This window comes from Plecotus auritus (assembly GCF_963455305.1).
Source record: "Plecotus auritus genome assembly, chromosome: 6".
In the NCBI taxonomy this organism is placed as follows: Eukaryota; Metazoa; Chordata; class Mammalia; order Chiroptera; family Vespertilionidae; genus Plecotus; species Plecotus auritus.
Genome location: NC_137773.1, coordinates 136,914,250 through 136,986,338, shown reverse-complemented (window position 1 = coordinate 136,986,338; position 72,089 = coordinate 136,914,250). Strand labels below are relative to the sequence as shown.

At 41.2% G+C, this 72,089-nt stretch overlaps 1 pseudogene across 1 annotated transcript; it reads right to left on the bottom strand.

Annotated features, from left to right (window-relative positions):
* Positions 1–33,634: 33,634 nt before the first annotated feature.
* Positions 33,635–35,803, bottom strand: LOC308250031 (ATP-binding cassette sub-family F member 2-like; annotated as a pseudogene). The gene has a single exon. The product of its transcript is annotated as an ATP-binding cassette sub-family F member 2-like (transcript).
* Between the last annotated feature and the right edge of the window lie 36,286 nt (positions 35,804–72,089).

Here is a 72,089-nt window from a genome sequence, read left to right as displayed (position 1 = left end):
CTGCATTATTCATACAAGTAAAATATTTAAAACAACCTAAATATCCAAAAAGAACACAGTAGTAAAGTAAATTATACTTCCACACAATGGAACTTTTCACAGTGGGCGAAAGGCTCACAATGTAATGTAAAACAGTAGGAACAGGAAATAAAACTTTACATACGCTACCACGTCCAATACATAGCACAAAGATGGGTGCACAGAAAACAGGCTTACAGGAAATATTCCTGGTAGTTTTTCTCTGGCTGTGGGAATGTGAGGTGTTGTTTCTGTCTTTATGCAGAGTGACATTTTTCTTTCTACTATTAACAATAATTCATTTTTTAATTAGACTTAAAGTTTTATCTTAGTTCACTGCAGCAAATAAATGATCACATCTAAGGCAAAAGGTTAATGCATAAAGCTTTCCCTTTCCTTCTCATGGATAAAAGTATTTCTGTTTTGAATATGAACTCTGAGCTTACAGAAATCAGCACTTGACCCAATTCAAATGCACTTCCGCTTCCAGCACACCGGTGGATAGGTCAGGCAGCAGTGCTCAAACTTGTGCTTTTCTACAGCAGATTTTTTTTTTCAGATAAAGCCTTAACTGGCATAGCAATGCATAAAAGGGAAATATAACTCATCATTGTAAGTTGGGTGGCACCCAGTGTGTCGAGGCCACCCACCTTCTCTGTCCATGTGAAGCATAGTAACCTCCATCTTGTGTAAAAACTGCTGTTTGAAATTTTAACCCTGTTTTTTTTACTTCTGTAAATGCTTGCTTGCTTAAATAATAGGGGAAAATAAGACTACTCCCATTCCAGAGAGGCCATAAACTATGCCCCAGACAAAGTTGTCAGTGCTGGCACCAGGCCAGGCCTTGAGATATGGTCTCACAGCCCTGTCCCAGCACACAGGACTTTTTCTCAGAAGGTCCGGAAGTCTCGTTCCAAATTTGGAAGACAAAGAGCTGAAAAAAAAGTATAAATAGGGAAGACTTCCACCATGTTGGGGCCCAGAATTTGACAGAGACATTCTACTCTGAGCCCGCTAGTGCTAGCGTAATAATAAAAAAGACTCCAAATTAATTTGGCTTATTGATTAAGGCGTCTTCTGATTTACAATATAACACACACATATGCATTCTTGGGGTCTGAGCTCTTGGAAAACAACTCAGCAGCCATCATACTGGAAGCTCTGCAAATAAAAACCTTTTCCACATCATTTCTCAAAGCTCCGACTAAGGCCCTCTCCAGCCCACAAGCGATAAACAGTCGCACTCCGGCTCTCCCTGAGTAACGGGATCTGCTCTTTTTCTTAACAGCTGCACAATATCCTGCTGGGTTTGCGATCATAGCCTCCTCAGATCTGTCCACTCTAGCCTTAAAGTTTCATGGCACCAAAGGACATATACTGTCTTAGACCATAGAGGATTCCTTAGCATTTGTTTAATGTTTAACTTAATACCTTGGCTGCTATGACCACAGCTCACTTGAAGGAATGCAGTCCTGGCTAGTTGGATTTTTCATTAGACAGATGCCTGTTTTTAAGGTCACTGTTGTAAAACCCAATTCCAGGGCTTGCCTCCCCACCCTAGGGCCATTATCCAAACTGTGTTTCCTTGTTTTCATTGTTCCAGGAGATGCCTGGGAACAAATGCAGGGGGCTGGAGGAACAGGGGAGCAGGGATACAAAAAGATCTGCTTCCTCTCTTGCATTTCAGTGAGAGAATTCCACTCTTATCTGTCTTACTTATTAGCATTTCAGAATGATAAACCTTGGATTTGAAAATGACTACCTTAAGAGGTGTCCATCTCTATGCATTCCTGCCCACCAGGACTTGCCCTTGCAGGGAAGCACAGGAAATCCTATGACCCATAAATTACCCATGCTGACATTCACGTGTATAATAGTCAAACTTATTCCTTTGTCTCCTTTAAAATATATATATATAAATAGACCTTGAGGGGATTGTGCTAAGTGAAATAAGTCAGACACAGAAACATAAGTACTGAATGAAACCACTTATATGTGGAATCTACAAACATCAAACTCAGAGACATGAGTGGTTGCCAGTGGCTGAGGAGTGAGGGAAATGAGGAGATGCTGGCCAAAGGGCTACAAACTTTCAGTTGTAAGATAAACAAGTTCTGGGGATCTAAGGTATAGCCCGGTGACAATAATTAACAATCCTCAATTACAGCGGTCGCCAACTGGTGGTCCACAAGGTCCGAAAGGTTGGCGACCGCTGTTCTATTACATATCTGAAATGTATATGCAATGAGAGTGGAGCTTCAATGTTCTCATCATAACAACGAAATGGTAATTATGTGAGGTGAAGGATGTGCTAAGTAACTTTATTGTGGTAACCATTCTGCAATATATACCCATATCAAGTCATCACACCCTAATCGTACATGATGTTATATGTCCATTGTATTTCATAAAGCTGTAAAAAATAGATGTTTATCTGCAATTTTTATAAAACTATATAAACTTGTAGTATTGATTTTCATTTGATAATATATCTTGGATTTTCATGCCATTACATATAAGTCTAAATTATTCTCAATCTACAGAATTTCATTGTATGGGTCTATCGTGAATCTGTCTGCTCTTAAAATAATTTTCTGAACCACTGAGCAGGCAGGCAAAGTATTTCGCTGGGTCAGCAAGAGAAGGCCCTTTGCAATACCTGAAATCATAGTTCACAGTTAGTGTAGAGCACCGGATCTGGCTCCATATACAGCTACCTCTGACAGCTGAGGAATGACCAGTTTAATACAAAGCCTGCTGCAATCGTCATTATGAACAGCTATTTCTGATCCACAGTCAGAGTTACAGCAATTTAAACCGCCCCCCCCAGCTAAATGGTGAAATCTTTCACTTTTTCCTGAGGCACAGCTTGTCTGGACTACTCCTGCGCTTAATAAACACTGACGTAGCTGTTGGGTGGCAATGCACTGAATGCACTTCAATGGTGTGATTCCCTCAGCACTGGGCTCCTTGACATCCCTCAAATCTCTCCCCTCTCAAGCCTTTAAATGTTGGTGCCTCTACCCGGAGGAGCATCTTGATACAACACAGGTGGTAGGAGAACAGTCCCTGAAGAGACCTGCTTCAGCAGAAATTCCATCCTAATGACAATGAGTCCAGCCTCCATCAGAAAGCCCTTGATCTCAACCTATGTGAGTACAATGTTCCTGGGACAATTTGGGTATAAAATGCAAGTGGCTTTGAAAAAATTGGTTAAACAAAAGATGACTTTGGGTTGTTTTAGGTGGAAAGGCATATACATAAGGACTAGAAGGGTGATGCCTCTCCCCTACTTCCAGGCACCACAGATCATTGCCAATTCCTTTCTCAATTCATCAAACAAATCATGTCGTTTTCTTGCTTAAAACATTCCAATGGCACCCCAGTGGCACGAAAAATAACAGAAGATACAAGAACTATAAGACAGTAATGAGTTTTTGGTTCAAAAAACAGAAGCAAGGCTTGTGGGCTGATGCAGAGAAAAGAAAGGGTCAGAGATGAGAATGAGAACTAGGTGGGAGACAGAACATCGGCTTCTAGAAACTAGTGAGGACATGGGTGCTGTTTCAGGTGAGATGGAAAACCACTGGGGGTTTAAACAGGGGAGGGACATAATCTGACACATTTTTTAAGTGTGACTTGAGCTTCTCCATAGAGAATGGCTTGTAAGAATGTGCCTTTTTTCTCACATGTGGCTCAGCTTGAGAGGACTATAGAGCTGAGAGACCATATGATGTTGTATGTTTTGAAACCAGTTTATAAAACCAATGAATCAAAATGTTGCACTGTTTCAAAGAGATGAAAGAAAAGTACACTGTGAACTTTTTAGTGTCCCAGGTCGGTGTGTATGTAGTGTCCCAGATCAATCACTATCTAATGAGTGACCTGAGGCAAATCACAAGCCCTTTCAGCCTCTGGTTATTTATTCCATCTGAAATAATCACGTGATTAGAGGTAATCACGTTTACTTAGCCTGTTGGGAAATCAAATGGAATACAGTATATGAAATTTCTTTGTAAACTGTAAAGATGTTATAGGTATATAAATAATTTTATTACTCTCTGACGGTGGCAATGAGTATCAGGCAATGAGAGAACCCTGCCTGGCTCTCTCGCCAAACTCTTAAAATGTATTATAGGGCTTTACATACTGATAATGATATTGCCCTTCTCTCTTTAAGTTTTTATTTCCCAGAAAGTAAAGGTCTTACCATCTCTTTGATATCACTGCAGGATCAAATATTTAGTAGGAACCCAAAGGCTTGAGAGGGGAGAGATTTGAGGGATGTCAAAGAACCCAAAAATCTATCCAAGATATATTACCACTTGGCAGTATTTGAATTTTTCAATCATCTAGTCTTCTGAAAACCAGAAATTAAAGACTTTCTATATTCAACTCTCAACAGAATTCCCTTTGGGATCTTTAACCAAAATGTCAAACCAAGAGTTTTTATTTTTAGAGGCAAACTTTGTGAAAGTTTGATCAAGAGTATCTCTTTGAAATGGAATGTTTTTCCACTGACCTGATGTATGATTTAAAATTGTGGAAGATACAGATTTGAATAAGTCATTTTTTTTTTCAAAGCAGCCACCTTATATGCCTATCCACTTACTCCAACATAAATTCTTTTGCTCGGTGTAACTTTGGAGTTTTTCTTTATGAAATTGGAGCCATTTTTTAATCTATGCATTAGGCTCTTTTCTTCAAGCCAAATCATCCCTCATATTCAACAACTTGGTCAGAAGTGACTTGTGACCAATAATCTAATTCACCTGCAATAACTGACAATTTGCCACCCCAGCCAGTGTTCAAAAAAAATATGCTGCAGACTCTAGATATATTACCCTAAGGAAAACTGCAAAATATATATTGCTCAACATCAGCATCTTTAGAGAAAGTGACTACCTGCTGACAACATTGAAGAGAATTTCACTACTAGATATATGAGCTCTAAATGTGTTTATTAAATACCAGAGGCCCGATGCATGAAAATTCGTGCAAGAGTAGGACTTCCTTCCCCCCGCTGCCAGCACCAGCTTCCCTCCAGCACCCAGGACCCAGGCAGGCACCCGGGACCTGGGCTGGCTTCCCTCCAGCCCTGGCTTCGTCAGGAAGGACATCCGGAATGACATCCAGAAGATGTCCAGTCTAATTAGCATATTACCCTTTTATTATTATAGAAGATGACCAGAGCAACCATTCCAAATCAGGTTTTTACAAATAACTTATAGGAAAATGCTTCCAGTAGTACATGAAAAGAAAAACAGGATAAAAACTGGATCTTTGTTCTTTCAGATAAGCATTATTTATTGAACCTCTATGTGCCAGGCATTGTCCTACATGCTGAAGATTCAATGAACAAGTTTATAGTAATTTACCAATTTTGCTTAAAAACAAAGAGAGATTGATGAATAACTGACATTTGGCAAAATATTCCAGTCTCTGTGTTAAGCACTTAAGTAATTTATCATTTGGTCTGTTACAAGACTATAAATTAGGAAGTGTTACCAACAAGAAATTGAAGCACAGATCAATTAAGTAACCAGACAAATGTAATAGAGGCAGAGGAACGCAGCCTGACCTGAAATCTAGGTCTTTTCCCTCTTCCTTGACTCTGTGCTTTACATGAAACACTGTTCCCCTCAATCAACTCTAATCTCCTACTCCTACTCCTCACAAATCCAAAATAATCCAGCAGCCTTTTACACCTGAGCAAAAGGGGACATCTGAACCCAGCAAGATCCTAACCCGTCTCCTAAAATTTACATTAGTGTTGAATCCTCTAGACCAGTGGTCGGCAAACTCATTAGCCAACAGAGCCAAATATCAACAGTACAACGATTGAAATTTATTTTGAGAGCCCAAATTTTTTAAACTTAAACTTCTTCTAACGCCACTTCTTCAAAATAGACTCGCCCAGGCCGTGGTGTTTTGTGGAAGAGCCACACTCAAGGGGCCAAAGAGCTGCATGTGGCTCGCAAGCCACAGTTTGCCGACCACTGCTCTAGACCAGTGGTTCCCAACTGTTTTTTGGCCATGCCCCACCTAAGCATCTCTAAAATCCTGATGCCCGCCCCCCTCACATGACATATAATTCTTATTATTCAAAAAGTGAACTCCTAAAAGGCCATTAACTTGTGAAATGTTCTTCCACATTTCATTATCTTTGTTCATCTGCTGAACTACTTGTCATTAAAAAAACCTAGGTCATCAACTGCAGACCTCATACAGTCACTTTGGAAAAGGCTTTGCCAATTCCTTAGGAAGTTAAACATTTACTTACCAATGACCCCAAAATTCCATTCCTAGGTATGTACCTAAGATAAAGGAAAACCAAGTCCATGCAAAGACCTGTACATGAATGTTCATAGCAGTTTTATTCATAACTAGTGGCCCGGTGCACAAAATTCATGCATGCAGGGGAGGGGGGTCCCTCAGCCCAGCCTGCACCCTAAAAGGCCATTAACTTGGTCTAAACAAGCTTCCAAAGAACATGGCATCCATGAAAGAGAAAAATAAAAGAATGAAAGGACAGTTGAAGTACTGAGGAAGAAATCACTAAGAAATTGTTTTTAAAAATAATAATATGAAGTGATATGAAAAAATAGCAAATAATGTTTCAAAACATATAATAGAGAACTGAAATGCATAAATGTCACAATATATATTTATATACTGTATATGAAGCCCCTAGAACCATAAGAAATGCAAAAAAAATCACTGTTAATAACTCATTCTATAATTGCCCCCTTAAAAATCAAATTGCCTCCCTGTGGAGCATGTGCCCCATATTAGGAACCACTGCTCTAGATCCTTCTTCAGTAAATTAAACTAACAAATCACCTCAGTAAACTGTGGCACTTCCTCAGAGTTCTCTTGCTGTGCTTCTCTTGTGCCCACTACTTTCCCCAAACAAAGGCGCCAAAGCCCCAGTGATCCAAGACTCACTAGTATAGTAAGGATCAGATTTTCTCTACCTTCTGATAAATCATTAAGTCCTCAAAGATACCATGCTGTAAACAGGAGACAAAACTTTGGATTAAAGATGCAGATCTGACAATATCTTGTGTTAGTTAAGGCAGTATTAGCTGCCAGAGCCGATACATCCTAAAACCTCAGTGACAGAGCATAAAAGAAATATTTCCCTCTCATGGATAGCCCAATGCTCGTGTGTCTGATGGCCTTCCATATGGTCATCTATGCATTAAGACTGCCTCATTTTTTTTTGTTTTATTTTTTGTTAATCCTCTCCCCAGGATATTTTTCCCATTGATTTTTTAGAGAGAGTATAAGGAAGGGGGAGAGACAGTGAGAGAAAAAAAATCAATGTCAGAGAGACACATCGACTGGTGGCCTCTCACACATGTCCCACAACCCAGGTATGCGCCCTTGACCAGAATCAAACCTTCAGTCTGTGGGCTGATGTTCTAACCACTGAACCAAACCAGCTAAGGCAAGACTGCCTCATTTTCACTGGTGGCCTGACCCTCCTCTAGTCCTTCAAGAGTTCCTCACTGAGATGACAAATGAGGAAAGACCATAAAGAAGGTGAGCCTGCTTCTTAATCTCTTCAGTAAGTGACACACCACCTCCATCCACATGCCATTGGCCAGAACTAGTCTTATAGCCCTGCCTGATGCAAAGGGCACTGGGAAATGCAGTCCTGGCTAGGAAACCACTTACCAGCTGAAAAGGAGCATGAATCTTTGGAGATCAGATGATATGTTGGCCACACAACTTAACCAGATGGTATGGAAAATTACAGTGGGAAGATCTATAAACAATCCAACATGGGAGAGAGAAGTGAACAACAAAAATCAGAATAAACAATGGAAAAATTAGGATCTGTTAAATTAAGTCAGAGCAATGGGCAAAAAATAACATGTTGGCACTTAGAAAGGTAACCTCAAAAGAAGATGAGAAAGATTCTAAAGTAAAATTGTTTGAAAAGAGTGAAGAGCTAAGATCATAACTGTTTCAATCAATAACATGACAAAGGAAACAAATTCCATTTAAGATTACCTGTTTCCAGAAACTTCATGTCATTTTACAAGTTGAGATGTGGCACACATTTAATTGCTGTTTTGTCAGAATCACCAATTCTCTTGATTGTGTTATGAAAACAAAGAAATCTTTTTAAAAGCCCTCAAAGAAAAATTAATATTCATACACAGCTGTCCAACTGAAACCACACAAGGCTGAAGTCGATAATTAGCATGGCCAGAAAAGTTCCCCCAAGAAGTCTTATTTTGAGATTATTTTCATATAAGCCTTTCCCTCTTGAGTAAATCTGTTGGGATAGAATGTGAGATGCAAATAGTAGGGTAACTTGGCAAATCGAGTCCTCATGTGTAAAGAGTATGTCATTTTGGAGACACCAACCATCTGGACTGGGATTTTATCCAGTTAAATGAGGAGAATTTAAGTTATCTTTAAACCCTCATACTACTTTCAGCAGGATGGGTAAGGTTTCATGACTCACAAATCTCAGATTTTTAAGGATGAAGACTAGTTTTGCCATCACCTGGTCCACCCCAGTCCCTATTTTTCAGAGGAGAAAATGGAGGCTTAGAGAGGGCACATGACTTGGCCAAATCACAAATATAGTTACTGATGAAACCAGTTCTAGAATTTAGGTTTGTTGACCATGGACTGTCCCTTAACTGTCCACACCTAGTCAGCTTACCTTTAGACTTGTCCAGCTAAGAGCTCCAGGCATAGTAAGTTCAACTATCCCTAAGACCCTGGAGATCCAGCTTGAATATGGATCATTAGAACAACATTGATCTCAATAATCGACAGGCCTAGGGAATAATGGCGGCGGAATAGACAGACGTGTTCCGAGACTTGTCCCGGAGCAGAAAGAAAGAACAGCTGAGGGTCGCACAAGGAGTGTTTGTTCGCCGGTTGGGAGACAGCTGAATTCCAGAAGGAGGTGGGGGACTGCTGAACGGGGTTCCCCTGACCTGGCAGCACCAACTGCGGCTGGGTCCCCTCCCGGAGCTGCGGGCTTGGAAGCGGAGTCTGCGCCATCTTGATCCGGAAAGTGGAGCTTATCTGAAGCCTGAGAATCCACAACTGCGGCACCCCAGGAACAGCTGCGAGCCCCAGAACAACGCTCCCCAACTGGCGCAAGCACACGGGTTCAGAGGAGCTCTACACTCCACCACGGAAAGGTCAGATTTCGCCTGGGATAAGGTGAGGTCTCTGGCCCCGGCGGGAGAGAGGAACGCGCGTTTTGCGGGAGCTGGAGGACCAGGGAAGTCTGTGCCTAGAAAAATCCGTGGCTGTAGGGGCTGGCGTGATCTGTGATTGTGGAAAGGGGTCCTCAGAGCTGCTAAGAGAAGGGCACTCTAAAAAGCAACCCATTTTGATCTGAAGTGCAGGGACACCCTAAGAATTTCAGGCAGTCCAGACTTAAGCGCAGCCCCTGCGTTCCCTGGGTGCCTGGGCTTACGCGGAGTCCCGGAGTTCGCACAACTCGGCTTTTTCCTCTTAAAGTTCTTGCCTCTGATTACTAAGCCCAATACATAGGATCACCCAGTTGGGGACACCCTGGGAGACTGCAGGGGAAGGTTGTTTTTCTGGAACCTGGGGATCGGAGCTGGGAGTGACCATCAGAGAGTCAGCTCTGAGGCAGACCACTCCCACAGGCCAGTGGCGAGTGCGGGAAAGAAGGCTCTAACACTGCCTAGAGAGGCCATAGATAGACCCGGAAGTTAATCCAGAAACACTGCCACCCAGGGGCTGAATCACAAATTGACTCTTGTGTAATCAAAAATAAAGGAATACGAGAAATTAAGACACACCGCCTGCTTAAAATCAGGACTGGCTTACAACACCGAAGAGCAGTGGATCGCAGGGAACTGCAATACTGTCTGGACTGAGAAACAGGCGTGCCAAACAGAAAAACAGAGGAAGTGAATGACCTTCACTACTTCACATTTTATTTTTACCTTTTATTTTTTTATTTTTTTATTCTTTTTTATTTTCATTTTTTGCATCTTTTAATCAAGAAACTTTTTTTTTCTTTTTTCATCACTTGATTTTACCTTTTTAATTATTACATTTTTATTTTCAATCCGTATTATTACTACTGCTATTTTATCTTTTTTTTTTTTTTTTTTTTTTAAGTGTCATTTTATTTTCTCTTCATTTTATTTTGGGATTAGGGTTCTACATTCTATTTCTATCTTTCCTTTAGCATCGTTTTACTCTATCTCAACTCTACCTTTAGGCCATCACTCTCTTCCTAACCTCCCCCTTTTCAGTGTCCTGTTTATCTTACCCTTTTACTGCTTTAGATTCTCCCTATTCTTTCTGTTTACCCCTTGTTAAAATTTCACCCTACTTACATATCTAATCTCCAATCCCCTGCTCCAAGTCCACATACACCTCTCCCTTCGCTGTCTGAGCTATCCATAAACTTGTCCTTCTCTCTGTCCTTTTGTTGTTGTTTGCTTGAATGTAGATTATATCCAATTTTTATGCTTTTTTGTGAGATTGTTTTGCTTATTCTTCTTTTGTTTATTTTTTTTGTTTGTTTTGTGCTTCAGCTTTCCCTTGCCTCACTCCATATTAGTTGGTGTTGTAGTTTGTACTAATCCCCAGGCACTTGTTGCTGGCATTTGCTGGGATTAGTGATTGTTCTATTGGAGTTTTATCCCCAATATATATAGTCTGTTCCCCTATCTCTCTTAGTCACTTTCTTGTCTCTCTTACTTTTTTTTTCTTTTTCTTCTCTTTACTTTCCCTTTTCCCAATTTCATTTTCACACTCCTTTTTTTCTTTCTTTCTTTCTTTCTTTTTTCCTCTTCTTCTTTCTCTCCTATCACCTAATTTGCCTTTTTCTGGTGGTCACCTTTATTGGAGGTTATTAATATCGTGAATACATTCCTGTTCAGTGCCTTGTGAGTTGTACCTGGTAGTGCTGTATTTTGTGCCTTTAAATCAACCCAGGAGAGAGAGAACTACATAACCAGACACCCAGAGAAGAGAGACCATGGGGAGACAAAGAGGCAGCCCGCATATGAAAGAAAAGCAGGCATCACCAGAAAAGGAAGTAAACGAAATGGAGGCAAGCAACCTTCCAGAAAAAGAATTCAGAGAAATGGTCATAAGGTGGCTGAAAAGAATGGAAGACAAATTCGACAATATGAGCAAGAACCAAGAGGAAATGAAGAAGAACCAAGAAGAAATGAAAAATGACATCGCTGCTGTAAAGAACTCAATAGAAAGCATCAAGAGTAGACTAGAAGAAGCAGAGGACCGCATCAGTGAGCTAGAAGACAAGATGGAAAAAAATACCCAAGAAAAGCAACTTCTAGAAAAAAAAATTAAAAGGCAAGAGGAGAGTCTACGGGAACTTTGGGACAACACGAAACAAAACAACATCCGCATAATAGGGGTTCCAGAAGGAAAGGAAGCTGAGCAAGGAATAGAAAACCTCTTTGAAGAAATAATGACAGAAAATTTCCCAGATATAGGGAAGAAAAAACACACACAAATCCAAGAAGCTCACAGAGTCCCAAGCAAAATGAACCCCAAAAGACCGACGCCAAGGCACATTATAATTAAATTGGCAAACACCAACGACAAAGTAAGAATCTTAAAAGCAGCAAGAGAGAGACAGAAAGTTACATACAAAGGAACCCCCATCAGACTAGCAACTGATTTCTCAACAGAAACTCATCAGGCCAGAAGGGAATGGAATGAAATATACAAAGTCATGCAAAGGAAGGGGCTGAATCCAAGAATACTGTACCCAGCAAGGCTGTCAATCAAAATTGAAGGTGAAATCAGGAGCTTCACAGACAAAAAAGGACTAAGGGAATTTATTACCACCAAACCAGCAATGCAAGAAATGCTAAAGGGTCTGCTGTAAAAAAAAAAAAGAAATAGGAAGTGAAGAAGTAACACAGGGGTAAAGAATAGGAATGGCGACAAATAAGTACCTATCAATAATAACTTTAAATGTAAATGGATTAAATGCCCCAATCAAAAGACATAGGGTAACGGATTGGATAAGAAAACACGACCCATATATCTGCTGTCTACAAGAAACCCACCTCAGAAAAAAAGACGCACACAGACTGAGGGTGAAGGGATGGAAAAAGGTTTTCCAGGCAAATGGAACTGAAAAAAAAGCTGGGGTAGCAATACTTATTTCTGACAAATTAGATCTCAAACTGAAGGACATAACAAGAGATAAGGAAGGCCATTTCATAATACTAAAGGGAGCAATCCAACAAGAAGAAATAACTCTGGTAAACATATATGCACCCAATACAGGAGCACCCAAATACATAAAAAAACTCCTGGAGGATATCAAGGGAGAGATTGACAGCAATACAATCATAGTAGGAGACTTTAATACCCCACTATCACCATTGGACAAATCCTCTAAACAAAACATCAGCAAAGAAACATCAATCCTAAATGACTCACTAGACCAGATGGAATTAATTGACATCTTCAGAACATTTCACCCCAAAGCCACAGAATATACATTCTTCTCAAGTGCACATGGGTCATTTTCAAAGATAGACCATATGTTGGGACACAGGCAAAGTCTCTTCAAATTCAAGAAGATAGAAATCATATCAAGCATCTTCTCAGACCACAGTGGCATAAAACTGGAAATCAACTACAATAAAAACAACCCAAAGAAATCAAACACATGGAGACTAAACAGCATGCTATTAAACCATGACTGGGTTACCAGAGAGATCAAAGAAGAAATAAAAAACATCATGACAACAAATGACAATGAAAACACTACAATCCAAAATCTATGGGACACAGCGAAAGCAGTCTTGAGAGGGAAGTTCATAGCTCTACAAGCCTACTGCAAAAAACAAGAAACGGGGGTAATAAATTACCTAACCCAACAACTCAAAGAGTTAGAAAAAGAGCAACAAGAAAAGCCCAGTGTAAGCAGAAGGAAGGAAATAATAAAGATCAGAGCACAGATAAACGACATAGAGACCAAAGAAACAATACAAAAGATCAACAAGACCAAGAGCTGGTTCTTTGAAAGGATAAACAAGATTGATGAACCTCTAGCCAGGCTCACCAAGAAGCAAAGAGAGAGGACCCAAATAAACAAGATCAGAAATGAAAGAGGTGAAATAACAACAGATCCCGCCGAAATACAAAGGATTGTTAAAAAATACTACGAACAACTCTATTCCAACAAACTGGACAACCTGGAGGAAATGGACATATTCCTAGAAAAATATAACCTTCCAAAACTCAATCAGGAAGAATCTAAACAGCTCAACATGCCAGTAACTATGGAAGAAATTGAAGCAGTCATCAAAGAGCTTCCGGCAAACAAAAGCCCGGGGCCAGACGGCTTCACAGGAGAGTTCTACCAAACATTCAAGGAAGAACTAAAACCTATCCTCCTCAGACTATTCCAAAAAATTCAAGAGGAAGGAACACTTCCAAGCTCCTTCTATGAAGCCAGCATCACCCTAATACCAAAACCAGATAAAGACAACACAATGAAGGAGAATTACAGGCCAATATCCCTCATGAATGTAGATGCCAAAATCCTCAATAAAATTCTAGCAAATAGGATCCAGCAGTACATCAGAAAGATCATACACCATGACCAAGTAGGATTTATCCCAGGAATGCAAGGATGGTTCAATATCCGCAAATCAATAAATGTGATACATCACATAAACAAATTGAGAGATAAAAATCACATAGTCATATCAATTGATGCAGAAAAAGCATTTGACAAAATCCAACACCCTTTCTTGATAAAAACTCTCAACAAGGTGGGAATAGAAGGATCATACCTCAACATAATAAAAGCTATATATGATAAACCCACAGCTAACATCATACTCAATGGGCAAAAACTAAAACCATTTCCCCTAAGAACAGGAACAAGACAGGGATGCCCACTCTCACCACTCCTGTTTGACATAGTACTGGAAGTATTAGCCATTGCAATTAGACAAGAAGAAGAAATAAAAGGCATCCAAATTGGAAAAGAAGAAGTAAAGCTGTCCTTATTTGCAGATGACATGATATTGTACATAAAAAACCCGAAAGACTCCATAAAAAAACTAACAGACTTAATAAATGAATTCGGCAATGTAGCAGGATACAAAATTAATGCCAAGAAATCTATGGCATTTCTATACACCAACAATGAACTTACAGAAAGAGAGACTAAAAAAGCAATCCCATTTTCCATTGCACCAAAAAAATTAAGATACTTAGGAATAAACCTAACCAAGGAGGTAAAAGACCTATATGCGGAAAACTACAGGACCTTGAAAAAAGAGATAGAGGAAGATGTAAACAGATGGAAGAACATACCATGTTCATGGATTGGTAGAATCAACATCATTAAAATGTCCATACTACCCAAAGCAATCTATAGATTCAATGCACTCCCCATTAAAATACCAACGACATATTTCACAGACCTAGAAAGAACTCTCCAAAAATTCATCTGGAATAAAAAAAAGACCCCGAATAGCCACAGCAATCCTGAGAAAGAAGAATAAAGTAGGAGGGATCTCAATACCAGATTTCAAGCTGTATTACAAAGCCACTGTCCTCAAAACAGCCTGGTACTGGCACAAGAACAGACATATAGATCAATGGAACAGAATAGAGAATCCAGATATCGACCCAAACCAATATGCGCATTTAATATTTGACAAAGGAGGCATGAGCATACAATGGAGTCAAGACAGTCTCTTTAATAAATGGTGTTGGGAAAATTGGACAGATACATGCAAAAAAATGAAACTAGATCACCAACTTACACCATACACAAAAATAAACTCAAAATGGGTACAAGACTTAAATATAAGACGGGAAACCATAAAAATACTAGAGGAATCCACAGGCAGCAAAATCTCAGACATATGCCAAAAGAACTTTTTCAGTGATACTGCCCCTAGGGCAATGGAAGCCAAACAGAAAATAAACAAATGGGACTACATCAAAATAAAAAGCTTTTGCACAGCAAAAGAAACCATCAACAAAACAACAAGAAAGACCACTGTATGGGAGAACATATTTGCAAATGGTATCACTGATAAAGGTTTAATTTCCAACATCTACAGGCAGCTTATACAACTTAATAAAAGGAAGATAAAGGATCCAATAAAAAAATGGGCAATGGACCTAAATAGAATCTTTTCGAAAGAAGACAGAAGGAAGGCCAAGAGACACATGAAAACATGCTCAAAGTCACTAATTATCCGAGAGATGCAAATCAAAACAACAATGCGATACCATCTCACACCTGTCAGAATGGCTATCATCAACAAATCAACAAACGACAAGTGTTGGCGAGGATGCGGAGAAAAAGGAACCCTCGTGCACTGCTGGTGGGAATGCAGACTGGTGCAGCCACTGTGGAGAACAGTATGGAGTTTCCTCAAAAAACTGAAAATGGAACTCCCATTTGACCCAGTAATCCCACTCCTAGGAATATATCCTAAGAAACCAGAAACACCAATCAGAAAGGATATATGCACCCCTATGTTCATAGCAGCACAATTTACAATAGCTAAGATTTGGAAACAGCCTAGGTGCCCATCAGCAGATGACTGGATCAGAAAACTATGGTACATCTACACAATGGAATACTATGCTGCCGTAAAAAAGAAGGAATTACTACCATTTGTAGGCACTTGGATGGAATTAGAGAACATTATGCTAAGTGAAATAAGCCAGTCAATGAAAGAAAAATACCACATGATCCCACTCATTTGGGGATAATGAAAAACATTATAAACTGATGAACAAAATGATAGTTACAGAGGCAGTAAAGCATCAAACAGACTGTCAAATTACAGTGGTAAGGTTAGGGAGAGGTGGGGGAAATAAGAGATCAACTGAAGGACTTATATGCATGTATATAAGAGTAAGCAACGGATACAAAACATTGGGGGGTGAGGGCATGTATGGGAGTGGGGTGGGGGTGGGGGGCAATGGTAAGATATGTACACATATAATACCTTAATAAAAATTTGAAAAAAAAAAATAAAATAATCGACAGGCCTATGAGATTAGTGACAGAATGCCAGGCAATGGGCCAGGGGGTGGAAGAGAAGACTATGGGGCAGCTTCTGCTAAAGAAAGGAGAGGGTTTTAGGGAACATGTGGGCCTACTGATAGACAAGTGCCAGTTAACTTTGGATGTGTACTGATTATAGTGTCTGCCTGGCTCCTGACTTGGTTACTGCATTCAATGGACTCATTCTGTTCGAAAGCCTGATATTCTTCCAGTTACTACTGGTTAAGAAAAGGACCTCACTTTTTAATTTGTGTTGTTACTGCACTCATCTCCACTCCTCAGAGCTTTTCAGAGTGCCTATCAGGAGCCAATGATCATCTGTAAAAAAGCAAATGAATAACACAACAGACTTTGCTTTTGAAAGGCTCACAGTGGACTAGGGGAAATAGGTATAGAAAATGTCATCATATCCTGTGATTTTCCTAGGTACCCACAAGTAGAAGTGTGGGACATGACCAGGTTCCTCAAGAGAAAGGCAATATTCAACATCCAGGACCACAGGGGCAACCCAATCATCTAACAAGTATTTAAGGTTCCAAGATAGGAAACTGCAAGGTGTGGTACAAGGCCGTCTACTCAAAGGATGGTCTGCAGCCCAGCAGCACAAGCATCATCTTGGAGTTTGTTACAAGGGCAGAATCTCCAAACCTACTCCAGATCCAGTGAATTGCAATCCACATTTTAACAAAGTCCTCATGTGATGTGTTTATACTATAGTTTAAGGTGGTGAATGCTATACTGGAGGACTATACTGGACATTTATGGTTGCAACTGACAGTATATAAAAGGGACTGATCTGTGAGCCAGCATTTTTTTTTAAGTTGGGATTACTGAACAACAATTTTTATTCAGTAAAAGTCATCCTTTTTAAATGTTTGGGTTGATGATTTTGGCAAATATGTATCATCATATAACCACCATCACAATCAAAATATAAAAGTGGTCTCCCCCAAATGCTGTCTATAGACTCCCCCTCACCCCAGTCCCTGGCAATCACTGATCTGCTTTCTGTCCCTATAGTTTTGCCTCTTTCTGAATGCTACATACATGGGACTATTTGGTATATAAACTTTTGTGTCTAGCTTCTGTTACTTGGCATAATGCTTTTGAGATTCACCATTTTGTTATATCAGTGGTTTGTTTCTTCCTATTGCTGAGTAATATTCAATTGTGTGGATGAATCACAGTTTGTTGAGCCACTCAACAGATGAGCATTTGGAATGTTTCTGGTTTGAAGCTATTATGAATAAAGCTGCTATGAACAGTCATGTTACATGTCTTTGCGTGAACCTGGTTTTCCTTTATCTTAGGTACATAACTAGAAATGGAATTTTGGGGTCATTGGTAAGTATATGTTTAACTTCCTAAGGAATTGGCAGAGCCTTTTCCAAAGTGACTGTATGAGGTTTGCAGTTGATGTCCTAGGTTTTTTTTAATGACAAGTAGTTCAGCAGATGAACAAAGATAATGAAATGTGGAAGAACATGGATGGTTCAAGGAATGAGAAATATTTCAGTAGGGATAAGAGTTTAGGGCGGCATTAAAGGAGTGGCTGGAGGTGATGATGGGAAAGCACACTGTGTGAGGATCTCTGCACTGACTTCCACTCCTCATTTTTGTGAGTTTGCTTGGAAGTTTAGAGTGATCAGGTTTGTGGATTCAAAGATCATCAGGTTATTTTCATCTTGCAATTTTTATTCCATCACCTAAGTTAATTGGGAAAACAACAATTCTCCAAGAGTGGGGGAAGGGGTCTACCTATACGCTGACTCTAATCTTGTTGCTCAGCTAGAATTATGGAACATGGGAATGAAAAGTACTTATAATGGGACCTTAAAGGGCTCCAGACTCAAAGGTCCAGACAGAAGGATGCAAGAACCCATCACGACTCATCTTTTTATTACAAAGAAAATAGAAAGTTCAGAATTGCTACCTGTTCTTACATATCTACCTTGCCTCTGTGAATGTGGTTTTAAAATCAAAGAAAATCTAAGTCCTTTTTCTTCCTCTAACTAAAAGCATTTCTCAGGCCTCCTTGGCGCGCGTGCATGTGTGTATGTGTGTGTGTGTGTGTGTGTGTGTGTGTGTGTGTGTGTATTTACACGCACAGGCACGCGCATGCTCAATTTCTGGAAAATCAAAAGGCCCTATAGAGGCAAGTGCAGTATCAGTCCTCAAGGTGCTTGGCAAGCTGGGTTCATGTTGATATATGCTAGTTTCTCTTCTCATTCCTTGCTTTCATTGAGCTTTCTTTAGAATGTGTTGACTCAGACAGGAGGACTGGGCTGCTTCTTGGGATTTGGTAGGACATGACCTTTTCTCCCTTCTCCTCCTTTGTAAACATGAGCACCACATGCTGAGTCACTGCCATTTCCTCCAGAGTTTCCACTCTGTACTTTTTCTTACAGGCAGGAATGATAGTCTGAGAGCCTTGATATTTGTCATGCAGCTGCTTCTACAGCTCTTCCTCTGTGGATGGGACCGAATGCTTCTTATTTGAGAACAGCTGTCTTACTAAATGAGAAATGGCAGTCCCATTCTTTCTAATCGTTAACACCTCCTATGTCCTTTACCCTTGAGAGGAGTCCTCAGGTCCAAGAATCAGCTGCCTCCTTCAATGATCATGAGACAGCAAGTCCAATTGTGTTCTGGCTATGCCCTATGATTTTACCACATGCTCTTTAGTGTAAGTACAGATATTGACCAAGTTACTCAAGAGAAAGTTAAGATTCAACATCCAGAACTACATGGGAAATCCAATTACACACACACACACACACACACACACACACACACACAGGATTTAAAGTTCCAAGATAGAAAACTGCATAGTGTGGTATAAAATCATCTACACAAAGGAAAGTCTGCAGCCCAGCATCATCTCAGAGCTTGTTAGAAGTGCAGAGTCTTCAGCCCTGCTCCAGATCTAGTATATCATGAGATACAAGATTCCAAGTGATGTGTATGTACATTCAAGTTGGATACAGAGCCCCAGACCTAGAGTCTAAAAGCCATCTCAGGCATTTACAAATCTCATAATCATAGACCACAACTTTACCTCTGTGTGACTCATTCTGCTTACCTGTCAAATGTGGGTGCTTATCCCTATCTTGTTACAGGAATTAAATGAGATGTCAAAATGAAAGTGGAGCCTACAGGGTAGAGGGCATAAAGTGATGACACAGGAAGATGCTCTGGGTCTCAGAGGCTTTGGGGGGTGTTTAATGGTGTTACCCAGGAAGTGTCCTGACTCTGCAATGTGGGATCCACTTTCAGTTCAACCTCCAAACAAGAAGTGACCCCTTCTCCAAAAGAGACTCTAACATGAAAAAGAAGATAAATGAGAAGTGGAAGAACAAGGCTATGAGAATAAAGGAGGGGAGGATATAAAAGATGGGGAGAAGAGAGAATGAAAAAGAGGAGGAGGGATGAAGGAATCAATAGATCCTGGCCCTCTAGTTCCCAGAATTGTACTCACTCACTCCAGCAGTGACTTTTGGCTCCATAAACAAACTGCTTTTATTAGAGGATCTAGTGACTCTCTTGACAGCATCTCTCTCTTGCAAGTGATTGTCATACCCATACAGATTTGCAGCAGGGATATTGTCCTTATCAGTTCTGTTCAAGGATGACTTCAGTATTGTCCATTCATGAGAACACTCTAGAAAATGTCTGGGAGAATAACTCTCGATGTTTGATCACTAACACTAGTTTTAGGCCACATGGGAGAAAATTCCAGAAATATATTAGGAGAAACACCAATCAGTTTCTCTATTGCAGACTAGCTGTGTGACCTCTCTTAATCTTAGCCTCTTAGTCTATGAGATGAGCAGACTGGGCCATAAGTTGTCTTCAGATCTTTTCTGGCTTCAGGATTTTGTGATTTTAACTGTGATGCACACCTGGCAATTTCCTTAGATTGTGTAGAGACTAGCATGGTATATCCAGATACAAAGGACATCTGCAAAGTAGATGGAAGCAAGCATGGATGGGAGGTCAGGGGAAGAGGTTGGAGGGAGGTACAGGAGGATGGAGCTGACCAGTGTTCACGAGGGCACCGTGCTATCTAAACAGATGGGCATGAATATTACCAGCTAGGAGCCATGCCTACTGCCTCCCACATGATGAGTGAGGGTTGGTGTCCCAGCTGTGCAGGCAGCTGTCTGCCAGGAGGCTATTCACCCAGCTAACTGGGAAATCTTTTCTATAACTGATGAGCCATACTCAAGCAGCAGCCAGAGCCCTGAAGTTCCATGTCAGTCATGTCACCCCTCACATATTTCTTTTCCTTGATCTAGACAAACAAAAGCAAAAGGGTCTGAACTTCACTGAGTCCTTTCCCCTCCAATTTTCACACCAACCACAGTATGTCCTGATAATACTACTTCCCTCTCTATGAGATATGCACTTCCTAGTTGATGCAGGCAGTGTCTGAAATGAGAAATTATAGTAAAAACCATCAACCCAATCTCAAGGAACAACCTTATTCTTTGAGTAAAAGAGGCACACCAGCAAACTGGAAACCTAGGTCTATAGAATCTCCACACTAGAAGGCCCCCTGTGGATGCTCTATTTCAATCCCCATCGTTTTACAAAATGAGAACTGGTGGATTGAGGTCAAGCCATCTAGTGGAGGAAAGACTAACATTCGAATCCAGGATGCATAATCACTACTTCAGTTCTGTTTCCAGTATTCTCTGACCCAAATACAAACGGAATTGTCTCTGAAGCCCAACTCTGCCACTCACAGAAACTATGACTTTGGTAAGTCACCTAACCTATTTGAGTCTCAGATCTCCTCATTGGCAAATGGGGATCATTACAGCTATATTAAAGCAGTGTGAAAGTTAGTACAGGGAACCACTTTGGGTAATTCCTATTACATAAAAGGCCTTCAGCAAACGGGGCAGGAAGTTTTATTATTACTATCCTTTCCTGCCACATAAGATATTAATACCTTAGCATATTCTCTGCCAGTATTTTTCCCTGGTACAATTTTATGCACATAATCACAATTTACAGGCACTGTTTTATTCCTGGTGCTGTACAATCTTCATAGTCCTCATTTAAAAGGATTCAATATATTTCACTGAGTGGATTACACCCTAATTGAAAGCACCATTAGTCTGTTGTTAGGTTGTTTCCCATTTTGCTCTTAGAAATTTCATTGCAACAAACTTCTTTATGTACTTGGTTTTACCCACATTTTGAGTGAGTTCCTCAAGCTAAATTTACAAAAGAGATAATTAATATTTAAAAACTCTCTGAAATTATATTTCAATATAAGAAATATTTACCACAGACAATAGGGTAGTGGAGGCCTGGAGCAAGGGATGGGGGCAACTATAAAGGGTCCATGGGAGAAAAAAAGGGACATATGTGATACTTTCAACAATAATATATTTAAGTCATCACAAAGTCATATATACATATATACATACAGGTGGGTTTATCAGATTCAGAATTATTTCACCAAATATACATATATACATACACACACACACACACACACACACACACACACACATATATATATATATATATATATATGTATATGTATATATACATATATATATATATATATATATATACACACACACACACACACACACACTAAGAAATAAAATACAAACCTCTTGGAAACAATGACAGAATATATTTGGATCAAAACTATTTTTATAGGCATATTAGAGCACAAGGGAAGAATAGGGTGTATATGGGATTTGATAACTTCACGTTAAAAGTGAGAATGATGCAGACAAATCCAATATGGCTCAGAAAAGGAACAAAATGTCTGAGAATCGGATTTCTAGGGAAAGATCTCAAGGTAATACATATGTATAGTTTGGTTCACTTATAAGTCAAGGAGGGGACTCAGGCAGTCTCTAAGCTTGAGAGAAGTAAACCTCAGACAGCAAGGAAACACTTACTGTATTTTGCACTGTGTCTATTTGCTTACCAAAATCTTAAAAGATGGTCCTATAACACATTTCCCTCTTCACCCCCCATCTTGTTCCATTAATATTAGGCTTAATTATTTGGCATAAGAAAGAACGAAGAGGAAGAGCAGTCATCTTCTCAGTCATGAATGAATGGATCACACTTACTCTTTTCAGTGATTCCTTCCTTCCCTGTCAAACTACTGAAAACTGTAAGACATAGTTATCACTTAGCTACAGAGTTTTACAACCTAATAAATACCAAATTACTGCTTCCTCCTCTTCTTTCTGACTCTCCTTATTTCCTGTGATGTGGACTATGGGACATGTGGTGGCCTCATTCTCAGCAGAAGGTGGGCATGTGAATGTGCCTGCCTCATGGAATGTGCTTTTCATACAACATATCAAATATACACATTATTCTTCCATTTGAACGTTACATGCCATTGGTATATAGTGCTTCATAATGCTAGTCAATGACAACTTTTTAAAAGCAAGATTCAAGAATGTCATGCAGACTTTATAACTCAAACAAAAAATAAAACTGCACATTTCCCCACATAAACCACATCAAATACCACCATTTGTAAGCAAAATAATAAAGGAAAGAAATAGTTCAAGAGCGCACCTATGGGAAAAAAAATACAGACACAAATGTATCTGAAAGAGGTCCTACTCAAATCTGTTTTTCTATTTATAAAGTAGTTAAAGCAAATGGAAAATGAATTATAACTCAGTATCCTAAAGCCATAAATAACATTAAACTTTCTATAACCTCAGAACCATTTCTCCAAACAAAATCTTACTTAGAAACTCAACACACAAAGCAAGTCAGGTGGAAGTCAAAGTGCAAATTTTGAAGTTCAACCACAGTGCCCCTGAGTTAATTCCACAGAACCCCAAAAGTGAGAAACACAATTTGAAACCACTATGTCATAGAAGCTAGAGAAAGGATGAGTTTGGGGTAGAGGTAGTGGCAGAGGAAGAAATAAAATATGAAAAGAGCACTTAAAATAAAAAACAAAATTTAAGTGGAAGAGAAAACAGTAAAGATGAAAGAGATAACTTAGAGTTAAAAAAAAAGACAATGATGTTTTTAATGTCAATGCTCTCAACTCCTTGCATGTAGCAAGTATATTTATTTTTTTCCCATTGACTTTCAGAGAGAGTAAAAGGGAGGAAGGGAGGTGGTGAGGGAGAACGAGAGAAGAAAAACATCGATGTGAGAGAGACACAACGATTGGTTGCCTCCTGCACACACTCCGACAGGGGCCAGGGATTGAACCTGCAACCCAGGTATATGTCCTTGACCAGGAATCAAACCTGTGACATTTGGTGTGCAGACCACTGAGCAACACCAGCCAGGGCCATAGCAGGTACTTTTAAATTGCTCTGATTGTGAGGACAGAAAAATGCTTTTTGAAAGCATGAAAGATGGTCTCAGATGATGCCAAAGGTTATGATGGAGTTGGACCCGTCAACTTATAGCAAAAGCAATGGTAGAATTTAGCTACATCTCACATATATCTCAGTTCTCATCCTTTAAAAAACAAAAACAAAAACGCTGAAATAAATGAAATGCCCCTTCCAAACTCAAAGTTCAAGGTAAGAACTTGTAAACAATGAGTCTAACACACCCCAAGTTACATTCAGGAACAAATGCTGATATGACTAGCTCTGTAAGATGCACCCAGAGCAACCAGTGACAACACACAAAAGCAAGGCCCTCCACAACCACCTCCCACAGGGTGGGAGTTTTTGAAGTTCCACACCTATCAGCTCAGTCCCATCACCCATACACCTCTGAGCCAGCCACATCCAACTTCCCTGACCATTCCAGAGCTATAAGTCTCCATAAGCAATTCTTTTGTCTAAAACATAACTCCCATGACTCTCTTTTACCCCTTCCATATCAAATATAGCTTCTCCATCCCCAGAGTTGACAGCACACTTTGTCCCATTCGTTCTCTACTATAGGGCTTATCACAACATTGGATAATCATTTGAGTTTTTTCTATGTCATTAAATAGGAAATTCCACAAGTGTGGGACTGTACTTTATTCTTGGTACCAGAACAGTGTCTTTGTGAGTAATAAAAACCAGCATGTATTGAGCGTTCATTATGTGCCAGGCACTGAGCTTTAAATACTTTACACCCGTTATCTCATTTAATCCTTAAAACATCCATTTTCTCATTTTACCTATTGCCATTCTGCAGATGTACAAACTGAGTCATAGGATCGTTCAACATTCTGACCAGTTCCATGAATTCAGCAAGAGTTGATGCCAAGACTCAAACCCAAGCAGTCTAATTCCAGAGTCTGAGCACTTAAAACCACTAAGCTGAATGAATAATGAGCAAGAAAGCAGATAAATGTAAGACACAGCAAGACTGGGTGATTTAAAATATCTTTTCATCCCAAACTTTCTAAGTCTAGCATAATGTCAAAATTCCCTTTTTGGTGTGTTTTTTTGTTGTTGTTGTTAGCACTTCTGCTCTTTCTCTTCCTGTCTAAATACCCCTTTTATCACTGTCTTACACAAATTTAATGCCTTAAGAAATTCCAAAATAGACCTAATGCCTCTTCCCAACTCAAGAGCTTGGATGTGGAACTCTGTGACTCTGCATCTATTTAGCCGATGGATGGATGGATGGATGGATGGATGGATGGATGGATGGATGGATGGGTGGATGATGGATAACCAGAGCTCCACCTCTAATAGGCCCCATCTCTCCCACTCCTCAATCTAAAAGGCCAAAGATTGGATGGAAGTAGCAAATGACACAGAGAGAAAAAAATAAAAGCTGATTTTATTCCCAGATCCAAATAGCAATAACCTCTCTAAACATCATTTTCATTCTGGCTTTGATCTCAATGGCCATTTTGAATTCAAAACACAAAACTGTATATTCATGGGTGAGTCGGTGAGCTCATGACCTGATGTGAGTCACTCTGCCTCAAGTGGATGCTAGCTCTGATACCTTTCTTTCAGAAAGAGTTCTGAAATTATGATGAAAGGCAAGGCTTGCTTGCAAGGATACCTACCCAGCATCTCTCTGAAGCCTGCCCAAAATTTGCAATCAACATAAAAATAAGCCTCCTCTTTTCTGATTCCAAAAAGAAAAACATAGATTGTGAAGTATCAAAAGCAAATATCATTGGCCATCCTATGCCCTTCAGGCATGGCATGCTTGCATGCAGCCAGCATCCATTTTGAAGTACCAGTACTCTTATCAATAGCTTTCAAGGCTCTGTTCTTTCTTGGCTCTGAAAGAGAAGCAGCAGCACACACACAAAATGTACTGATCAATTATTTGCTCGGCTCTGAGGATATTGCAGTTAATGAGGCAAACATAGTCACCTGATAAATCAGCTATGCAAGGTCAGCAGTGTGATGGTGATCTAGTGAAGACATTCAGGTGACATGAGGATGACATGAGATTATGTAACCAGAGATCCCACATAAAGATCAGGGAAGTCCCCATTGTGAAATGTTCCTTAAGTTAAGACCAAATAATAAATATATATTCGCTGGACAAAGAACATATTCCAGGGAAAGGTTAGAGCATGAGCAAAAGTGCTGAAGCTGGAATGAACATGGGATACTTAGGACTCCACGTTCAGTGAGGCTGCAGCACAAGAGAGGGTGGGAGAGGCAGGAAATTAGGAGTCAGGGAGGGTTATTCTAGCTCCTCTAATGTCTAAATCCCTGTGCTATATCTTGTTATGGAGTTCAAGGAATATGAAACCATATTTCAATTTTACCTTCTTGACCAACCTACAATGGCTCATCTACTGACTCAGTGTATTGTGGGCCCACTCATGTTCATTCCAAAAGGCTTTGATATCATAGGATGAAAGAGTCAATTCTCTATGAATCAGATCTCTCTGTGCAGCCACAATTTCTAGAAGTAGTATGATTTCATTAGATAAATACCCTTGAGGCATGTCACCTTAGCATCTGATATTATTATTAACTCCTTACTGTCTGTCTCTTTTTACCCTCACAATTAGGCTCTGGGTGATAAAAATGATGTCTCATATACAGAGTGCTATATATAGCTTAAGACAGCATTTTCACATATGTCCTTCATTTGAACCTGACAGTCAACTCAAGGAGGCATTATTATAGGTGGAGAAACAAATTAACAAGTCATGTTAGTAAGTGGGAAAAACACATTAGAACCATGGCCTCTCTCCGTTCCATATTATTTCTTTTTTATAAAGGTATTTCTCAAAATGTGATCCACAGATGCCAGAGTCTTGCCTCTGAGCTACTACCTCAAAAATCTCTCAAGCTATCTACATAACTCTCCAGGACCCTTAAAGTTTTAGGACACCACTATTCACCAAAATCCACCAGAAGAATATATTTCAAACAATTGTCAGAATATATTTAAATAAAAACTTGTACGCATGCATATAAGCATAACCAATGGATACAAGACACTGCGGGGGGGGGGGCAGGTAAAGGCATGTACTGGGGGGTAGGGGAGGCCGGGGGGAGGTCAATGGGAAAAAAAGGAGACATATGTACTACTATTTGTAATACTTCAAACAATAATAAATAAATAAATAAATAAATAAATAAATAAATAAATAAATAAAAACTATTGTCCAAAATCCATACTAGAAGATTCATAACAGCATTATAAATAATAACCAACATCTGGGAACTATCCAAATGCCCACCAAGAATTAATTAACAGCCTGGCTATCGTAGCTCAATGTTTGAGTATCAATCTATGAACCAGGAGGTCATGGTTCAATTCCTGGTCAGGGCACCTGCCCAGATTGCAGGCTCGATCCCCACTAGGAGGCGTGCAGGAGGCCGCCCATCCATGATTCTCTCTCATCATTCATGTTTCTCTCTCTCTCTTCCTCTCTGAAGTCAATAAAAATATATTTTTTAAAAAAGAACTAATCAACAGTGCTCTATTCACACAGTGAAATACCACAGAGCAGTGAAAACAAAAGATCCACAAGAACATGCACTACTGATCAATCTCACAAAAAGAGCACTGCATAAAATAAATCACAGTTCTCTCTTATCTGTGGTTTCACTTTCTACAGTTTCAGTTACCCGTGGCCAACTACAGCATATTATACTACGTGAGCTTTTCTGCATGTGTATTTTACTTCAATGAAAACAACTTTAAACTATAATAAAGACCCTTCCCAAGTTAAAATAAAAACTAGAAATCAGTTTAAACAAAAACTGGGCTTGCCTCCTCAAAGGCTGACCTCACGTGGAGGTGGGCATCGCTGCTCCAGAATGCGCAGGACATCCATTACTCTCTAGTCCTCACGGGGCTGTCCTTCACAGACAAGTCTTGTCTGGTCCTAGCAATAGATTCATTATACCTTTTTGTATTTATTGGTTTTTCTGGTTAAAAAAGCAGTACCTGCTCATTTTTTAAAAATCAAAAATACAGCCAAGCATAAAAGCAGAAAGTCTATACTACCAGCTCTTACACCCCAAAATAACCACTACATATTAGTTTATTATCATTCTCTTTTGTCATATGTGTGTGTGTATACACATAAGTATGTATTTTGACACAATTAGAATGGTCTTACTGATCACTTCATATCCTGATGTTTTACTCAATATTATACTGTGAGAACTCTGAATTATCACAAACACTTAAAATCACGATTTGGAGGGCTCATGATTTATCAACGGAGACTGGGAGTCTATGGAACTCCTATCCTGTGTAAACCCATGCACTCTATATTGTTATGAAGTTAAACATGTATGAAATCTGGATCAACAGCTTTTAAGAAGATTGTGTGTGATCTTGGGTAAACTATCCCTTAATCTCTCAGAGCATATTCCCTAATCTAGAAAATGGGGTGATAATACCATCTAATCAGAGTAGTTGAGAGAGTTCATTGAGACAATATATGTGAAATGCTTAGCATTTTGTAAGTAAACAGTAAATATTAGTTCCCTTAGAGAAGAAAAGCCTATGGAAAAATGACCAATACCAGGAGATAGACACAGAATTGGACATTTCCCGGAGCAGGAGAGATTCGGAGAAGAATTCACTATAGGCTGAAACCTTGCTCTCATAAGTGTGGTCTATTGGCCAGTTCTATCAGCATCACCTGGGATCGTGTTTGAAATGCAGAACTTCGAGCCCTGCCTGAGACCTGAGTCAGAATATACATGTTTACAATATTCCTAGGTGATATGTGTGCCAATTAAAACTTGAGGTGTCCTGACTAGACAAGTTCTTGGTGATGAATCAAAATCAGATTCTCTGGGAGAAGTGGGGAACAAGGAGCATTCCATGGTTGGAAAGAGAAGGGAAAAGGAGTTTGCTAAGCCAAATACTGAAACGTTGTGAGCAGGTATTTTACTTAAAGAAAAGCATTGTTTGGGGGCACAGTGAGAGATGAAACTGGACTTACAAACCTGGGTCACGTTATCCATGGTCCTTGATTCCAGGCAAAAAGGTTTTGCCCTTATTCCTCCTCTGGTCTAATGTCTTTATATACAGCCCTCTAAAAGCTCCAATTTCCAACATAGCTACAATCCTATAAAAATTAGATTCTTCAAGTGTGGGCAGCTGGCCATGTAAAACAGAAACCCTGGAAAGCTGGCTGTAAATAGAGGTTCCTGGTCCTACTCCCCAGTGCATCTAAGAGTGGAGACCTGGAATTAAAAGTCTGAGGACCACTATACTTATCCAATACCTATCAGAAGGATATGCTTTATGTAGTAGCCACATTACAATAAAAATGTCTTTAGAACTGCATCTCTTACCTATGAAACAAGCAGTAGGAATTCAATCCATATGAATGCCTTCAGAAGACAGACCATCTCAATGTTCTCTCTGTCCCTAATACCAAGAGCAATAACTGGTGCTCCACAAGCTTTGGTGAATGAATGAGTAAACACATGGATGAACAAATGACTACGTGGCTGACCTCAGAGGTAATTCTGAAGCAGGCAGTGATGCATACAAGATACAGCTGAATTTTCATACTAAAAGTAATGAGTGATGAAATGTGATGAAATTAACTATATTCATTTTCAGAAAAACAAAAACTCACAATTGTCTGCAACTAACTTCCCTTGGGAAAAAAACTGACTTCAATTGGATCAGTATTCATAGGCTCTTCCCACTATGAATGAGAAAATATTGGTTACAGTAAACAGTAGTTTCTGTGGGAGCTTGGGGGATCCTGGGAATTTCTCTGTCAAGCATTGCAGGCATCTGAATAAAGGTTTGAACACTATGTTTGGAGTTGGGGCTAAGTGCAGGACTATCAGATTTTATCAACATGCCACAATACTTATTGTTCAAGGAAAAGGCAAAGAATTACTGATGTTATCTAGACTTTTCTCAAATCATCTCCAAAAATAACAAGTATGGAGCAGGCGAAAAGTCAAAAAATTCGGAATATGATAGCAAAATGGAAAAAATGAATAAAGGAGTATTTCTTCGCATTAGCAATGATGAACGCATAGAACAAGAGTGAATTCAAGGCACTGCACCGACACAGCTCACTCAAGTGTCGACAACAGTCAACAAGCAGTGTTGGCATCTCATCTCAGCCAGGGCAACACGGTGCCCGCAGCAGGGACTCTCCTGCAGTCTACGACAGTCAGGATGCTCACTGTGCAAATACAGAAAATCCAACTCAAACTGCTTAAGCATAACTGTGAAATAACTCACATTTCTGAAAACTCACCTGACCATCCCCCCTTCTGCATTTGGCTTAACTCTCAGGCTCCATGTAGTGCCAAGATGACTGCCGGCATCTCCAGACCCCCAGAGCTTCCAAGGTTCAAACCCAATGTAAAAAAAAAAAAAAAGCTTTTCCTCCCAGTAACTCCTGAACCCACATTACTTAAAACATTTGCCCATCTTGAACTAATTACTGATGCTAGAGAAGGGTGAGATGACACTGAGTGAATGTGTCTGGGTTGTGTGCCAATCCCTGAGGCTGTGGGGACTTAGTGCTCTCATAGGTCAGGCTCCTAGGTCCCCCCTCTGGCATCAGGAGTGGTGCCCCATCTACAAACCAAGGATAAAAAGCAGGATAAGGGTGTCCCTCAAAGGAAACTTTGGCTCAGGACAAGTCCAGACTCATCTATCAGGCTTATAAGGCGTTTGAGGACTTGGCCTCCGTTAGTCATTGCCACTCTACAGTCTGCAATACTCAACTTCCTTTTCTTTGAAAGCACCTCGATCTCTCCTACCTCTAGCCCTGTGCACACACTGTTCCTTTGCCTGTCACCCATCTGCCATCTAGTATTCCATCTCCTCCAAACCCCTTTGCTGGGATAACCCTTGCCCATCATTTGCCCTCAAAGAAGCCTGCGCCTAAGCCCACCTCTGCTATCTTAATTCCCTCAGTAGCCAAATACTTCTCCTTCAGTAGCTCTGATCCCATTTTATAGAAAAAAAAATTAGTGCAGGGAGGTTAAACCAAGCTTCAGAGAAAAGTATTAGGTCTCAGTAAATATCTGTAGATGGACAGAGGATGAAAGCTATTTTAAAAGTACCATTATAACATACATCCAAATATTTTAGCCCCACTAACATATAGACATATATGTGTATGTAAAACATTTATATGTAAAGTATATATTTCATATATGAGATATATAGTGAAGGTCTACTCTGTGCCTGGCACTGGAGATACCTGAAGGAAAAAAGTATGAAAACAATATGAACACAGACAATAAACATTATAAACAAATAGGGCATCTAACAAGTGAGAATGTAATACGTTCTTTGGGGAAAATCCAACCAGATAAGGGGGTTGAGGAATGCAGGGTTGGACGAATGTCATTTGTAACAGGCTGGGCAGAGTGGGTGTCATTGAGAAGGTAACATTGGAGCAAAGATAAGAGGAAAGGGAGGGGTGAACCATGTCAATATCTAAGGAAAGAGAGTCCCAGGCAAAGGAACAGCCAGAGCGGGGCCCTGAAGTGACACCAGGCTGGCTTAATCCATGCTTGCTGAAGTGACTCCCAGGAAGAACAAAAACTACTCACACTTAATTGCCAAAAGAGAGTGTCACTTATTTTTAATTATTTACTATTGAAATACTACAGATATACTAGACCTTTTTATCATAGTAGACAGACTTTATAGATCCAGAGGGTTTTTCAAGCCCAAAACTTGAAAAAAAAAGAATAAACAAAAACATTTTCAGCCAGTGTGTATTGACTTTAAAATGTTCATTAGCATTCACTTTATTAATCTGAGACTTAATGGGCAGGCCTTAATTATTGGGAAAGGAAAATGCCTATTAAAATGTGGAGAAACCATGTACTGGCTATGATGAGTTTCTTTTTGTTACTGCTCTAATAACTGCAAACTTCAATGGGTACCAACAATTATATTACTATTAATGCCTATTTTATTCATTAGAAGTTGAGAAACATCTAAGCAGCTAGCCTTGAATGTTTTTTTACCCCTGCTAATGATAAGCTTTCTTATTTGCATTCTTCCCATCTGGTTTGCTTCAATAGAATAAAACAGACAAGAGTATAAAAATTTTAATTACACAAGCCATGCTTCTAAGACTGATAGACACTGTACTAATGAGGACACAGTCAGGCTCACTCACCCAAACTTGCTTAAGAGTTGGTTAATAATAAGCCTTTTTCTTTATTCTAGGTTCCAATGATTCTGAGCAAAAACATCTCTTACAAAGATTGAAATATGTCAAACAGCAACAACAACCACCATAATAGCAGCTCACGTTTATTGATACTTACTACGTGCCAGGCACTATATATTACTTCACCTAATCTCCACAACATTCCTGATAATGTATGTACTGTTGTTTTTCCCACTAGACATGTGCTGAAGGCCCAGAAATTTCTCTCTAGGTAGTAGGAGCTGTGTGATCACACCATCTTGACCATTATGGATTGGACTTAGGTAAATATCTGATCAAAACAGGACTGATCAGGTTATCAATGCTGGGAGAAATGACTTAATCGGTGCCTGCAGTTGGCTGGAACCTAAAGACAGAAGCAGAGAAAGGCTCTCTGCTGTGAGAACAGAATGGAGCAGAAATGGGAGAAAATGGAGAGAGGAGAGAGATGCTACCTTGGTTAGTGATGCCTTTCCAGCACCTGTTTCCAGTCGCCCCTGAGGTCTCACTACCACCTCTGGGCTCAGGGTCTGTATCCTATATAATAAAAGGCTAATATGCAAATTGACTGAACAATGGAACAACCAGTTGCTATGATGCGCACTGACCACCAGGGGGCAGACCGTGACGCAGGAGCTGCCCCATGGTGGTCAGTGCGCTCCCACAGGGGGAGCGCCGCTCAGCCAGAAGCCAGGCTCATGACTGGCGAGCAGAAGAGGTGGCGGGGGCCTTTCCTGCCTTTGCGGCAGTGCTAAGGCTGTCCAACTGCCGGTTTAGGCCAGTTCCCCGTGGGGAGTGGACCTAAACTGTCAGTCAGACATCCCCCGAGGGCTCCTGAACTGCGAGAGGGCACAGGCTGGGCTGAGGGCCCCTCTGCAAGTGCACAATTTTTGTGCACCGGGCTTCTAGTATTTAATAACAGACACCCCGTAATGGCTTAAGCTATCTGGGGAGAATTTCTATTGCTACCACAAAAACACATTCATTAGTGCTGACCTGAATTCATCTGAGAACTTAATGGGAATACCTTAATCAGGAAACTTAATGTGCCCCACCAATCACCACTGTTGAAAGCAAACAAGTAAGGCCAAGACTGGTCAGATGCAACAATTAAAAAAATGAGCATATTACCAGGAGTATGTCTTCATATTATCTTTTAACTCCAAATCATTACTCAGAATTAACTTTGCACTTATTTTAAATTTATCTTTATTGTTGAAAGTATTACAAATGTCCCCTTTTTTCTCTCATTGACCCCTTCTAGTCCATCCTTGCCCCCTACCCCAGGCCTTCACCACTCTATTGTCTGTGTCCATGGGTTATGCATATATGCGTACAAGTTCTTTGGTTGATCTCTTCCCACCCAACCACTCTCCCCCGCCTTCCCTCTGCAATTCATCAGTTTGTTCCATGCTTCTATGTCTCTGGATCTATTTTGTTCATCCGTTTATTTTGTTCATTAGGTTCCACTTATGAGTGAGATCATGTGATACTTGTCTTTCCCTGACTGGCTTATTTCGCTGAGCATAATACTCTCCAGGTCCCTCCATGCTACACTTTTTAAAAATGGCATTGGCACAGCACTGTTAATAATAAACCTTTGAAGTCTGATATTGAAGGCACTGTGCTGTTTAAAAGTCTTTTCCAAACCTAACTCCAAAAAAAGCTTTTATTAACTTTCATAAATTTATACTAAGTATATTTTTATTTCATAAATTCATACTATTTTTTTTTGCTTGTTCTTTATTTATTGGACGCTTTGTAGATGTCATGCAGGTCTAAAAGTTACACTTTTAAATAATTATTTAAAAACCAATCAGGAATAAGGCCCTGATCCAGAGCTCCAAACCAGAAGCAGAAAGGAATGGGGGCGGTGGGCTGAGTTGTATTCCTCCAACATCACCAAAACCTAGAAAACCAGGATGCTAAGCTCCTTCACAAGCCAACCAGGGTATGGACCCTTGGGTTAACCCTCAGGTGCCTCTGGCTGCATCACTCAGGGTCAGGAACCAGCAAGGGGCTGGCAGGAACAGCCGGCTGAGTCCAGACATGGACAAAAATAATGGGAAGGACAGAAAACGGACAGGTACTGTCCAGCTGTAGATAGGATCACAGAGTGTAGCTAAGGCAGGTGGGGGCAGAGGAGGAGCTGGGTAGCGGTATTGCAGCAATGCAGGAGTGTGGCCCCAGGGGCCTGGCCCATCTGGCCAGGGTAGGGCTCACACATTGTGGGTCCTCCTGCTAAGCTGGGGCTCTTCGCCCACCAGCTTGGACTTGAGGTGCTCCTTGTAGGCCAGGATATCTCCAGGCCACTTGGTGATCGTCTGCTTCTCACAGACCCAAATTTCTTGTGCTACCTGCTGAATAAGTCTGAAATCATGGCTGACCAGCATCATACCACCCTCAAACTCATTGATGGCATCAGCCAGGGCATCAATGGTCTCAATATCCAGGTGATTGGTGGGCTCGTCCAAGAAGAGCATGTGGGGGTTCTGCCAGGCCAGCCAGGCCAGACACACCCGGCACTTCTGCCCATCAGACAGGTTCCGGATCGGGCTCACCTGCTGTTTCCCAGTGAGACCATATCGCCCAATGATCTTCCTCATTTCTTCCTTCTCCTTGATCTCTGGATAGCACTTCATCATGTACTCCAAAGGGGAGAGGTCCAAGTCCAGCTGCTCTTGTAAATGCTGATGGTATCGCCCTATCTTGACATGAGAGTGTTTTCGGATCATCCCGTCTGTGGGTAATAACTCTCCAGTTAGCAGCTTCAAAAGAGTTGACTTCCCTGCTCCATTGGGCCCTACCAGAGCCACTCGTGTGTCAAGGTCAATACCAAATTCTAGATTGTTGTAGATGCAAGACCCATCTTTTGTATACTTGAAGCTCACATTCTGCACCATAATGACGGGTGGAGGGATCTTGCCACATGGTGGAAAATAAAATGACAATATCTTGTCGCTCACGACCCTCTCTGTCAGTCCTGATGCCATCATTTTCTATAGCATCTTCTCCTTGCTCTGGGCCTGCCGTGCCAGTTTAGCACTGCCATGACCAAACCTAGCAATGTAGTTCTTCATGTGCGCAATCTGATCTTGCTCCCAGTGAAACCTCTTCATCTGGTTCTCCTCCAGCTCCAGCCGTGTCTTCACATACTGGTCATAATTACCTGTATAATACTTCAGTTTCTTGTTGTGCATGTGAATGATGTTGGTACAGACACCATTCAGAAAGTCCTGGGAATGGGAGACGAGGACCAGAATGCGCTTAAAAGTCTTTAGTTCCTCTTCCAACCACACACAAGCATCGAGGTCCAGGTGGTTGGTGGGCTCGTCCAGAAGCAGCATGAAGGGCCGAATGAAGAGAGCTCTGGCGAGGGCAACCCTCATCCTCCAGCCTCCACTGAAGTCTTTCAGTTTCTTGCGCTGCATGGCAGGTGTGAAACCCAGTCCGTGCAAGATCCGTGAGGCTCTCATCTCTGCCTTGTCAGCATCCAGCTCCTCCAGACGCTCGTAGAGCTCCATAAGCTTCTCACACTCCGCATCCTCATGAGCCAGCCGCTCAGCCTCCTTCTCCAGCATGGCCCATTCTGTATCGACTTCCATCACACACTGCAGGGGTGTTTTGTCACTAGGGGGCATCTCCCGAGTCAGATGGTGCATCTCCCTAGTCAGATGGTAGATGTCAATGTGCTCAGGGATGGGCACTTCACGTTTCCCAATGGCAGAGAGCAGCATGGACTTGCCAATTCCATTTAAGCCAATGAGGCCATAACGACGGCCTGAGTTTAATTCCAGTTTGGTGTCACTGAGCAGCTCTTGACCATGAAAAGTGAGGGAGAGGTTGATAATGTGGACGTCAGTATTGTTGGGGCGAGAGGCAAGGACACCAGTGACAGCTCGAGCAGCAGCTTTCTTCATCTCAAAGTCCTCCAGCTCCTTGGACAGCAAATCCACTTCTGTGGTCTCTTGGCCATTGACCCCCTCGTTTCTCTCCTCTGCCACCTGTGGTTCTGTGACAGCATCTCCGTTTTCTTCATGTCCCTTTCTGGGCCACTGTCGAGCTTTGGCAGCTTCCTTCTTTTTCGCTGCCTTCTTTTTGGCCAGGTCGGAGGGCATGGTGATGAACCACAGGGGTAGGTTACTGTTCTTTCAGGGAGCTGGGCCTTGCCGCTCGGCCTCTGTCGCAACGGCTATACTATTTATATTATTTTTAGTAGTAGCCATGAACAACCACTCTCTATTAGTTTTACTTTCAGTGCATGCTGTAGTTTTCCTCTGTAGCACCTATCGTAACTAAAATAAAACAATTGTGTACAATTCATTTATTTCTCATGTGTCTCTCCAGATAGACTGTTAATTCCATGTTGGCAGACTAAGATGTCTAAAGAAAGAGCTGGCATAGAGTATACTCTCAAAAGATTTTAATCAACTACTTAATCCTCTTTTCTCCTTATCCCCATTTACAGAAGCTCAGAGAACTTAAGACACTTGCCATTGCTCGCAGACCTGGTACAAGGAAAAGCAATGTTTAAACGCAGTTCTTCATAACTCTAAAATGCACACTAATAGCTTTCACTATTCCTTCAAAAATGTCCATGTGTCTTCTTTAATTACATGAAATCCCACTTTGCAATGGCTGTAATATTTCAGTAGCCTTTTAAGGATATTGAATTTAACATGTTTTGCAATAAAAGTAGCATTTTAAAATATTCACATGTTCTCACCTCCAAAGTAAAATTCCATTATGTTATTGCCTAAAGATATAGAGCAAGAAATAGCTATGGTACAAACCACCTTTATTGCACAAGTTATCTGGAAACATCTTTTTTTAAATATTCTTTTAATGCAGAGATAGTTAAGTAGATATTAAAACTCATTTCTAAATGTGCCTCAAAACAAGGCTAACAGGTAGAAATGAGTGGGGGTATTTTCCTTCCAATCTGTCACTGTTGGACTCTCTGTCTTCCCTCTCAACTTCTCTTATTTCAGGTTAGGTTTAGAGCCTGATGTGGTAGATAAAGGAAACTTGGAAAATTACAAGGACTAGGATGAAGTCAATGGTAAAAATAAAATAAATGGAGAGCAAAAATTTAAAAATAAGGAAAGCATCTTAATATGCCCGATATGCCAGTGTTCAAAAACTGACAACATACAGACTAGACAGAAACATGAGTTGGGCTATAATATATACTTTTAAAATAAAATATATACCTAATATGGCACACAGATGATTTGACATAAAATTTTGGATTTCTTACTTCCTTTGAAAAATTCTGAGTCATCTTCCAATGGAACTCGTGACCTCCCATTTGCCCTATTCCCTACCACCACTCCATCTTTTTTTTCAGACATTACTCCCAGACTTCACTCATTTATAAAACTAGCTGGACTATGTAGACCCTGATTTTGGCCCCCTCCAGTATGAATTAACAATTCTCTTCCCATATTCTCAAAACTTCAGCCACACTGTCTTCCATGAAATTATTGAGCTTCTTCAATCTGTATCAATGTTTTGTAAGAAAATAGAAGACAGCCTAAATATTTTAAAAATAGCCCTAACCAGTTTGGCTCAGTGGATAGAGCGTCGGCCTGTGGACTGGAGGGTCCCAGGTTCGATTCTGGTCAAGGGCATGTACCTTGGTTGCGGGCATATCCCCAGTGGGGGGTGTACAGGAGGTAGCTGATCAAAGTTTCTCTCTCATCGATGTTTCTAACTCTCTATCTCTCTCCCTTCCTCTCTGTAAAAAAAAAAAAAAAAAAAAAATCAATAAAATATATTTTTAAATATGTTTTAAAAATAAAAGTATTGCCCTAGCCAGTTTGGCTCAGGGGATGGAGCATCAGCCTGTGGACTGAGGGGCCCCAGGTTCAATTTCAGCCAGGGGCACATGCCCAGGTTGCGGGCTCGATCCCCAGTGGAGGGCGTGTAGGAGAAAACGAATCAATGATTCTCTCTCATCGTTGATGTTTCTATCTCTCTCTCCCTCTCCCTTCCTCTCTGAAATCAATAGGGAAATGTTTTAAAAATAAACAAATAAATAAATAAATAAATAAATAAAAGTATTTAGTATAGGAAATTGGAAACAAACTTTTATAGGGCTAGAAAGCAAATGTCACTGCTAACAGTGTTTAAGAAATCAGAAAGTAGAAGGGTCACAAGAAACCACCGCTCCTGATATCAGCTACCTTCAATACAGAATGGGTGATTCTCAGGAAAACACTTGGAATTGGCTAGCACATCCATCTCTCATCCGTAGTCCATCCACACTTATGTCTTGTGTACAGTAACTGTCAGAGAACAATGGCTTCTCTCTCTCCTCTGTATTTCCAATCTTACCAGAACCACTCATTGTTAAAACTCTAAATGGGAATCCTGCTGGCATGGAAGTCTGAATAAAAAAAGTTTCAAGCTTCCCGTCTTTGCTCTTCAAGAGAACAAAGCTGAGCATCTGAAAAAGAATTTTGAGCACTCTCTCACCAAGCCTTTGCAAATAGTCTTTCTTTTGCCTAGAATGCACTCTCTACCCATACCCAAATCAGGTTAACTTTGGAAAAGAGAGCTTCAGTAATGGCTGAAGAAGGGCCTCTAAAACCTCATTCTTCAATAAAAGCAATAAAACACTGAATAAAATTATCAAAATCAACATTTTCACAACTCTAGAAATTGAACAAAGGCAAATTTATCCCCCCCCAATAATATGCTAAATATGTTTTAAGAAGTGTGAGGTTTGAGTTGTCTTGATTTGCCCTGTCCCCATACACTCACTTCTCTACAGCTCACTGTAGCACTGAAAACCACAGCCTGGCAATCACGGTAGCTATGAAAACCAATAGCCTAGCAGCCACTAGGAAAGACAAACAGGTTTCAAGTTTCCTTAAAAGCCCCATTTCTAGAAAACTGTCATTATTTGACCTACCATGCAGCTCTTTGTAAACACTCACAGGGCTTGTCTTTATTTAATTCACTTTATTTAATCCAGCTCTTAACAGAGTTTACTAACTCCTCTCTTAAAATAAACCAGATCAAACCATGTCCCCTTCCCAAAAAGCTCAATAGTTCCTCTTGACACTTGGAAGAAAATTCAAATTTCTTATTTTAGCCTACAAGACCCAAAATTCTCACAATATGAACATCTAATAAAAGCCTAGGTGGCCCTCTCACGCAACATCGTCACAAGATGGCCACCACAGCAGAGGCTGGGCCCGGTAGTCACTCTGCACGGTGAGGCCTGGGGGGTCCCGGGGCTCGGCACGGAGGAGGCCAGTCCCAGTGTCTCCGCTGCCTCGCACAGAGGAGGCAGGTCCTGGTGGAGGAGGTGGGTTGCGGCAGGGGAGGGCAGTTGGGGGCGATCAGGCCGGCAGGGGAGCGCAGTTGGGGGTGATTTGGGCCAGCAGGGGAGGGCAGTTGTGGGTGATTGGGCTGGCAGGGGAGCAGTTAGGCATCAATCAGGCCTGCAGGAGAGCAGTTAGGGGCAATCAGGCAGGCAGGCAGGCAGGCAAGCGGTTAGGAGCCAGTGGTCCCGGATTGTGAGAGGGATGTCCCAGATTGGAGAGGGTACAGGCCAGGCTGAGGGACACCCCCCCCCCCATGCACGAATTTCGTCCACCGGGCCACTAGTATTAAATAAAGAGGAAGATGCACTGGTTCATCTACTTTGGTCTCGTTTCTACACCAAAGATGCACATTCAAACGGTGAGAAATGTACACCTAAAGCCTCATTATTAAGGTACTAGGGGAATTGCTTAGATTAGGTAGACAGACCACTGGCATCAGAATCACATTGACTAGGGTTTAATTCCTAGCTTCAACACTCACTCACTGGAGTGCGAGATGAGATTAAATGAGATGGTTTACATAAACACACTGGCACACAGATGTAAAAACTGTGATCATGTCCCTTCCCAGACCAAACTGAACACCCTTAAATTTTTAACCTGTTCACCCACAGGTCCTGGATATTAGAAGTCTATGTGCGCCAGAAACAAACAAAAAAGATGCACAAAAAAACTTTTAATGTCTCACATGTAAATTTCAAACCTTTTCTTTTCTTGTTTCTTTAACTAACTGAACTATTTTCTTCCCCTGGAATTTACTTACACCCTTTATGGACATCAAATATAAGCTCCTCTTTGCCAACTAGCAGAGATGCAGTCACACACTAATATTTTCACTTCCGGAATTGTTTTTTAATAAAAGGCCACTTGGTGGCTGCCGTAATGAAGCTAACAGAGACTTTACTATTGTTTGGGATCCAAGCAAATGCTTTGATGATATTTATGTTACCTTATGATGCATGGAAACAGAATTATTTTGCAACACTCCATCTACAAATGCATATTAGTCCAGAAATAGAGTCTGTAAGGAAACACTTCAAGTTTGTGAACTTGCTTCTGGTTCAGGTTAAGACAGGATTCCAGAAAGACCAGGCGACTGTTTGGGGCTTATCCCATAGCGTCCCATGGTGCCGACGCTTCATAAGAAGCAGACCTTGAAAGAGGATTTGAGTGCAAGTAATTTATTTGGGACAGAATTCTAGAAAACACAGAGACAAAATGGAAAATGAGACAGGGAAACAAAAATAGTCAATAAAGGGCAAGTTACTATTACAGGTAAGTAGAGATCAATAGCACAGAAAACCTTAATAGCACGGAGAGTCAGGGTACCTCCAAGTTACACCCTCAGGGGTGAAGGAGCCAAGGTATTTATAAACAACACCAGTAAATCACTGGATGATGACTATTCTCGGGGGGCATTAATTATCTGACACTGTGGGTAAAGTGTACACAATGAAAACTTCCAAAGGACTGTAGGAGGGACATGAACAGCATCAGCCACAGGCAATCGGAGTCACCAGTCCCGATTGTGTACATGTGACCCTACTCCAATTTAACATTGAGGCCAAGGTTCAGAAAGGGTATAGGACAATGTTAGGATTATTGGTTCACTCATCAAATATTAACTGGATGACCTACTGCAAGATAGAGGACATAGTCACGAACAAAACATTTATAGTCCTTGCTTCTCTTTCCCACCCCATGCCCTTCTGTATATACTCTATCCTTCCTCCTAGCCCCCCACAAACCAGGCTCCTTGACAGGCCCATGAATCCTCATGGCTTCTAGCTGATGACTTCCTGCCCTGAAATATCCCATTCCTTCAAGGCCCAACTCAGCACTCAGTAACCTGTCCCTGTAAAACTGTGTATAGATCTCTACTACAGCATGTCAAGGTGTATCCCTGTCCCTGCAGGCTCCAGGCTCCAAGGGAACACAGAGACTATAGGCCCCAGCAACAACAGAGTAAAACATATTTAAAAACGTGAGAATATGTTCATAAACTATCATAAATATACATATACACAGAAAAAGTCTGGAAAGATAATATACAGCCACATTTTAATAGTGAACTTTATCTTTGGTTTAACATAGTTTCTCATTTTACTGCCATGAAGGAATGCTACCTATATAATTTAAAAGTGAAACATATTTTAGAACAACGTAAGGCTCACTGATGAAAACTCAAGGGTGATCCTGTGTCCTGACCCCCCATTTCCTGGACTTCTCCTCCCTCTCGTAAGCAGACCCAGCCTTGCAAACTGAGTTACTGACTATCTGCAGAGCATTGAACAAAGAATGGGAGGCAAAATAATTTTATAAGGAAACTGCTATTTTGAAAGATGAAATGATTTTTCTCAAAGAATGGCAAGTGATGGAAGGTGGATTCAAATTCAAGTCTGTCCAACCCCAAAATGCATGCTCTTGACCACTATGCTGTAGGGTCCTCCCTGGTGCCTGCCCCTTTCCACTAGCACCCAATGCCACCCCTCACTCAGCTCCAACAGCTCTTCTCCTAAAACAGCCTGGAGACCCTGCTTCTGATTTCAACAGTTCGGGCGGTTGTCTGGACACAGTGTCTTAAGTCAGCCTTCCCTTTCAGGTCCAAAGCTTGCCATTTCCTGGCCCTGTACCACTGAACCGTCTTTACATGTCATTTGGCTCCAGCCCTTCCTTTCAACCTGCTTGATTTATTCAAATGTGGGAAAATGACTCATGAATTACACCAAGACAAACCCAGCTGTGTGCCAGAGATAATTATTCCAGGGTAATTACAATGAGCTATAAGCTGCCAAATTAAACACCAAAACATGATGCTGCACTCTCTCTCTTATCTGCCTGGTCCGCTCTCTGTCTGTCAAAGCACAGTGTTTGCTGGGTTGGGGACTCCCCAGCCCTAATACATTAATCACCACTATTCAGCAGCTTCATTAAAGGATCATCTCTGCATGGGAGACTTTCTTCAGCTCAAAGAAAACTTCTGGTCTAAAATCAGAAGGTGACCACATATGCCACTTGCTCTTGGTGAGCTCCCCAAAAGGCAGTCCCCCACATCTAGAACCATCTGGAATGTCACGGGACAATAGGAGCAACAAGGCATGAGGAAAGAAGCAGCAGAGATGGAGGGGAGGGAAGAGCTGGGCCTGATACAGATGCCCCTCCTGCCCATCCCTTGCATTCGCTCTGTGCCTCCTATAAACTCTATCTCAAGTTCCTCTCAACTTAGCTCAGGTCCATTCCAGCAGAGGCTCAGATGAAGACTCTGTGCAAGTGCTTTTCTGAAAGTTCCCTCAGCGGAAACCTATAGGGGTCTGAGGCAGGTGGGATAGAGCAGGAGATAAGGGGAGGTAAACATGTGCTTTCAGAAAAGATGGCCTGATCTCACCAGGAACTCAGAACCCTTATATATATTGCATCACAGGGTTGGAGCCACACAGAGGCAAGGCAACTGGGCTGTTATACACCTTCATCCGTCATTGCTAAGGGCATCCTGCATGGGAGTGATGGGGTGGGTGGGTGTATCTCCTGGTTGAGGCTCCCATCAGCCAAGGCTAACCACAGGGAGGAAGTGCAGGTATGAGCCATTAACAGCCAGCATCCACAGTAGCTGGGGGAGGGGTAAAGGAGATCTGGGTGGGGTGCTAACAAACTCTCCCATCGTTATGGTGTTTTCACAGAGAACATTCATCCTGCAAGTGATCTCAAATTGGGGATCCTGAACCTGCAGGCTCCAAAATATCCGTGTTTCATTTCAAGGATTGTGTGATCCCATTGAAATTGCCTACAAAATGTGCATATATGAAGTCAACAGGGAGCAAAGAACACAGGTCTCACCTGACTCTGTTGGGTATACAACCCTCTGGGGTTCAGGAGTTCACCTCTGACTTTCCCCAGAGCCAAGGGCAGCTCTATTCAGCCCCTTTGGTGAAGCCGGCCCCAGTACTCCAGTAAAACGGAACTGCTCCCTTTTTAGCGGGGGCACACCTCAGAGGCACAGCTGGGGCCTGGGAAGGAGACAAGACACTGCCTTACATCTTCCAAGGTGGTAACTTAGTTAATAACTTGAGGACGGTGATGACAATGGTTAAAGCTAAAGTTTGTGGGGTACTTACTATGCCAGTCATTGTTCTAAACGTTTGTGTGTGTTACCTCATTTAGTTTTCAAAACTATCCTTTGAAGTAGGAACTATTATCCCGTATCTCAAATAATAAAACTGCAACACTGAGAAATTAAGTAACTTGCCCAACTTCTGATAGGTAGCAGTAGTAGAGTCGGATTTGAACCCAGGCAGTCTGACTCCAGTGCTGCAGAATCTTGTGAATTATGTGGCTGAAGTGTCAGGATTTGGACCATGAAGTGGGGAAGAGAATGTACACAAGAGCCAATGGCCTTTTAATGCTCTTGTCTTCCTATTACCAAGGACATGGGCCATGTCCCTCCCGGGATCGCATATGTGAATAACTTAAATGGTTAGACAGGATAAAGTGCATGTAAAAGTGCCTAGCTTAGTTCCTAGACTTAGTATAGACAAGAAATGACCACTGCATTTCTATTTTTAAAATGTTATGTTTATTCCCCTTTCCCCCAGACACCCCAGTGTCTCAGACAAGTGCTATGTACAAATGTTACTGAATTGAACTAAGTGTCAGAAAGCAGAAGATTAAAAAGGAAAATGAAAGAGTAGGGAAGTAGTAAGGTGGGAAAGAAGAAAAGCAAGAAAAACAGAGGAGAGAGGGTAATGAAGATGCCAAACTTCTGTACACCCAGCACACGGGGGCAGCAGGATGTCACTGAGAGGCAGGCAACGTGATTAGAAAGAGCCCAGAATAGCTACATCTCTCATTGGACTTTCCCATGCAACTCTGCTGACAGGGAAATGCTCACCTGAATCGGAAAGGCGCTGAATGAGAATGCATATTCATCTCACCCCGTTTCAGCCAGTCCCTCATCCCCCTGCTTCTCCACAGCAGATTTCCCCAGCTCCCTAATCATCCCTTAACACCACAGCACCACCTACCGTCTCTGTATGCAGACGGGTGCAGGAGGACTGGGCTCAGGCCTGAGGGAGATTTTAACATCACCAGCAAGCATGCTAGCGGGGTCCATTCATCAGTCCTGAGACAAGCCTGGCTGAGGCGAAACTGCCACTCAGCATTTCAAATTGCAGGCTCTCTCCTCTCCCCTATTCAGTGCCAAGCTCTTCCTCCTCCCAAAAGCATTTTCTCACAAGAGCAAATGGGTAATTCAAAGAGAAGGAAAGTCTCCCAGGAAATTAGACCAGCATGGAGTTTCTTACACTTTTACTAAGATGATTTGTGGCTAAAAGGGGAAATGCTCAATAGAGCTAATTACTCAGGGAAGTGACCCAGTAGGCCCATGTGGCCCTCCGCTGAAGACCACAAACACTGCCACCATTGAAAGATTGCATTTGGCTTAAAGCTCTAAAATCATATCAATCATTACAAAACAAGGTGTGTGGCTGCACGGGACTTGCTGAGCGAGAAAGCAAGTCCCTCTTCAGTTACCAGGTTTATTTTCTTCACAGGCAAGCTGCCCACTTATACCACCAAAGCACTTGTCCATATTCATCTGTCAGGACCTCCATGCCAGCCGTGGGAATAGCAATAGTGCCTGCTATTTTCCCATTTCTCTCAACCCAGTCCCACTTTCTCCATTCTGCTGTGTGATGTCGGCCTGGGAGCCTATAAACTGTTTTGCAGGTCCCACCCCACCCCTTACCCTACCCCCCCACCACTGTTAACCAGCCCCCAGCTGGGTTCTGCAGGGGTGGCTCTCTCCTGTGGCCAGCCTCTGTTGGCCTTCTCTCAACAGCATCAGGTAACTCCTAAGTCTCTCATGATCTGGGCACCAGCCCCACAATGTCCCCACTCAGGGGCCCGAGTGGGCTGAGTACGTGACACATGGCGAGCCCTGGGGCTGAGCACCCAGTGCCGTGGCACCCCGCCCCCTGGATGACCTAGCTCTCGGTACCATCACTTTTCCCTTAGGGTGATGGCTGCTTCCTGCAGTTACTTCAGTACTACTTCAGGGTCCCCCTTTCCTCTCTTTCAGCCTTCTAATGCCACATAACCAGTCCCCGGGTGCATCTCCTCAGTCCGAGATCCCTGGGGAGGAGTGGTTTCCTGCCTGAGGCAGTAAATGCTGTGCACTGACAGCCAAGGGGACGGAAGGGGAAATGGTCTAGAGACCGAGAACTGGCTTAGGGGTCCTGCCCACTCGAGATGGTATCCACAGCAGTTCATCAACAACAGGCACCAGGGAGTCAGACAGACATGGGTTTACATCCTGGCTCTGCCACTTACTATTGATAGAGGCTTACACAAGGTATGCGAACGGTCTGGCCTCCGTTTTCTCACCTGTACTATGGGAAACCATGATCCCCAGGCCCCCGACCTGCGGAGGGATCAGTAGTGCATGATTCACACAGAGCACTTTGTGTGGGGTCTTGCACATAATTAGCCTTCAGTAAAGATTATCCATTACTGCTCTTCTTATTTTTCACCATCCTCATCAATTTCCTAATGAGGAATATTTGGGAAAGGAAATGTCAAGTTCTGGGCTGATTCAGAAAAATTACCTCCCCAAACATTCTATGAATCCCTGAGCTCAGAGCAGAGAGATGAAATTCCAACCAAAAGAAGCCTCAGCCAGGAGATGAATAATGGACAGGCAAGCATGACCAATAATAATAGCTACATATACTTGCTGCCCAATATATGCTAAATGCTAACTCATTTAATTTGGACAACCACCATATAAGGCGAATATCAGTGTTTCCATTATACAGACAAGAAAACTACATTTCAAGAAGTTAAAAAAAAAATGCCACAAATCACATGAGTAGGCAGTGAGGCCGAGCCCGGGCTCTGGTCTGAGTGGTCCCAGACCCATGCTCTTCACCATTGAGCTGCCTAGTACAAGGATCCAGAAGGTCACAAGCTAATAAGAGAGATCAGAGAACGAAGCAAGAAGGAATGTATGGAAGCACCATTCAGGAAGCAAAGGTAGCAAACACAGAACATGCTCAGGACATTGTGTTTGTTTCCTTATCTGTTTGTTTGTTTGTTGTACATCTCAGGACAGTAGTGGTGGCATGAAGGTGTCATGTGAGCCCAGGCAGCAGTAATGTCTCAGGAAATAACAAATAGCTTAGATATTATAAATTCAAAAGGCCTCACCCCCTCGGATCCTCTCAGGCTCTTGAACCTCAAAGAACTCTAATATAAGGAAGCCACTAGGAAAGTTGGCTCCATGAGGCTCTCTACCCACTAAGCACTGGATAGCTCAGTGGTCAGAAAACTCATTAGTCAACAGAGTGGCAAACCACGGCTCGTGAGCCGCATGTGGCTCGCGAGCCACGGTTTGCCGACCACTGGAGCCCATTCCACACATACAACCCTCCTACCCCAGTTACCAACCCCAGCACTAAAAGCAGGTGCTAGGGTCGTATGCACAGAGAAAACTGCAGCCTGGTGCCATCTGCATGAGAAAGCATGTTCTAATGAGCCCACACCAATCGTTGGGCTAAGTGCATGCATATTAGAGATTTTCTATTAGTCAACACTAAAGAAAATAATTGGTCATTACTAATAAAATAAGTGAGCATTTCCGTATCATAATTGGCTCAGCCAAGGCTCAATTTAATGGGTCCCATCATCAGCTTTGTAATGAGAATGAAAAGTCTGAGAAGCTTCCAGAACAATAGAGCAGCTGGGAAAAGGTCCACAGAACTTGGCTTGTGCCAGAAATCCTGGCACAGCAAAATAGGGTGCACAACGCTGGCTTAGAACAACTTGGTTCTTTGCCTGCATTTGCTGGGAGGGACGGTTTGCAAAATGCTCACTACAAAATCACTGTGAAAGAAGCCTCCCATCCATGGTCCCCTTATACACACCCACCAGCTTAGCAGAAAGGACTTAAAGAATCCAGAGGAGGACAAGGCAACAGAGAGAGGCCCCCAGCCTCTGAAAGCAAGAGCAAAATATGGCCCCCCATCAGGAACACTGAAAGGGACTTTTATGTTACAGCAGTTAACATAAAGAACCCTAACTAATGTCAGGTGTCCCAAAGACAAGCCCAACCCTTGATCCTTCTCGGGAACCTTTCTGAAAGTCATGAAAGGAACATAAGAGAAACAGCAGGGAGCCTCCTTCTGGAGGTTCCCTGGTGAGCACGTTGGGTCGTAAGTGGTGACACAGCTTAGCCACATAACAAGCAAGCACGGTGGAATGCCAGAGAGCTGGACACTTTCCGTTAAATAACCTGCCCCTTTGAAAGCGTGCCGAGGAGACACATGTCTCCCCTGACCTGTCAGTCACTTTCTTTAATAATAAAAGAGTGTTTGTGCTTTGGCTGCTGTCCTCCCGAGAATCAGAAGAAATGCTGACACGATTTGGTAGCATTACAAGGTCAGCAACACCTCAACAGTGGGTTATACAAACATTAAAAAAGAAAAAAGGAAAGAAAATTCTGGTTGACCAGCAGCAAGAACCTGGGGACAAGAAAGGAAATATTGCTCACATGACATTTATCAGTCCAGCGAGCACCAGAGTGGAATTTCCCAATGCACACTACCCGTATCAGGGGGAGCACCCAAGGTGAAAGGTATATATTTAGCAAGTACACACTTATGTTTGTAGCTACCTTATTGTAAGCATAATAGAGTGATGCTAGGTGTTACGATGAATGAGCTTGAAAGTGTCAGGAGCCTGAATAACTAAAGTTCAGGTTAACAGTCTGCACAGGGCACTCCTGGTCAGTGGTCTGGTTTCATACGCCCGGTGAATCAGGAAATGAAGTCACCTCCATCTGTGGCCCTGCCATCAAATATTTCATCAAATATCACCACTTCATTCCATAAAGCAGTTAATATCAAATCATCTTCGAGATGAAGGAGACATGAAACTCATTTATCCCAATCCACTCACAGTTCCTTGGTTAGATCTAGTCACACAGTTATGATTAGAAGAGAGGTTGGAAAATGTGGTTCCCTGGGGCCCTGTGATACCGAAGAGTCAGAGGCCACATTTGGGTCCATTATGTGGGTTTCCACCATGAATTAACAAAATGAGGTTGCAAAGGACAGCAGCAACAAATCACATATTCAATTCAAAGAAAAAAAGTCACATAAATAATTGTATAGGTGGCTCATGACTTGGTCATAATCTTGAGGGTACCTAAAATTTGAAAAACTCTAGACCAAAAACTCTTAAAATATTGGACCCAATCCTTTTGTCAAAGTGATAGATTTCACACACGTGAAAATACTCAGATAACTTAATGCAGTTGTTAAAGCTCATGAACTTGACCCAAGGATAATGCAGGAGATGTTTTATAGCATAGATAGAAACTGCAGCTAAGGAATTCAGCATTCATGAATAAAACTATAGATTCAAGATTATCATAGGTAATGGTCCCACTAATGAGAACACATCTAGAAAATTAAGTCAAACTTGGAATGCAATATTTTAAAAGTTATACAAGTGATGTTATAAGTGCAGAGATTCAGACACACAGAATTATACTCCTCTAATAAATCACCACTTTTAATTTTACTTTTCTGAAATCCTTACACATATTTATATTGAAGTTACATAAGTGTAAACTTAATATAGTAAGAATTTTATTTTCAGCTATTCATTTGGAATGAGTCTCACACATTTTCCTATGATGCTACATTTTTTCACATTATAAATTTTAAAAATTCTATAATAACCCATCAAGGTATTATTTGATATACATTAATACCACTTCTTTTGTTTGTTTTTTTACTATATTTTTATTGATTTCAGAGAGGAAGGGAGAGGGAGAGAGAGATAGAAACATCAGTGATGAGAGAGAATCATTGATCGGCTGCCTCCTGCATGCCCCACAAGGGGATCGAGCCCACAACCCAGGCATATGCCCTAACCAGGAATCCAACAGTGACCTCCTGGTTCATAGGTCAATGCTCAACCACTGAGCCATACCAGCCAGGCTTAATACCACTTCTTTATGTTGAATTGTTTACATAATCAATTCCATTTCTTTATATTTACAATGCTTCAATTAATTGATTACACTTTTGTTACATGTCTACGGAAATTGAGACCTAGTTTCTTCTAATCTACTGATTTGATAACATTATCCATAATGCAGACTTTCATCCTATGACATGACTATTTGCCCTTTCCTAAGAGTTCTGGTTCACACAGGAGGTGAACCGTTAGGTCTGTTGTGTTGGCATTCAATTGTATCATCATAGTTAAAGCATTCCTCTTCAGAGACGCAAAGACCAATTTTGAAATGGAATCTACAGTGATATCATTTATACTTAAACCTTTGACATTATCTTTCATTAGAAATCACACTGATTGGTCACTAAAGGGAAGAAAGTATAGCTTTTTTTTTTTAATCTAGGAAAGAGTCTTGAAACCAATCTTGTCAGTGAAGGCATCAAGGATGAAAAGAAATCTGAGAAGATAACTGTATTACTAATCTATTGCTGCATGAATTACCCCGTAACACAACAGCTCACAGCAAACATTTATTTTGTCACAATTCCTAGGGATCCAAAATCCAGGGTGGATTAGCTGAGATTGTAGCTCAGTGGCTGATGAGACTGCAATTCGGAAGTTGGCAGAGTTGTATGATCAGCTTCCAGAGGGCCAGCTTCACTCAGAGAGCTGTTGGCTGGAGGCCTCAGTTCCCCACTCCATGGGCCTCCACTGCATGAGGGTCCTGATGACATGGTAGTGGGCTTCCCAGTGAGTGGCCCAACAGAGAGCAAGGAGATGGCACTGTCTTTTATGACCTGCACTCCAAAGCGGCACTTTCTCATTACGCTTTCTTTCCTGTTCGTTAGAAGCAACTCACTGTGTCCAACCCATACTGGAGGAAAGGATAACTACACTCCACTCCTTGAGAGGAGGAATGTCAGAGAATTTGAAGACATATTTTAAAGCCACCACAGAAACTGCTAAACTCTCAGAGAATGGGAAAAGTATGGACTTTATAGTCACACACACCATCTTTCAAATTCTGGCTCTGCCAATTATTTTCTGCTTAGCACTAAGCAAAGCACTCATTCCAGCACTCTCAGCCTCTTTCTCATCGCTACGCCAGAAACTTATTGTCTGCCTGCGCACCATGTTATTGAAACTCACATAATATAAAATTAGGAGTTTCACTAGCCATATCTGAGAGAATAATAAATAAAAATTGAGTATTACTAATGGCCACAAAGCAAACAATTACTATTACTCAGGACTCTTTAGGTGACAAATGACCTCATTTGAATCACATGCAACAGAGTTTAAACAAAAAAAAACAAATGTAATGGTTCATATAAGCAGAGGTATTATAAGAACGGCTGGATCCAGGGACTTATGTTAATAGAGCACTTTCTCTCTCTGTCCCTCTCCTGTCTCAGGGTTGTTCTTTTTTTCCTCTTTCCTTTTTTGTATTGGTTCCAGTGTTATAGCTGTCTTTCTCTGTGTGGTCAGAAAGGAGATAATAGGCAGCATATCCTATTATCCCTCCTGTATCATATTCAAAGCTTGTTATCCTAAATGAAGAGAAGCGCCCTTCCTCTCCTAGCACCCACATATCACATTTCAGGGAAGATTCTAATTAACCCTCCTTCGTCATTGCATTCAAAACCCTCCAATACCTTCTCTTCACATCCAATCAAAGCCCTAGTTATTGACACTAAGCCCCTGTATGATTTGGACCCTGGCTACCTCTCAGTCCTCATTCCCTATCCCTCTGCCCTCACTCATGCTATTCTAAGCCATTGTGATTGCTCTCCTGGCTACAGCCTCGGGGCCTTTGCACCTGCAGTTCCCCTTGCATAAACATACTTTTATTTAAGATATTAATATGGCTTATCCCCTCACTTCATTCATACCATGGTCTATCACTCTAAGTCCTCTTAAATGCTTTCTACATTTTTAAGAAAAAACATTAGCTGACATTTTATTGAATTTCTGTTTATTGGTTTACTTCATGTCTTCTTGAACTAGAATTCTGTAAGCACAGAGACCCTATTTTGCTTACTGTAGTATCCACAAAAAACATCAGCACCTAATACATAGTAAGGCACTCAAAAAATATTGTTGAATGGATGAATGAAAATGCCAATCTATAAACCAATCACTGTGACTGGAGAATGGAGTATTCTGGCCAAAATGAATGGCATGTCCTTCCCAGGGGAATCAAGATTGATAGTACAACCAGACCACATGGCATTGGCAGTGAGCTTCCAACAGAAAAGCAGGATGCAATTTATCAGAAGGAAGGAATGTAGGGCAGGCAGAAACCATAGCTATCCACCACCCCACATTTATGCCAATCCCACCCAAAACCCTGCAAATCAATGTGAAAAGGGAGGTCAGAGATAGATGGACTAGACTTTAAAGCTGTTGTATATATACTATCTAAGGCTCACAGCCAAAAGCCACTGTGAAAGTCATGCCCATTTCATAGACAAAAACACATAACCAAGAAATACGCAAATACAAATTTATCACAATGCTAATAAAAACTGCAGCCTGCATTCTGAACCCATGCTTATCAGTGAGCAACACAGCATTGGAAAAGTGAAAGGCATTTTGTGCAAAAGCAGGATGAGAGAGAGAGAGGGCGAGGGAGAGAGAGAGAGAGAGGGAGGGACGCGCCTTAAATCAAACCCCATTACTATGAAAAAGCAAAGTGGAGGTGGAAAGAATAATATCTCAAAAAGTAACTTTCTGACTGAGAGAATGGATTGATAATATCATCCATTCTGTAGATGAAAGTTCCCAACAATGAATTTCCTTGTCATAATGATCTAATATTGGTTACCAGCTATTACTCTCATTCATCATCTTCCACATCCACACCATAGTATAAACAGTATCAGGGATTTCTTCAGTCGTATTTCATGGCACTTCCTTGGAGGGGGTGGATTTTGTATTTGAGTGCAAACCAAAGTGCTCCAAATCTATCTAGGCTCATAAAAACTATAAATGACCTGGTTTGGGGCGTATGGATGCCCAGCGGTGCTATAAAATACAAGGCTGGCTTACTGGAAGCCTCCCTTGTCTAAAGAAATTTACTTATCCTCACCGCCACATTTAAATTAGGCTGCTCCAGCCCTAGCTGGTTTGGCTCAGTGGATAGAGCACCAGCCTGTGAACTGAAGGGTCCCAGGTTCGATTCCAATCAAGGGCACATGCCGAGGTTGCGGGCTTGATCCCCAGTGGGGGGCATGCAGGAGGCAGCCGGTCAGTGATTCTCTCTCATCATTGATGTTCCCATCTCTCTCTCCCTCTCCTCCCTCTCTGAAATCAATAAAAATAAAAAATAAAATAAAAATAAATTAGGCTGCTCCTCTTAAAATCGGATTGCTTCCACTCAGCATCTATGCTGTTTCTCCACTGCCCAAGACAACTCAACTCTGATCTCTGTCCTTCTTTGATCCCTATAAACTGTCCCTACCTTTTACTGAGTGCCTAACAGCTCCTGCTGAACTTCACAGTGTCTCAAACTGTCACAACAGTCCCTCAAGATGCATTATCATCACCATTTTAGAGACAACCATGGCTCAGCGCCATTGAGTTGTTTGTCCCACACCCCAGCAGAATCAATCATTTAACTCTGACTTGTCTCTGATTCAAAAGCCCACAATCTTTCAATTCTATCACGTGGTCTACCCTGCCAATTACAGAGTTCTGCCATTACTTCCTCCATGTATTTCTTGGATTGACCATTCCAACTGAACCATTCTGATTCCAACAGTCATTACTTCGTGTCTAAATCACTACAACCACATCCTGATTCAGCCCCATAATCCCAATCTCTTCTGACTACAAAAGCTCCTGAAAGGTTACTATCCTCACCTCCAGAACCTTAAATATTTCCCAAAGTCTCATCAGATCAAGTGTGGACATTTCTGCTAGAATCTGCTACTCTGACAGGAACTTTTGTTCCTCTTATACCTCTAGGCAGGCAAAGCTCCGTGATCTGGCCCTGCCTACTTCAGTCACAGTGCACTGTTTGCTGTCTCTACCATACTGGTATACTCTCCCATATCTCTGTCTCTGTGACAGACAGAGATAAAGAGAGGGATAGAGATTGAGAAAGACATAGAGATAGAGACAGACAGACACAGAGACTGATAGATACACAGACAAACACTGACAGAGATACAGAGACATGTAGAGATAGATTAAAATGTGACTTACAGATAGACAGAGATAAAAAATAAAAGAGACAGGAAGAGGGGAAAAAAACAGAGAAACAAAGGAGACAGAGACACCACAGACATATAGAGAAAGGTAGATATAACTATAGGTTCATTCACCCTACACCTGCGTGTTGTGTGTATGCAGGTACTACTGATTATTTTCAAAGCTATCTTTTATTGAGCTCTCATGTTTTCAATGTAATTTTTATAATCATCTTAGGAAATATATAATGTTATTATCTTCTCTGTATAAATGAAATAAAGGAGGCTCTTTACAGGTTGACTTGCCCAGCTTGTAAAAGACAGAATAATATTTCAACCCAGGTGTGTACAACTCTCTAATCCAAGACTGTGTACACCAGCAGTTTTCAAATGGTGGTTTTTCTCCCCAGGAATATTTGGTAATGTTGGATTCACATGGGAGACAAGGGAAGGATGCTACTGCCATCCAGTGAGCAGAGGCCAAGGAAGCTGTTAAACATTTTGCGATGCACAGGACAGTCCCCATCCCCATCAAAGAACTGAACTGCTTGGCCCAAAATGTCAGTAATGCAGAAGTCAAGAAACCTTGGTCTAAACACACAACCTAATTCTAAGACTCAGTGTTCCCTCATCTGTTTATAACCCACACCAGTCCGTCTCTCCTAGGCATCTAACTCACCTACATGTAGTCTGTATTTATTCATTAATTCATAAAACAATTACTGAGAGCCTCCTAATTAGGAGGCACTGGGGGAAATGATTAAGACATGGTTCCTCAGAGTCTGTTATATAAGCAGACAAAAGACATGTGAGTATATACCTTCAAGTCAATGTACCAAGAGCCATGAGAAAGATGTGTGCAAAGGACTATGGGAGCCCAAAGAAAGAGCATTTAAGTCAGACAATACAAGGTCATAATCCCTAATTCCTAATCCTGAAGCCAGAAAAGTTTTAAAAATTGAAATGACTTCTATACAGCAAAGGAAGCAATGAACAAAATGCAAAGGCAATCTATGAACTGGAGAAAAATATTTGTAATCATATATCTGATATGAGTTTATATCTAAAATATGTAAGGAACTCATACAACTCAATAGCAAAATACAAACTGATTTTTTAAATGGGAAAAGGACATGAATAGATATTTTTTCAAAGACAACACACCATTAGTCAACAGGTATATAAAAAGGTGCTCAACATGGTTAATCATCAGGGAAATGCAAATCAAAACCACAATGAAATATTACTTCACACTGGTTAAAATGGCTATTATAAAAAAGACAAGAGATAAGTATAAGCAATTGTATTAAGAAAATAGAACCCTACCCTGGCCACTGTGGCTCAGTTGGTTGGAATGTTGTCCCATACATCAAAAGGTGGTGAGTTCGATTCCTGGTCAGGGCACATACCCAGGATGTGGCCTCAATCCCTTGTCAGGACAGGTGGGGGAGGCAACCGATGAATGTTTCTCTCTTACATAGATGTTTCTCTCTCTTTCCTCTTTATCCCTTCCTTTCTCAATTTAAAAAAAATTACATTTTAAAAAAGAAAACAGAACTTATTGTGCATTATTGGTGGGAATGTAAATTGGTAGAACCAATATAAAAATAACAGGATGCATGTTTCTTAAGAAATTAAAAATAGAACTACCATATAATCAAGCAATTCCATTTCTAGATTTCCACAGGAAATAAAACTGGTATTTCAAAGGGATATCTGTACCCCTATGTTCACTGCATCATTGTTCACAATAGCCAACAAATGGAAACAACTTAACTGTCAGTTGACAGATAAATGGATAGAAAGTGTGATATATATTTGATTTCTGTATCTGTATCATTTATATATCTACATGAATCATATTTATAAATATTATATATCACATATATTATATTTTATATGTATAACATAGTGTATTATATTTATATCTTATACTTTTATATACGTGATAGAAAATTACCTAGTCATCAAAAAAGAAGAAATTCGGAGAAACCAAATGGCAGCATAGGTAAACACCTAAACTGCTGCCTTGCACAACAATTTCTTTTTTTTTTTAATAAATCTTTATTGTTCAGATTATTACAGGTGTTCCTCTTTTTTTCCCCCCTTAGCTCCCCTCCACCTGATTTCCCACCCCACCCCATTCCCTTACCCCCCACCACTGTCTTTATCCATAGGTGTAAGATTTTTGTCCAATCTCTTCCCGCACCCCTCACACCCCCTTCCCCCTGAGAATTGTCAGTCCACTCCCTTTCTATGTCCCTGATTCTATTATATTCACCAGTCCATTCTGTTCTTCAGATTTTTTATTCACTTGATTTTTAGATTCACTTGTTGGCAGGTATGTATTTGATGTCATTTTGTTGTTCATAATTTTTATCTTTACCTTTTTCTTCTTCTTCCTCTTCTTAAAGAATACCCTTCAGCATTTCATGTAATCCTGGTTTGGTCGTGATGAACTCCTTTAGCTTTTTCTTGTCTGTGAAGCTCTTTATCTAACCTTCAACTCTGAATGATAGCTTTGCTGGGTAGAGTAATCTTGGTTGTAGGTTCTTGCTATTCATCACTTTGAATATTTCTTGCCACTGCCTTCTGGCCTGCATAGTTTCTGCCGAGAAATCAGCTGACAGTCATATGAGTACTCCCTTGTAGGTAACTAACCGTTTTTCTCTTGCTGCTTTCAAGATTCCCTCTTTGTCTTTTGCCCTTGGCATTTTAATTATGATGTGTCTTGGTGTGGTCCTCTTTGGATTCCTCTTGTACGGGGTTCTGTGCGCTTCCTGAACTTGTAAGTCTATTTCTTTCACCAGGTAGGGAAAGTTTTCTGTCATTATTTCTTCTAATAGGTTTTCAATATTTTGCTCTCTGTCTTCTTCTGGCACCCCAAAAATTTGGATGTTGGTATGCTTGAAGTTGTCCCAGAGGCTCCTTACACTATCTTCATATTTTTGGATTCTTTTTTCTTTTTGTTTTTCTGGTTGGGTGTTTTTTGTTTCCTCATATTTCAGATCTTTGGTTTGATTCTTGCGGTACATTGATCTACAGTTGAGTTTCTGTATATTCTTTATTTTAGACAGTGTATGCTTAATTTCTGACTGGTCCTTTTCCATTTTTTTGGCATTCTCATTAAGATCCTTAAAAGTCTCACTAAGTTCCTCCGCGGTTTTTAGAAGATTCTTGAGTAACCTTATAAATGTGGTTCTGAACTCTATGCCATCCAGTAGTTTGCTTTCCTCCATTTCTTTCATTTGTGACATGTTTCTTTGTCTCCACATTTTGCTGCTTCCCTGTGTTGATGGAGTGGCTTTGTGTGGTAGGTAACCTATAGGGGCCAGTAGCTCAGCCTTCCCAATCACCTGAGGTGGACGCTCTTGGTACACCCCTTTGTGGGCTGAGTGCAAAGTCTTGGTGTAGTTAAGCCTTGATTGCTGTTGGTACACTGGGGGGAATTGACCTCCAGGCCAATTGGCTGTCAGGACCCGCTGTGTCTATAATGGAAGAACTGCTGCGCTGGAGACACGCTAATGGTGCAGGACTTGTTTCAGTGGGGCTTTGTGCTCACTGAGTCTGCCTCTTGAATGTGTCACTTATAGATATGAAGAGTTGAAATCTGGTGTCTCACACTGACTACTAGGTACACTGGCTTCTGGATCTCCAATGGGGTGCAGATCAGCTACTGTCTGAGGCCACCCAGCAGGAGGTACAGCGAAAACTACAGTTTTCTCCTCTTTGCTTGGGGTTTGGAGGTTTTGGAGCTGTCTGACTCGGGCTGCTAGTTTGCTAGGTTAAGCTGCGATAGGGCAGGACATTCATATGCTAAAGCTGCTGCTTGGAGCTTGGGTGGGTTTGTAGGTTGTGTGGGGCGGGGTCTCAGGGAATCACTAGGCTAGGGCATGGCAAACAGCGATGGCTGCCAGTTAGCCGGCTCTGCATCTCCGACTGCGTCCCACGCCCCAGCACAGTAAACAATTATTCCTGCGTGCAGCCCTGCTAGCAAGCCACCCTCACTTTCCGACCTTGGCAGACAGTCCAGCTTCTCCCTGTAGGAGTTTGGGTCCCCCGCGTCTCCCCAGAAACTAGAGTTTGGTGTAATCGGGAGCTTGTCTCCCTTCGGGTTGAAAAAAGCAGTGCTCCCAGTCGCCCACCACCAGCCCGATTCGCGCTCCTCCGTACCTCAGTTTTTCAGCGCTTGTGCACCTCTCAATGCTGTTTTCTCTTTCCTTCTAGTTGTAGAACTTCCACTCAGCCAGCTTTCCCGTGATTCTGGATGATAGACGTTTTGTCTTTTAGTTGTAGTTTTGAAATTGTTGTTCGAGGCAGAAGTTTAGGTGTTTACCTACGCCGCCATCTTCTCGCACAACTATTGCAAAACTACAACTAAAAGACAAAACGGACATCATCCAGAACCACAGGAAGGCTGGCTGAGTGGAAATTCTACAACTAGAAGGAAAGAGAAAAGCACACTGAGACTCAAAGGAGCTGCAGGAGGCAGAGGTACTGAGACGCATGCACGGCGAGGACTGGCAACTGAGTGCGCAGCTGGCTTTCTCAAGTGGGAGGGAGACAAAAGCTCCCGACTGCTCAGAACTTCAGTTCCGGGCAAGACTCTGGGGATCCAGACTCATTCGGGGAGAAACTGGACTGTGTGGCAGTGGGTGGAACACAAGGGCGGCTTTCTCTCAGAGGTGCTTGCAGCGATTGCCACGGGACACTGAGACACAGGGGCCTATTAGGGCAGGGCTGATGGGAAACCAATGCTGTCTGCTCCTCCCTGAGACTCTGCCCCATCCAAGCTGACCACAAAGGCTTTTGAAAGTTTTGTCTCATAAGGGTGTCTCCAGCACAGGAGTTCTCCCAGCGTAGACACAGCTGATCCTCACAGCCAATTGGCCGAGAGGTCAATTCCTCCCAGTGATACCAACAACAATCAAGGATTAACTACAACAAGAATGTGCACACAGCCCACAAAGGGGTGCACCAAGAGTGTCCAACTCAGGTAACTGGGGTGACTGAGCCACTGGGCCATATAGGACACCTAGCACACAAAGCCACTCTGTCAACTCAGGGAAGCAGCCAAAATGCGGAGATAAAGAAACAGATCACAAATGAAAGAAATGGAGGAAAGCAAACGACTGGATATAGAGTTCAAAACCATGGTTATAAGGTTTTTCAAGAATTTTCTAGAAAAGGCCAATAAATTTAGTCACACCCTCGAGGATATGAAAAAGGACCAATGAGAAATTAAACATACACTGACTGAAATAAAAAATAATATACAGAGATCTAACAGCAGACTAGAGGATCACAAGAATCAAGTCAAAGATTTGAAATACAAAGAAGCAAAAAACACTCAACCGGAAAAGCATAAAGAAAAAAGAATCCAAAAATATGAAGATAGTGTAAGGAACCTCTGGAACAACTTCAAGCGTACCAACATCTGAATTATGGGGGTGCCAGAAGAAGAGAGACAGAGCAAGATACTGAAAACCTATTGGAAGAAATAATGACTGAAAACTTGCCCCACCTGGTGAAAGAAATAGACTTACAAGTCCAGGAAGCACAGATAACCCCAAACAAAAGGAATCCAAAATGGACCACACCAAGAGAGAAACCAAGATGGTGGCATAGGTAAGCACCTAAACTGCTGCCTCGCACAACAATTTCAAAACTACAACTAAAAGACAGAATGGACAAAATGGACCACACCAAGACACATCATAATTAAAATGCCAAGAGCAGAAGACAAAGAGAGAATATTAAAAGCAGCAAGAGAAAAACAGTTAATTACCTACAAGGGAGCACCCATACGACTGTCAGCTGATTTCTCAACAGAAACTATGCAGGCCAGACAGGAGTGGCAAGAAATATTCAAAGTGATGAATAGCAAGAACCTACAACCAAGATTACTCTACCCAGCAAAGCTATCAATCAGAATTGAAGGGCAGATAAAGAGCTTCACAGATAAGAAAAAGCTAAAGGAGTTCATCACCACCAAACCAGTATTATATGAAACTAGAGACCCGGTGCATGAAATTTGTGCACAGAGGGTGGGGGTGTCCCTCAGCCCAGCCTGCATCCTCTCCAATCTGGGACCCAATCTGGTGATATTAAGTCCAGGACTGCTGGCTCCCAACTGCTCACCTGATTGCCTTCCTGATTGCCCCTAACCACTTCTGCCTGACAGCCTGATCAACCCCTAACCACTCCCCTGCCAGCCTGATTGATGCCTAACTGCTCCTCTGCAAGCCTGTTTGCCCCTAACTGCCTTCCCCTGCAGGCCTGGTCACCCCCAACTTCCCTCCTCTGCCTGCCGGGTTACCCCTAACTGCCCTCCCCAGCAGGCTTGATCACCCCCAACTGCCCTCCCTTGCAGGCCTGGTCCCTCCCAACTTCCCTCCCCTGCTGGCCTGATCACCCACAACTGCCCTCCCTTGCAGGCCTGGTTCCTCCCAACTGCCCTCCCCTGCTGGCCATCTTGTGGTGGCCATTTTGTGTCCACATGGGGGCAGGATCTTTGACCACATGGGGGCAGCCATCTTTTGTGTTGGAGTGATGGTCAATATGCATATTACTCTTTTATTAGATAGGATAGAGGCCTGGTGCATGGGTGGGGACCAGCTGGTTTGCCCTGAAGGGTGTCCCGGATAAGGGTGGGGGTTCCCTTGGGGTGTGGGGGTGGCCTGGGCTAGGGGCCTGTGGTGGTTTGCAGGTCGGCCACACCCCCTGGCGACCCAAGCGGAGGCCCTGGGATCTGGGATTTATTTATCTTCTACAATTGAAACTTTGTAGCCTGGAGTGGAGCCAAGCCTTCTGCTCGCTCCGGGGTGGCAGCCATTTCTGTTGGGATTTAGGTATCTTCTATAATTCAAACTTTGTAGCCTTAAGCAAAGGCCAAAGCAGGCCAGGGCTGCAGAAGCTTGGCTTCCTCCATCGCCGCAGGCAACCCTAGCCTCCTGCTCTCTCCAGCTCCATGGCTGCCACCATTTCTGTTGGGATTTATTTATTTTCTATAATTGAAACTTTGTATCATTGAATGGAGGCCTGGGCCAGCAAGGACAAGCAGAAAGCTTGGCTTCCTCCATTGCCAGAAAAACCCAAGCCTCCCTCCTGCTCTCTGTGGCTGCAGCCATCTTGGTTGGGTTTATTTGCATATTTGCTCCTGATTGGCTGGTGGGAGTGGCTTGTGGGTGTAGTGGAGGTACAGTCAATTTGCATATTACTCTTTTATTAGATAGTATGCTGAAAGGTATTCTTTAAGAAGAGGAAGAAGAAGAAAAAGGTAATATAAAAATTATAAACAACAAATACATATCAACAAGTGAATCTAAAAATCAAGTGAATAAAAAAATCTGATGAACAGAATAAACTGGTGAATATAATAGAATCAGGGACATAGAAAGGGAGTGGACTGACAATTTTCAGGGGGAAAGGGGTGTGGGGGGTGCGGAAAGAGACTGGACAAAAATCATACACCTATGGATGAGGACAGTGAGGGGAGTGGGGTAAGGGCAGAGGGTGGGGTGGGAACCAGGTGGAGGGGAGCTATGGGGGAATAAAGAGGAACAATTGTAATAATCTGAACAATAAAGATTTATTAAATTTTTTTAAAAAAAGAAATTCCTGCCAATTGTGACTAGATAAATCTGGTGAACATTATACTAAATGAAATAAGCCAGACACAGAAAGACAAAATGCATATGAAGTTTTAAAAAGTTTAACTCATAGAACCAGGAAATACAAAAGTGGTTGCCAGGGGCTAGGGATTGGGAAAAATGGATAAATGTTGATCAAAGGGTACAAACTTTCCATTATGAGTAAGCTTGGGGATCTAATGTATAGCATGGTGACTATAGTTAATAGCACTGTCTTGTATACTTGAAATTTGCTATGAGTGGATTTATGAGTCTCACCACACACAAAAAGAAATATAGCAAGTATGTGAGGTGACAGATGTGTTAACTTGATTGTGGTAATTTCACAATGTATACATGTATCAAATCATCACATTGTACACTCTAAATATAATACAGTTTTTATTTGTCACTTACACCTCAATACAACTAGAAAAAAAAGAAATAAAAAGTTTAAAAACTGAAAGATTTTTTTCCCCTTAAATTTAGCTCCAAAATCACTTATGGCAAAAACCCAACTTGACCGAAGTGGGGTGTCAGTTGTTTATCAGTGGCCCTGGCCAGTCATAAGCATCTCTGCCATTCTTTGCTAGTTTCTAAATTTGTTTTAGTTACACTATGAAAATATCAGAAAGAACTAAATATACACTAATAAGTAACAGTGAAAACAAGAAACATCATGACCAATAGTAAGAAAATAGAGTCACTGCAAAAGTTTTATCAAGGTCTATCTGTAAGGCATCTACTGATGAATATGGTGAGGAATCTATACGACAAAGAAAAAGATGGACAAGTTGGGGAGTTTTACAGTGATAATAATGACCAAGCAGTAATGATAAAGAGGAAAATGTTGCAAAGTATAAAAAAATGAAGATCTTAATAGTGTGTGGAATGGATTTTTATTCACCAAGGAGTGGACATATGCCATTAACTGGTTTTTGGCTTTGAAGCCTGTTAGTAAAGAACTGAACATTAACATTACATATGAGCACTCAGAGTATCAGTATAAAATAGCTGAAATCAAAGGTGAAACAGGTTCTGCTGACTGTGAGAGTTATATATGCAAATTTGCAAAGATAGCATCTAATGAAAACCTTAACCCGGAACCCATTAGCAATGCTTATATGACAGCTCTGAATTGGCACTGTGTTCTTAGAAAAACATTAACAACACAAACATTTGGGGAGAGCACGAAGAGGTCCTGAGAATGCCAACAAACACAGTGGCTACTTGCATATGCCAGCATCCCAGACAGCTGTAAAAAAAAACATGGCAATAACTGAAAAAAGCCAACATCCAAAATGCTACACATGGCTGTAATCCCAAAACACTATGCTAAGTGAAAGAAGCCAGTCACAAAATGCCAAATATATTATAGGAATCCATTGATATAAAATGTTCCAGCATAGGCAAATCTATAGACGGAGAGTAGAATAGGGGTTGCCAGGGGCTGGGGAAGAGGAAATGGGACTGACTGCTAATGGGTACATGGTTTCATTTGGAGATAATGAAATGTTCTGATACTAGGCACAGTGATAGTTGCCCAACTCTGTGAATGCACTAAAAACTACTGAACAACTGCCCTGGCTGGTTTGGCTCAGTGGATAGAGCGTCGGCCTGCGGGACTGGAGAGTCCCAGGTTCGATTCCAGTCAAGGGCATGTACCTTGGTTGCGGGCACATCCCTAGTGGGGGGTGTACAGGAGGCAGCTGGTCAATGTTTCTCTCTTATCGATGTTTCTAACTCCCTCTCCCTTCTTCTCTGTAAAAAATCAATAAAATATATTTAAAAAAAAAAAAACTACTGAACAACTTAAACTGACTTTGTATGTTATATGGATTATATCTCAATAATGCTGTTAAAATATATAGTTATCAGAGAAACGTTTCTGACAGATTCAACAATACTTTGTACCAGAGGCATAAGTTAAACTGGAAGATAATTGTACATCTGCGTGTGTCTCTTCCAAACTTCTGGTGAAAAAATAAAGTGTTGGTGTTTGTTTATTTCCCCAAAATGTGGTATCTATAACAAAGCCCCATTTGCAAGGAATTTTATGGTCCGTGAAGAATAGACACAAGTACTTTTTTAAAAATTCTATGCTTGCTATATTGAACAAGGACCTCAAGGATTCAATATTTCCTTAAAGAGTTCCATCTTCAGTCAGTTGTTAATGTTAGAACAGTGTTGATTAATCACCAGTAACAAATGCTTAGCACAGACTTTGAAAATGAAGTTTTAAAAATGAGCTTGCATGTCAAGATTTGAAGGACTCCATGCACACAATGTAAAGAAGATAACAAACCACCTTGCTTACCAGAAAAATTATAAAGTGAAAAGAAGCTGTCATTGAAAATATGCTGAGCTTTAACCATGACACACCAGTTTATGCTTTCCTTGGGCGATGGGGAAATGAAGGTGTTAAATACAGGTAAATATGACATCAGTAACCATGAAGAGGATGCTACTGTGAACGCAGGATGCTACTGTGAAAAAAATCCAGAGAGGACTATGATAAACAAAGTATTATGATTTAACAGTTGGCCTTGAACAATGTATATTTATCAGTGAGCAAGAGATTATGGCAGTTCACTCAATTAATAAGCTACCACCTGGATAAGCACTTATGATGAAACCAATGATATTGGGAAAAGACTTCTTTAAGGTCATCAATGATAGTGATGGTTTATCACTTGAGAATTCTGCTTTTGGTTCATCATTAAATGTCCAATGAAGGCAAGACTAATATATCTTTTTTTTTTCTTTTTTTTTTACAGAGAGGAAGGGAGAGGGATAGGGAGTTAGAAACATCAATGAGAGAGAAACATCGATCAGCCGCCTCCCGCACACCCCCCACCAGTACATGCCCCTGACCGGAATCGAGCCTGGGACCCTTGAGTCCGTAGGCTGATGCTCTATCCACTCAGCCAAACCGGCCAGGGCAAGACTAATATATCTTTCTCAAACAACCAGATTAAAGGAACATTTACTAAATGTGTAAGTACAAGTCTTTGGCTTAGTTCAAACAGATACACATTTAAAGTTTAACTGAAAGATTTTCTTAAAAATATAGTCCAGCCGCACAGCTGGCGTGGCTCACGGGTTGAGTGTTGGCCTATGGTAGTGGTCAGCAAACTCATTAGTCAACAGAGCCAAATATCAACAGTACAACAATTGAAATTTCTTTTTTTTTCTTTCTTTTTTTTTAATTTATTTTTTAATTGTTTGAAGTATTACAAATAGTAGTACATATGTCTCTTTTTTGTCCCCATTGACCTCTCCCCAGCCTCCCCTTCCCCCCAATACATGCCTTTACCTGCCCCCGCCAGTGTATTTTATCCATTGGTTATGCTTATATGCATGCGTACAAGTCCTTCAGTTGATCTCTTACAGCCATCCCCCCCCACAAAACCTCCTCTGCCTTCCCGCTGTAGTTTGACAGTCTGTTCAATGCTTCTTTGCCTCTGTATCTATTTTTTCCCCTTTTCTTTCCTTTAAAAAATCTTGCCTCTGCAGACTAGAAATAAACGTATAACAACAAAAAATGTTTGAGTCCCAATTTCAATGTCCAATAGTTCTGAGTTCCCATTTCAATGTCAAACAGTTCCTTATGTGTACATGTCAGCAATGATATCTGGATGGTGGGCACATGGTTGAAATTTCTTTTGAGAGCCAAATTTTTTTAACTTAAACTTCTTCTAACGCCACTTCTTCAAAATAGACTCGCCCAGGCCGTGGTATTTTGTGGAAGAGCCACACTCAAGGAGCCAAAGAGCCGCATGTGGCTCGCGAGCTGCGGTTTGCCGACCACTGGCCTATGGATCAGGAGGTCACAGTTTGATTCCAGATCAGGGCACATGCCTGAGTTGTGGGCTCAATCCCCAGTAGGGGGCGTGCAGGAGGCAGCCAATCAATGATTCTCATCATTGATGTTTCTGTCTCTCACTCCTCTCCATTCCTCTCTGAAATCAATAAAAAATATTTTTAAATTTTATATATATATATATATATATATATATATATATGGTCCATATTTATTCGTGGTTTATTCCTTCCCTTCCTAATTGGTAAGCTATACAGTATACTTCCATTCCACTAATGGTTCCTTTCCCTACTCTAACATAACTATGTTGCATGGCAGAACTGTAGAAAAAGGAAATATAGGGTGTTCCCCAAAAATGTATACATGGACTTTGAATAACTGTAAAGGCAGTGTTTATTAAAATACATTTAATTTTAAAATTGAGCTATCAGCTGTTAAAGTGTGTATACATTTTTTTGGGGGGGACACCCTGTATTTAACCTATATTTAAGTTCATTTTTAAGTCAATGAAGGTTGATTATTGTTATCAAAATACATTTAATATTCACTGTATCCTAATAGCCAGCAGTAAAAATGGTGAGGATTAACTTTATATTCTCTTAGATCTCCCTTAATTGACTATATTCCAACTGCTACTCTTCCAGGATTTAATGTGAAACTTGAAAAAGTTACCTGAATTTGATATATCTAAATCTCCCCCTGTGTAATGGCTATAATAATACCTAATGTACCTTGGGCCGAGGTTATAAGGATTAAATGACACAGTGACTATAAAAGCTTGCTAATAAAGATAAAACTGTATGTATAATAAAACCTGAGTTCTACTTATCCCAAGATATATTCCTCAGAACACTAGTCTCACAAGATAATTTCAGGAAAAAATGATTTCTGAAAATATGCTTGAATAATGCCATTTATTCTGCATTTCTCTTGGAGCTGCCAAATGCATATAAAAGTACTGAAAGCTTTTGGGAGAATCTCAAGTTTTAAATACACACACACACACACCTGGTAATTAGGGTTTGGCACTAGGCTCAAAGAAGACTTCCGTTTAATTTTTAGTTTCCCCCATTTATTGGCTATGAATTTTGACCAAGTTATTTAACCTCTCTGAGTCTCCATTTTCTCATCTGCAAAATGAAAACGAAGTAATTACTCCCTCATAAAACTTGACCAAATTCAGTGAAGTGATGTGTGTAACGTACTCAGCAGAGTGCCTGGCAAGTACTACAATAGATGGCAGCAATTATGACTTTTGCCTTATTAATTCTGTTAGTATTAAATCTTGCCAAACTCAGCTTTTTTCATACTCTTTGACCATGGAACCTCTTTCTTCCTTATTATGTATGTACATGGTTTCTCCTAGGACACCTTTGGGAAAGCGCTGTCTTAGGTAACTCTTCACATTATAAATTCTCATTGTCGTTCTTCTGAAACCAACAATGTGAGTGGCCCAGAGAGGGCTCCTTTGCCTGCAGAGTTGAGAGGATTCTTCCTGGAAGTGGAAGACATTTCCAGTGACTCAGGACAGTATGTGATTCTGTGTAGTCTTAAGAACAAGACTACAAGGGTCACAGGTAGGAATGATTTCAGGAAGAAGTGTCAACTGAAGGTGTCCTGGGCATGTGAGACTTGAGGTAGGACTTGGGAACCTTAGAAGGTTTGTGCAAAAGGGAAAAACTCAAATTTCAGAACTGCGTACAAAGACTTTCAACGCACATTTTTGCCCTCCAACTCAAGGAAACTTAAAATGTTTCCCATGTGTAAGCTACTTAACTTGAACTTGACATTCTCCCTAATGCCTGTTACTCTTCCCCTACATCAGCAGGAGTGCTATTCCACCTTGTCTCTGCGTGGGTTCCCAAAATAAAAGCCCCTGGGGACATACCACCCCCATCTACTTCTTCCTGAAAGAAGTTTCTCTCCTAAGCCTGTCTGCTTTTCCACCCTCATAAACCGGGTGTGGAGGGAGGGGTCTCACAGTTTATTAGAGGAGAACGTGGTTAACCCTTTATTTCAAAATTCTAGGACAAGAAAGACCAAAATATTTCAACATGAATGTCAATCTATGATCAATTACTAGTGGCTGCTCAAAGCACTGTGTTGAGAAGGATAGTGAGGCCGTATCTGAGCTTAGCAAGGAAGGGCACTGTGGTCAACTTAGATGTCTGCTGAAAAGGCAGGAGGGAGGAGGGGTGGTAAGAGTGCCACATAGCCAGCACCCACTACAGGAACAGGTGCCCATCTTCCTTTCCCCTGATCTCTGTTAGGGATCCCCCAAACCAGGACACCTGTAGGAATCCTCCTTCTTGGTACTTATTCTGTCTCTCCCAGAAGATGCTAAAGGAGGGGGTGGAAAGGAAGGGGCCAAGAACAGCCCATTCCCCTGGCCTTTTTCTGTGCCTGCACAGACAAGACGGACACCCCCAGCTTGAAAATATGCACCAACTTCTTGTGAACAGGGACAATGTCTACTTCATCTCTGAGACCTGACCGCGTACCTTGCTCACTAAAGGCACTTAGTGGAGCTATGATCAAGCACTTAAACTCACCAAAAGGCCCTGCCAACAACTAGTATTGAGCTTTTTGGATATGTGGTACTCTTTACCATATTTATCTTAATAGCAGGTACTCTGGGAGACCTTCCCATGATCACCCCAGGAAAAATCCATCCAGCTTTCCTCTGGGCAACCTTTCTATCCCATTGCTCTTCTTTGCAAATTTGGATGGAGCTGATATGTTTACATCTCCTGTCCTCAGGAACGGTCCTCTCCAAGGCAAGGGCTGTTTTATTTCTCATTCCTCCTGAGCTTACCCTGGAGTCTGGCATATAATAAATGTCTATAAAGGGATCGAATAAAACAAACAAAAAAAACACTAATTCTATTCAAAACCAGGAATTGCACTCAGTTTTTCAGTAGAAGAACCTTTCATTTTTTTAATTTATGAGAATCTACCACTTCACTCTGATTGAGAGGTAGGAAAGGGAATAAAAGAAACCTGAGAAAATAAAAAGGTAAACTGAAAGAGGGCACAGAGCTAGAGAAAAGAAGCGGGGCAATTCTAGTCCCTAATCATACTGCTGAGGCATGATGCAGTTCTCACGATGCTGAGAATTAGGGAAGATCAATAACAAAGGTCCAAACTGAGAACTGATACAGATCCCAGAGAATGTACAGTCTAGCTTAGAAATTGTTAAATTAACCTATGAAGATGCTGTTTTTTTAGTCTAAAGTCATAAATCCTTAGAGATTCTGTCTTCATAATTTGTTTTGCAAGGGTCCCAGGTTCGATTCTGGTCAGGGGCATGTACCTTGGTTGCGGGCACATCCCCAGTAGGGAGTGTGCAGGAGGCAGCTGATCGATGTTTCTCTCTCATCAATGTTTCTAACTCTTACCTCTCTCCCTTCCTCTCTGTAAAAAATCAATAAAACATATTTTTTTTAAAAAAGAAACAAATTTTAAAAAAGATGAAAATTCAGACATCCTGTAAACAACCATCTCACTCTCATTGTTTTTGGGTTTCTGTGAAATCTCTTTTGAAGAAGTTGGTTTTCTGCTCAGTATAGTTATGACACACAATCAATTCAATAACATAGCACTGAATTTTAAAATAAAGTCAATGTACTTGGATATTCAAAGTGTCAACCTGATTTTTTTCCCTCATCCTGAACACCTGCCTTTCAGATGAGATTGAATTTTCCCATGCCAAGTATGGATTTAAAAGTCAAAGTAATTGAAACCATTACCAAAAAAAAGACCTCAGGAACCCTTATGACATTTTCTGTAAATGCATTCTGAAATATGAAGCCCAAGCCAGTGTAACCTTGAATGTGAATGCCTCTGTGAACTTCTACAGATCTCTGCAGAATAGGAATGACCATTGACCAGATCAGTCTCCAACCTCCTTTACCAAGGGAACAGGCTCAAGAGGACACAGCAATAGGCAGCCAGCTGCAACCAAAGGAAAGTAGCCTCAGGAGAAACCATGCCTGCTAGTACCTTGATCTTGGATTTCTAGCCTCCAAAACTGTGAGAAAATAAACTTCTGTTGTGGAAGCCACACAGCCTGTGTTCTTTTTTGGCTGCCCTAACTGATTCACACATAAGAGAATCCGAGAGATGACGTAATTTCACTAATGCTACCATTGTTGTCTCTGGGGTTCTAGAAGGTTGGCAGTTAGACAATAGGTGTCAAAAGGAAAGAGAGGTAAATAAATTTTTTAGTAGATTTCAATGTGTAGTAAACTAAACTCTTATAGGTCTCACTGAGAAAGTACAAAAACGTGAAATTGTTCTGAACAACAATAAAATAGCTCTTGGTTTTCCAATTTTCTTATTCTCCCCAAATTTAAGGTAAACACAATCATGGTCTATTTTCCTTTCCAAGTGGCAGTTTGGGTTTGGTAACAGCAGCCACTGCACAGCATCTGGACCAGTGATAGGAGTAACTTTACTGTCCAGAAAGGCTCCTCCACATCTCCCCTGAGATCAGCAACCAAGAAAAGCATTCTTCTTCGCCTGAATCCACCAGCTATCAACACCAAGGCAAACTATTTAGGGTCAGGTAAGGTATTTTGTTCCTTGAAGGTCCCCAGTACAAAACAATGGAAACCCTTAAAACTCTTTATAATGAACAACTATATGCATTCATATAAGTCATTTTAACAAAACTTAGCGTCCATTGCCAAGACTTCTGAACAATGACTTACTAATCAAAACTCTAGCTTTAGGCATTGAACAAAATGGAAAATCCCAACACCACCTTCCTCCTGAATCCCAAATGAATTTCCCATGATTGAGAGGAAGTTGAATGATGTGAGCAAATACAGAAACAAACCCAGAGGCAAAACAACAGGCCATTTTACATGAGCACAATTCACATTTGCCAACAAGTTGATGCTTGATGAATATGAAACAATGATCCACAACTCAACCAAAATCATACTATAAAATGGCCTTTTAATGTGACCATATCTGACCCTTAGAAAAAACAAAGACAAAGAAAGGTTATTTCTCAGGAAGTGTTTTCAAGCTTCTTGGGGAAAGGAAGCCAGCATTTTCACAGTCCACCCATAAATTGGCCTTGGCATAATCCTGCTACAAAACAACACAAAGAACCATGCGGCCCAATGATATACTCTGAAGATCTCAGGAAAGGGTTGTGCTAAAGGGAAGCAATAATAGGGAAGCCAGTCTTGCACAGTACGTTCATGAAGTCCAATATTCTGCATGATTGCCTTGTGGTAATTAGGGGAAAGCACAATTGAGGGGATCTTCCCCCAAATTATAATAGGCTTAATGTTCTTGCAAATGTAAACCACAGTGGCTAATATACCACCACCTATTAAAACAACTCATAAACAGAGCATTCTGATAAGGCCCTCCCAGCTACATTCTTAGAAAGGTTTAGCCTCCAGGAGTTGGTCAAACAATTTGTTCAAATGCCTAAGTTTACAGAAATTGCAAGATCACTATCCTAATTGCTAAAGAATTATATGCCAGCTCCCCCTAAAAGCAATGAGATTCTCCATTTTCATTTGGAATAAGGAAATAAACAGTTTAACATTATCCCAGATCCTGTATCACACAACAATATAATTGGCACCCTTGCTTTAGCAATATTGTGCTGAGGGAAGGAAGACATCCGCTTAAAAGTGGAGAACTAAGCAGAACAGTCATTTCAGGAGAAACCTGAGAAGGGACAGGACCTATAACCATGATTATGATTATGCTGCATTCCCATACTGCAAACTTGCCAAATGGACTCTTCAAATCAGAACTGAGGCCCCAAATACAAACAGAGACTAGGGCATGCATCATGTAGACATTGTCCTGAATTAAGACCAGCTTATTTTTTCTCAATATAATTTATGCTAACCTAACATACTGAAAAGAATGTAAGATATTAGGCTCATAAGTTTCATTAATCTATTGATAAAGAAACCATTAACATGTTATACTAGTCTTATCTGACTCGCTCCTCTTTTGGCTAGCTATCCAATTAGAAACCACAGTGTTTTACATTATTGGTAGGTGGTAGAGTGCATTAAGAACATGGGCTCATGAGTTAGAATGTGTAGGTTCAAATCTGTCCAAAGGAACTTTCTGCAGTAATAGAACTATTCTGTATCTACGTTGTCCAATCTGGTAGGCACTAGTCATATGTGACTATTGGGCATTTGAAATGTAGTATGAATATTTAAGGATCTTACTTTTTAATATTTAATTTTAATTAACTTAAATGTATATAGCCTCATGTAGCTAGTGGCTACCATATTGAATAGCAGGGTCCTATACCCTTTATTCACTAGCTATGTGTCTTTGGACAAGTAACTTAATTTTTTATGTCTGTTTCCTCACCCCTAAAATGGAGATAAAAATAAAACCTCATCAAATTGTTGAGGGGGTGAAATAAGGTAAACCATCCAAGGACCTCAGTAGTTCTGAGAACACAGGTTATTCTTCTGCAATGTCTCTCACCCATCCCTTCTCCACGTTCCCTCTATAGCCACCTCTGTCAGACTCTTATTGTGCTCACAGTATCAAAAGACCCTCTTCACTCACCTCACTCCCTTTAGTGAGTTCTATCTCCAGCCATCCCAGTAAAATATAACCAATGAGTGATTCTAAAATGCAATTCTTAGTATATTACTCCTCTATCATTAAAATCTCTTACAAATCCCTTCAACAGAATATACAGGCTGGCTTTTAAGACTCTTTATAATCTGACCCTCAGATGATGTTTCATGCTACTTCCCACTGTTCCCAAATACAATGTACTGTGTCAACCAGATGAAGCAACTTGTCCTTCCTCAGACCAACCATGCAATTTCTACTCCACACCAGGATGACAATATACCCATTGAAAATGCTCACTTCCTTTACCCTACTTCATCATATTCATCTTTTCATACCTCGTTCAAGAATCCATCCCCTCTGAGCTACTTAAGAGAAGGATGAGACGTTTGTGCTTTCTTGATTGCCCTCCAAAAACAAAAGCTCTTTAAAGACAAGGAGTTATGTTTTCGTGTCTCCACATTAGTGCCTAGCATGGTACATGCATAAATTAGGGGCTCATTTTATATGTGTAAAACTTGAAAACAGACGCTATTCAACTTGAACGCTAGGGTCTTTGGAAAACTCTGCCAGTTAAACCACTAAAGATATTACCGTAGAACTCCCTATCTTAAACAGCTGAATAAACACCATAGAAAGGTCTGGGCAAACATTTATTGATTTCTTAAGCGAATGTATACCTTAAAAACAAAACCTTTAATTCCCTGCTGTCCTTCAGAATCCTGCTAGAGAAACCTCCCACACATGATTTAAACTTGGCCTCCAGCCCAACCAGCATGGTTCAGTAGTTGAGCATCGACCTATGAACCAGAAGGTCACAATTTGCTTCCCGGTCAGGGCACATGGCCTGGGTTAGGGGCTCATCC